Source organism: Oryx dammah, unplaced genomic scaffold (assembly GCF_014754425.2).
Source record: "Oryx dammah isolate SB20612 unplaced genomic scaffold, SCBI_Odam_1.1 HiC_scaffold_4, whole genome shotgun sequence".
In the NCBI taxonomy this organism is placed as follows: domain Eukaryota; kingdom Metazoa; phylum Chordata; class Mammalia; order Artiodactyla; family Bovidae; genus Oryx; species Oryx dammah.
The window spans coordinates 20,576,593-20,643,883 of NW_024070188.1; the positions used below are offsets into that span (position 1 = coordinate 20,576,593).

General features: G+C 40.5%; 1 protein-coding gene across 1 annotated transcript; it reads right to left on the bottom strand.

Moving 5' to 3' along the window:
* Positions 1–35,926: 35,926 nt before the first annotated feature.
* NUS1 (NUS1 dehydrodolichyl diphosphate synthase subunit) lies at positions 35,927–60,406 on the bottom strand. The gene is made up of 5 exons (XM_040238420.1): positions 59,804–60,406; positions 45,009–45,134; positions 43,492–43,641; positions 41,870–41,969; positions 35,927–39,366 (listed from the first exon to the last, which is right to left on the bottom strand). Exons 1-5 carry the CDS (start codon positions 60,216–60,218, stop codon positions 39,276–39,278), a joined length of 882 nt encoding a protein of 293 aa, XP_040094354.1. The 5' UTR covers positions 60,219–60,406; the 3' UTR covers positions 35,927–39,275.
* Between the last annotated feature and the right edge of the window lie 6,885 nt (positions 60,407–67,291).

Here is a 67,291-nt window from a genome sequence, read left to right on the forward strand (position 1 = left end):
AGACACAATTGCAGCTAGAAATAAATGAGTAAATATCTAATTGTGTTTCAAAATATGGAATGGTCCTTTCCAAATCTATCATTTTGGAGGCATTGCAATGCTAATTCTTCCCAGCATGGGTCATTTGCTTTCATTTTCTCCATTCATATACAGCATTATATATGGAGACCGTGGCTTTAATGTTTCAGTCTTCACTTTCCAAATTTGGGGACCTACCCCTTTTCCTTGACTTGAAAAACAGCAGGGGAGTCCAGTGTTTTGACTAGGGCAGTCCAGTGCTTCCCTTCTGGGGAGCTGCTTTTGGAATAATGCTAGCATACCATTAGTATTCAACACTGGACTTAAGAGAGCAAGATTGCATGTCTTAATCTTCCATGGATCCAGCCAGGGGTGCATTTTGGAAGAAAGAGAAAAAAGAAAGCCAGCTGGGTTTGCTTTTGTTACCATTTTAGTGGCCACTTTCTAGGAGTGTCACCTTTTGTTCCAAGGCACGAAGAGGAACAAGAACTCTCCCTGCCTTTCATTAGCTACAGGTTTAATGAAGGAGTTTGTTCCTGAAGCTGTCCCTACTAGGTTCAAACGTTCTAGTGGATACATATCCAAAGTACCACAGAAACAAAGAGGAGGCACCACCCAACTCAACATGTTCTCTCCAAGAAGACTGGGGTTGCACAAGAAACTAACCCTCAATAAGCTGGATAAAGAATCCTGCAATAAGCAAGTAACTTCTACAAATACAAACCACTGGTGCTCTTGCTATATAAAAACTTTTCCATGTAAAAGATTAACTTTGCCTATCGACAATAACCAAAGTACATGCTCAAGCAATTAACAAAGTGTGAAATACAAGTGGTCAATAAGCCAAGGAAAAGGTGTTCAGCCTCACTAGTCATTAGTTAAATATAGAACAAAACATCAATGATGTTATCTTGCAGATTGACAAGTATTCAAATGATTGTTACTTGGAAATAACAAGGATATTGGGAAGAAGGTCCTTTTATTCATGGTATATAAGGATGCAAATCAATATAAGAGAAATCTGCTGATGTGCAGTAAAATTTTTAAATACTTTGAATACAGTCATTCCACTTCTTAGAATATATCCTCAGAAAAATAATCAGATAAATACATAAGAATGTAGGTATGTACAATGTCCCCTATAGATTTGTTTGCAACAGTTTTTAAAAAGTTTTAAAATTCTTCCTTTTTGGTTAAATAAAGTATGGTATATGTACCCATTGGACAGTTAGGCATCTGTTTTAAAAAATGAAGTATGTAACTTTTAACTCGGAAAGATGTTCAAGATATATATTTTAAGTGACAAAAGCAGTTTATAAACAGTATGTTGAGTGAGATCCCATTTATACAAATATATTATGTATGCATAAGAAATGGGAAGTCTGTGCACAAAATAGTAGCTGTGGTCTGTAGGAGGCTAAGCTGACGGAAAACTTCCACACTATACATTTGAACATCTGAATGTGGAGTTTGAATTTGTGTCATGGAGCATATGTTACTTTTATACTCAAAACGAACAAGATAGATCTCTTAAAAGGGGAGAAGATGGCTTTACAAGTTTACAGGATGTTATTACAATGGTATTTTGTATAAATTATTTTTTAATTCATTTGTTTTTAATTGAAGGATAATTGCTTTAAAATATTGGTTTGATTTCTGCCATCCATCAACATGAATTAACAATAGATATACCTTATTATCATATGTGAAACAGATCACCAGTCCAGGTTCAATGCATGAGACAGGGTGCTTAGGGCTGGTGCACTGGGATGACCCTGAGGGATGGGATGGGGAGGGAGGTGGGAGGGGGGTTCAGGATGGGGGACATAAGTACACCTATGACTGATTCATGTCAATGTATGGCAAAACCACAACAGTATTGTAAAGTAATTAGCTTCCAATTAAAATAAATAAATAAAAATATACTTAAGTCCCATCCGTCTTGAACCTCCCTCCCGCCTCCCACCCCTCTAGGCTGTTACAGAGCCCCATTTGGGGTCCCCTGAGTCATACAGCAAATTTCCACTGCTATTTATTTTACATATGGTAGTGTATATGCTTCCATGCTACATTCTCCATTCATTTTTGTAAATATTTCATTTTATGGAATATCATTAGTTTGCAATGGCACCCCACTCCAGTACTCTTGCCTGGAAAATCCCATTGATGGAGGAGCCTGGTAGGCTGTAGTCCATGGCGTCGCTAAGAGTAGGACACGACTGAGCGACTTCACTTTCACTTTTCACTTTCATGCACTGGAGAAGGAAATGGCAACCCACTCCAGTATTCTTGCCTAGAGAATCCCAGGGATGGGGGAGCCTGGTGGGCTGCCGTCTATGGGGTCGCACAGAGTCAGACACGACTGAAGCAACTTAGCAGCAGCAGTAGCAGCAGCATAACTTTTTCTAAAACTTCTTATTAAAAATGTATATCCAGTTAGGATACTTGAGCAAAAATTCCAGCAGCTTCACTGCCCATTCTTTACTCTAAAATATGACAAGGCTATCAACATACAGAAAGGTTTCTAGAGTGGTTAAATAGAGGTAACCAGCATCTTCCTCCAGGAAGCCTGCTTCCTTTTCTCCCAAAATATATACTTTAAGGTTCCTGGTGAATTTATGTAATTCTGCAAAATATCTTCATTGAAGAAGTATGGCTCCATGTGTGGGTGGTAACTTGTAAGCTTACACTGTTAATCAGTCTGTATTTGAGATTTTTTTTCTTCCCATTTCAAGTAATTAGCCATTAGGACTAGCAAAACAGTTTTTGTGTCAAGCGTGCAGCAGATTTCAAGAATAAAAAAAAAAAAACAGGATGGCAAAGAACACTGTAAAGAGCCAATATAAAGAAAAAACATATAACCATCATTAAGATATCATTTGGATTTTTTGGAACACTGTTTGGTTTTCAGGTTTGTTTGTTTGGGTAGAACCAGTTATTGAGGTTATGGCAGCAAGCATGACTCTGTCTGCAAGCAACTAAAAATAATGTTAAGACTCTCAGTATGGGAATCTCTGTTGTCCCTACACAATTGTGTGAATAAACTTGTTACCTGGAGGTGCATCAGGATCAAGAGCAGTCACATTCTGTTCCATCTTCTTCCAAAGAGACAGAAAATATCTATCAATGGAGTCAGACTCCTCTGCCATTTATTATAAAACACAGAGCAGTACAAAGAGTAAATTTAGGAAAATTTGAGACCAACACTTAACCAGAAATTATCAACTAGATCTTGTACTAAATTATCTTCTGACTAGACTATCAAACTGCACCCAGACAGAATCAGAATCAAAGCAGCATAACAAATTAGCCTCTTCATTGTTATCTCGCTTAGCAAAAATTCAGAAGGTAGTCACTTTCGGGGTGGGGGTCAGTGGATCAATGATGTAAGAGCTCTCCATGTTCATCTCCGGGATTCTCTTGACCTCACGGTTGCAACATGGCTGCAACATCTCCAAGCATCTCAACTCTACATGAAAAGTTCCAAAGCAGGAAGGATGGGGTGACTCTCCTGCAGCAGAAAAGAAGATCTTTCCTAGAAGCCCCCACCTGACTTCTTGTGCCATTGGCTAGACCCCTAAACCAATTGTTGGCAAAGGGGAACAGGATTGCTCTAGTTGACTTAGTTCATTCACGCCTCATGATTCATGACTAGTTATAGTCCAAGTAAAATTGTATTCTGTAAGCAAGGAGAAGAGGAAACAACCACTGAGTAGGCCATCAGCACGTATGACACAGAAAACAAAGTTCCCACACAATGGGCCAGGCAGCCCTTTGACCATTCTGGTGTTCAAAATTTTCTTTACAGAATCTCTCCTAAGAACGATCCCTGGGAGTTATGACCCCAGAAACAGCACTAGTGTTATGGAGACTTTCCTAGAAAATTGTCTCCAAAGTCAAAATGTGCACTCTGTTGAAAAAGTGGAACATATTCATCAGCAATCTTTTACAGTCTTCTGTAACCACATTTGCCTTTTGGGAAAAATCTATGAATGAAACACGCCCAGAATACACTTAGGTTCCTTCATGCTCTTTCCTGAATGACCAGTCATCATTGTGGCTGGCAGAAATAAATGGGTATTTTCTCCTCTAGTCCTGAATGCAGACCTCTGGGCTTGTATCTCAGGGAGACAAGGCACAACATTCAATGACACAGCCTGGCCCTGGCCCAGGCGATCTTGCCAAAGTTTGGTGGACTTGGTTAAATCACGAATTTATGCACCCATGTTTTTAAAAGGTATACCTACAAGTAAAATCATTTTGAAAAATTAGGAACATATTAGCTCTTTTTGAGGGCGTTTGGAGGGCGGTTCAGGATGGGGAGATACATGTATATCTGTGGCTGATTCATGTTGATATATGGGCAAAAACCATCACAATATTTACAGTAATTATCTGCCAGTTAAAATTAATTATTAATTTTTAAAATAACAGCTATTTTAAAAAAATTGAATACTTACTTACTTACTATATGCCAGTCACCAGGCTAAGTGTTTTACCAATATACATAGGTTATCTCACCTAATCCTGTACAAGAATCTTCTAAAGCTGTTGCTGACATTTTACCGACACTCCAACAAGAAAACACAACTGCGAGCCATGTACGGAAGAGCTGGATTCACTCAGATGCGTCTAACTAAAACTTGTGTGCAGATCGGTCATACTTCCTTGTACTGCCAATGTGTTCAAAATCAAGAAATCACCTCCAAACGACTCTTATAACTGATCACTGTAATCACAAATACCCAACAGAGTGAAGCCCATAAACTCCCGGACCTGTCTGCCCTGTCTCCTCACCAGCAGTTAGCAGACACTCTTAGATTCTGGATTTCTGGTCACCAGAATGTACGTGTGGCTCCACAGTCTGGTGCTCGGCCAGTGAGATGGGTGCACAGATGTTTTAGAGACGGAGCGTTAGAAAGATGACCAAGTCTTTGAATCCCAGAATCCTGTAATTTCAGTCAGGGTTGGTTTAGTTGCAGAGAATAGAAATCACTGTGTAAGCAGAAAGTGTAGGCGTAGGAAATTTGGTATCTCCTGAATAACTGAAAAAAACGGCTGGAGGAGAATATTTAGATGGAGGCTTCAAGAATGTTTCCTAGAACAGCTCAGCAGAACTGTCTGCTGGGGGACAGCATTCTCTGCCATAGTTGGAAGTAAAGAGTACCAGTCAGGTTCAGTTGAGGGAAAGAGTTCTCTCGATATTTCAAACAGAGGAAATTTAATACAGGTGTTGGTTACAACAGTGTTGGAAGGACTGGCAAGCTAAAAGAAGACTATGTGCACGCATGCATGAGTGTGTGCTAAGTCGCTTCAGTCGTGTCCAATTCTTTGCGACCCCATGGACTGCAGCATGCCAGGCTTCCCTGTCCTTTACTATCTCTCAAAGCTTGCTCAAACTCATGTCCATTGAGTCAGTGATGCCATCCAACCATCTCGTCCTCTGTCATCCCCTTCTCTTCCTATCTTCAATCTTTCCCAGCATCAGGGTCCTTTCCAGTGAGTCAGTTGTTCACATCAGGTGGCCAAAGTATTGGAGTTACAGCTTCAACATCAGTCCCTCCAATGAACACCCAGGACTGATCTCCTTTAGGATGGACTGGTTGGATCTCCTTGCAGTCTAGGGGACTCTCAAGAGTCTTCTCCAACACCACAGTTCAAAAGCATCAATTCTTTGGCGCTCAGCTTTCTTCATAGTCCAACTCTCACATCCAAACATGACTACTGGAAAAACCATAGTCTTGACTAGACAGACCTTTGTTGGCAAAGTAATGTCTCTGCTTTTGAATATGTTATCTAGGTTGGTCATAACTTTCCTTCCAAGGAGTCAGCGTCTTTTAATTTCATGGCTGCAGTCACCATCTGCAGTAATTTTGGAGCCCCCAAAAATAAAGTCTGACACTGTTTCCACTGTTTCCCCATCTATTTCCCATGAAGTGATGGGACCAGATGCCATGATCTTCGTTTTCTGAATGTTGAGCTTTAGGCTAACATTTTCACTCTCCACTTTCACTTTCATCAAGAGGCTTTTTAGCTCCTCTTCACTTTCTGCCATAAGGGTGGTGTCATCTGCATATCTCAGCTTATTGATATTTCTCCCGGCAATCTTGATTTCAGCTTATGCATCCTCCAGCCCAGCGTTTCTCATGATGTACTCTGCATAGAAGTTAAATAAGCAGGGTGACAATATACAGCCTTGACGTACTCCTTTTCCTATTTGGAACCAGTCTGTTGTTCCATGTCCAGTTCTAACTGTTGCTTCCTGACCTGCATATAGGTTTCTCAAAGGCCTGAAGGCCAGAAATCTGCAGTCAAGGTGTTGCAGGGTTGGTTCCTTCTGGAAGCTCTGAGGGTAAGCCTGCTCTGTGACTCTCTCCAAGCTTCTGGTGACTACTGACCACCCTTGGCATTCCTTGGCTTAAGGAGGTGTGAATGTGTGCTAAGTCACTCAGTCGTGTCCGACTCTTTGTGACCCTATGGACTGTAGCCCACCAGGCTCCTCTGTCCATGGGATTCTCCAGGCAAGAGTACTGGAGTGGGTTGCCATGTCCTTCCTCAGGTGATCTTCCAACCCAGGGATCAAACCCACATCTCTTACGTCTCCTGCATTAGCAGGTGGGTTCTTTACCACTAGTGCCAAGCACTGAATAAGTGGTCCACACCATAACAATGTTAATAATTATTGTCATAATTATAATTATCATGTAAAATGAAAACCCAGTATTGGAACTATCTTAGACCATTATACATCAAAAATAACCACTCTCAAATCATTATCAAAAGTAGTATTTCCAGCTCATATAAAAGTACTATTGATACTTTCTTGTGATCATAATGATTGAAATCAGAGTTATGGAGAGACAGTATGTAAAATGGATAAGCTTGTTTTTTTTTTTTTGGTAAAAGCAAATATCACAGTGGAAGCCTGTCACTGCATCTGCTTATTGTCTTCTGAACTTAGCGCCCTAAGAGTTAAACATGAATTAAAAGAAGCCTCCACAAAGATGACAGTGCTGTCATTGGTCATTTGTATTTTAAGGCCCCAGGAGCTAAAGTTGTCTCCCAGGAAATAGATTCAGTGACATTTAGCTTTTTGACCTTTCAAAGAAAAATGAAAGTGAAAGTCACTTGGTTGAGTCTGATTCTTTGTGACCCCATGGGCTACACAGTCCATGGAATTCGCCAGGCCAGAATACTGGAGTGGGTAGCCGTTCCCTTCTCCAGGGGATCTTCTCAACCCAGGGATCGAACCCAGGTCTCCCACATTGCAGGCAGATTCTTTACCCTCTGAGCCACCAGGGAAACCCTTTGACTTTTTATGTCAATGTATGGCAAAACCAATACAGAATTGTAAAGCAAAATAAAAAATAAAAAAATTTAAAAAAAAAAAAAAAAGGAAATGACAAAATCCGCCCCCAGAAGGCTCTCTCAACCTAATTCTCTGCTTCTGCTGATGTGAAGTTATTTCCTACAGCCATCATTGACAGACTGGAATGGAACCATTCTCTCACCCACAGACTGTTCATTTGTTCACATATTCATAAATAGTCATTAAGCGTCTACCACGTGCTGGGCACTGGGGACACCCTGGTGAGCCAGACAGACCCTGACTCACAGAGCTCACAGGACAGCAGGAAAGACAGGCAAGCAAATGAGGGAGTCGGGATGAATCTCAGTCCTCATCCTTGGTGGTGACAAACACACACTTGTTTTGCAAATCAAAATGACTGAGATACCATCTCCCACAAGTCAGAATGGCCATCATTAAAAAGCTGACAAAAACAGAAGCGGGAGGGGGTGTGGAGAAAAGAGAAGCCTCCTACACTGTTGGTGGGAATACAAGTTAGTGCAGCCACTACAGGTAACAGTGTGGAGGTTCCTCAAAAAACTAAAAATAGAATTACCATATGATCCAGCAGTCCAACTTCTGGGCATATACCCAAACAAAACTATCATTCAAAAAACACATGCATCCCTATGTTCATAGCGTTATTCACAATAGCCAAAACATGGGAACAACCTAACTGTATATTGACAGATGAATGGATAAAGAGGATGTGGTCCATATATACAATGGAATACTATTCAGATATAAAAAAAGAATAAAATAATGCAATTTGCAGCAACATGGATGCAACTAGAGATTATCACACGAAGTAAAGTAAGTCAGAAAGAGAAAGACAAATACCATATGATATCACTTATGTCTGGAATCTAAAATAGGGCACAAATGAACCTGTCTAGGAAACAGAAATGGACTCACAGACAGAGAACAGTGTGGTTGCCAAGAGGAAGGGGGTGGAAGAGAGAAGGATTGGGAGGTTAGGATTACCAGGTGTACACTATTCCATACAGGATGGATAAACAACAGGAACCTACTGTATAGCATGGGGAACGGTATTCAATATCCTGTGATAAACCATAATGGAATATAACATAAAAAAAGAATGTCAATATGTGTATAATTGAGCTACTTTGCCATACAGCAGAGATTACATGAACTATACTTCAAGAAAAAAAAATTTTTTTTTAAATACACATTCCTGAATCTTAATCTGCAACCTAACCTACTTTCTGTTTCAAGCTCCCACTCCCCCAGAGTAGCAGAAACATCATCTCAGCCCATTCGAGGCCTCCTCTTTCCACAGCTTGCATATAATTTTGGAGGTGAGTCTTATAAAGTGTTGAAGAGTCGCTAGGGAGGGGTTGGGAAGGGCAGCTCTGTCCTTGAGGTCACCTGTGATTACCTGCCCGCTTGCATCTGCTGAGACATCCAGCATTCCATCTGATGCTTGGTGTCAGCCTCTGCAGTCACCAACGACAAGTGGTGGTCATTTTCAAAATGCCTGATAAGGAAACCTCAAACTGGTAAAGGTGCCATTTTGTATAGTCCCTGTACTTGTAGAGACACATAGGCTGCCCTGAACAACCACCTGGAGATGTTTGTTGAGGGCTCACCATATACCAGCATTGTCCAGCCACTCTAGGTGAATTTTTAAGAAGATAAACTCTCGTAGCCAAAGTTCTTGCACTTGTAATTTAGTTGTAGAAATACTGCTAACAATCACTTAACTTTTATCTCACAGTTTCCACCGTGAGGTCCTGACTAAAAGACTATCAAAGATGACAGTAAGCAGAGAAAGGTTTCCTTGAAAGGAGACAAGCTCACCCCTCAAAAGAGAAGGGTGCAGGAGGGGCGGAATCAGCTTCTAGGAACTGGTTTCAGTGGACACCAAGTTGCAAGGGAACACAGTGGCAAGAGGGAAAAAATAAGGTGGGAAGGAGATAAGGATTGATGAGACCCCGCATTCATCATGGCCTCTGTCCCACCGTCCAGTATCCTGTGCCTGAACTGGGCTGCATGGTGTTCGGGGGCTCCAAATTCACTCCGAACATATTCCTTTTGCAGAGTTCTCTTACCAACCTGGTCTCCACGTGCGTTTTGTATCAAGTCTTTCTGTCCCCCAGCTCATCCTCCATCCCCTCATTAGACAGTTCACTGGAAGTGTGCAGCAGCAAGTCTCTCACGTGGTGATTTAGGGAACTGTTCTCCTTCCCTTTCGTGGCTCCACCATCCTCTGGGTCTTTAGGGCCCTCTCCGTGCAGCCAGCAGAGGAAGAGAGATGGAGCCTGGGGACTGCTAGGGAGCTTTCCACGGGCCAGGTATGGAAGAGGCCCGTATTGTTTTCATCAATATTCCATAAGTCAGATTTAGGTATGGTCTCATCTGACTCCAGGGGAGTCTGAAAAACATCATCTAGCTGTTGTGTCCAAGAGAAAAATGAAATGGGTTTTGGTGAGTACAACAGCAAATTTCACTATAGGGGAAGCCCTTCTACTTCCAAAATGTTGAAGAGGCCTTTCATTTTCTGCTCTCTACACTGCTCCTCTGAAGCAATGAGCATCTAATAGCTTCCTAGAGAGGCTGTGATCTATTATCCAGTCACACACATAATTTAAATGGTTGTAAGTGCTTTCAAGTGGGCCTTAGAAAGCATCACTACGAACAAAGCTAGTGGAGATGATGGAATTCCAGTTGAGCTGTTTCAAATCCTGAAAGATGATGCTGTGAAAGTGCTGCACTCAATATGCCAGCAAATTTGGAAAACTCAGCAGTGGCCACAGGACTGGAAAAGGTCAGTGTTCATTCCAATCTCAAAGAAAGGCAATGCCAAAGAATGCTCAAACTAGCGCACAATTGCACTCATCTCACATGCTAGTAAAGTAATGCTCAAAATTCTCCAAGCCAGGCTTCAGCAATACGTGAACCGTGAACTCCCTGATGTTCAAGCTGGTTTTAGAAAAGGCAGAGGAACCAGAGATCAAATTGCCAACATCCGCTGGATCATGGAAAAAGCAAGAGAGTTCCAGAAAAACATCTATTTCTGCTTTATTGACTATGCCAAAGCCTTTGACTGTGTGGATCACAATACACTATGGAAAATTCTGGAAGAGATGGGAATACCAGACCACCTAACCTGCCTCTTGAGAAATCTGTATGCAGGTCAGGAAGCAACAGTTAGAACTGGACATGGAACAACAGACTGGTTCCAAATAGGAAAAGGAGTATGTCAAGGCTGTATATTGTCACCCTGCTTATTTCACTTCTATGCAGAGTACATCATGAGAAATGCTAGACTGGAAGAAACACAAGCTGCAATCAAGATTTCCGGGAGAAATATCAATAACCTCAGATATGTAGATGACACCACCCTTATGGCAGAAAGTGAAGAGGAGCTAAAAAGCCTCTTGATGAAAGTGAAAGAGGAGAGTGAAAAAGTTGGCTCAAAGCTCAACATTCAGAAAATGAAGATCATGGTATCTGGTCCCATCACTTCATGGGAAATAGATGGGGAACAGTGGAAACAGTGTCAGACTTTATTTTTTTGGGCTCCAAAATCACTGCAGATGGTGACTGCAGCCATGAAATTAAAAGACGCTTGCTCCTTGGAAGAAAAGTTGTGACCAACCTAGATAGTATATTCAAAAGCAGAGACATTACTTTGCCGACTAAGGTCCGTCTAGTCAAGGCTATATAGTTTTTCCTGTGGTCATGTATGGATGTGAGAGTTGGACTGTGAAGAAGGCTGAGCGCCAAAGAATTGATGCTTTTGAACTGTGGTGTTGGAGAAGACTCTTGAGAGTCCCTTGGACTGCAAGGAGATCCAACCAGTCCATTCTGAAGGAGATCAGCCCTGGGATTTCTTTGGAAGGAATGATGCTAAAGCTGAAACTCCAGTATTTCGGCCACCTCATGAGAAGCGTTGTCTCATTAGAAAAGACTCTGATGCTGGGAGGGATTGGGGGCAGGAGGAGAAGGGGACGACCGAGGATGAGATGGCTGGATGGCATCACCGACTCGATGGACATGAGTCTGAGTGAACTCCGGGAGTTGGTGATGAACAGGGAGGCCTTGCGTGCTGCGATTCATGGGGTCGCAAAGAGTCAGATACGACTGAGTGACTGAACTGAACTGAACTGAAGTGCTTTGCTAGCAGAAGTATGGGATGCTCTGGGAGCACACACAGGCCTTAGAAAATTTCAGCAAGTGAAAATGGAGAAAAGGCTGTGACTGGGTTGGGTGGCACAAAGCAGATGTTGGGCAAAGGACAGGGTTTGTTTAGGACAGAAGAGCAATAAGGCTCAAAAGATCACTGAATAACTTGAGCCCTGGCTTATGATTTACGTCACATCATCTAACTAACTTGGCGCTAAATGACACCAAAGTGTTCCTCATGTTAAAGAGCCTTTCCTCACTAAAGATTCTTAATCTGCATGTGCCTGGCAGATGGCAGGCCTCACCCCATTTACTGGGTTGGTCATTTTCAAAGTGCCTGACAAGGAGACCCCGAACTAGTAAATGTGCCATTTTGTATAGTCCCTATTCTTGTAGAGACACACAGGCAGCCGTGACCAACCACCTGGAGATGGGGGGCTCACCATATATCAGCACTGTCCAGACACTTCAGATGAGTTTTTAAAAGATAAAACCACATAACCAAAGTTCTTGCTCTTGTAATTTAGTTGTAGAAATACTGCTAACAATCACTCATCTCACTGTTTCAACTGTGAGGTCCTGACTAAAATGAGTCAAAGATGACAGTAAGCAGAGAAAGGTTTCATTGAAAGGAGAAAAGCTGACCCTCAAAAGAGAAGGGTGCAGGAGGGACGGAATCAGCTTCTAGGAATTGGTTTCAGTGGACACCAAGTTGCAAGAGAACACAGTGGCAAGTAGAGAAAATAAGGTGGGAAGGAGATGAGGACCGACTGGGAATAGAATTGGGACCATGTCAACTACTCCCAGGTGGCTTAGTGGTAAAAGAATCCACCTGCCAACACAGGAGAAATAAGATGGCAGGTTTGATTCCTGGGTCGGAAGGAAATGGAAACCCACTCCAATATTCTTGCTTGGAAAATTTCCATGGGCAGAGGAGCCTGGCAGGCTACAGTCCATGTGGTCTCAGAGGGTTGAACACGAGTGAGTGACTGAACACACACAACTACTCCATCATTTGTGCAGAGAGGCCATTTGTTGGTATTGGCTTGGCCAAAAGTTTGTTTGAATTTTTGCATAACATCTTACAGGAAAATCTTAACAAACTTTTTGGCCAACCCAATGCATTTTACTTTGGTAAGCTAGAGACTATTTTACAAAACTCTCAAACTGGGGATGTAGAAAAGAGAAGAATCCTCAGTAGAAAATGCAATTGGGTGAATATTCTAACATATCAACAAAACTATCTCTAATTTCTCGTGCATGTCCACATACGCATATATTTACGTAGAGTACCCTCCAAAGCAGTTTACAAGAGACACAGAGAATCCACTGGGAACCACAGTGAAACTTTTAAGACAAAAAAAGTCAATACCAATAAAAAAGAAAATAAATACTAAATTTTGTGGCACCCCTAGTCACAGTAAGATGTAACCTTGTATAGAAGAATAATCACAGGCTTCCCAAAGCAACCATAATTGAATTGAACTCCAGGCACCACCCCCCCGACTCTGTTGTCTGTTGGTCAAATCAAATTACTTAAACTTTCCGAACCCTGGTGCACTTATCTAACAGGATGAAAATAATCTCATCATCACTGGATTATGATGGGAATTAAAACAGATAGCACATAGAAAGCACTTAGTTCTGTCTTAGTACTCTGGGTGATCAATGAGAGACAATTTCCCACATTCCTTAATAATGTGAAATGAACCTACACCAGGCTTGCCATTGACAACATAACACAAGGTCTAGTGGTGAGACCTAGTGGAAAGAGTGAATATGAGAATGGCCTGACACAGATAACAAGTTCAGGAAACCCCAGCAAGGATCCAGGATAGAAGAAGAGTTACTCTGCATTTCAATCACAAGCCAGATTTAAATTACCACCAGGTGCTATTTGTCTAACAAAAATAAAATGCTCTGATACAATAAGCTTGAATTTCTATGTTAAGAATTTGAGAAATTCATTTTTCCCACTTGTGAATCTTCTTTGGGGGGAAAGGATGAGATGAAATAAAAATACAAGAGCTAGGGAGGAAAATTTTTAACCACACTTTGGACAATAATTTAAAAGACAATTCTGAAGAAAGAGTCCTTTGACTAGTGTGGAGGTTAATATGCTCCAAACAACTTTGCCTCCTCCACTGACTAAAGGAGACCTCTTGCTTTATTACTCACAGATTGTGTTTCCCCACACGTTGGCCACCACCCCCATGTCACCAGAGGTGCAGAAGCTTGGGTCTCTAGAAGTGTAGCATCTGTCTCTAATATTGACAGCTTAAACCAAATGGTTACAGGCAATGCAGGATCCAGAAAAACAAACTAAATTGCAATTTATGTCTAGAACATACGTTTGATGTAACAAAGTTACAGGGCAAAAGAGACCCATATAAAAATAAATAATTTCATTTTACTGAAATGACTAAAAGAAGAGCAGGGTTTGAGAAGGCACTAAAAATATCAAACAAGAGGAATGTGAGACGGTAACTTTCAACCGTTCTGCTGTTATTTCTACTCCAGGAAAGAAAAATCCAGAAAGGAGGACAGAGGCAAATGAAAGGAAATTAAAGCAGATGGGCATGTTTTGGCAAAGCACAGAGAAAGGTAGAGTCAGTCGGTCAAGATTCGTTAAGCATCCACGGGTACCAGGGGAAGGCAGCAGAGGTTCACAGAGCCCTCCAATCGACTTTAAATTCTCAGGAACTCCCGAGGGGCACTGGGTGTCTCGATACTTCCCCCAAACACTGAACAAAGCCCAGGTTAGTGTTCTCAGCATCGCCAGTTTCAAGTCTTTTCAAATGATAAGCACAATCTATACAGTAACGATGAACACCCCCAGTGTGCTAGTGTTCATCATTTACAGTCTTCCCGCTTGGGGTGATCAGTCCTTCAGATCCGTAGACACTTGCTGAGCTTCTACTGAGTGCCAAGCACAAATCCAGACTGCCTTCAAGGGCTTCATGGTGCAGGGAAGAGCTAGAGAGGCAAACAGGGAGAGGACACAGTATCTCCTGGTAAGCAGAATGAGAGAGGCAGTCATGAGGATGAGACCGGGCGGAGTCCACTTAACCCGCAGCGGCCCACTGGGGGTCTCAAGAAAGTCTTCCTGAAAGAAATGCATATCTAGTTTTTAAAGATAAGTAAGAGCTATTCTAACAAAGAGGTCAAGGTGAGTTGGTGATGATGACAACGGATCAGGTAGGCTAGAGATGCTGTGGAAATGGAAAAGACACAGTTAGCATGACTTCTGTAAACAACCTGCATGCAATGCAGAAGACATGGAGAAGCAGGTTTGATCCTTGGGTCGAGAAGGTCCCCTGAAGGAGGAAATGGCAACCCACTCCAGTATTCTTGCCTGGAAAATCCCATGGACAGAGGAGCCTGGTGGTCTACAGTCCATGGGGGTCACAAAAGAGTTGGACAGGACTGCGCGACTAAATCACAGCAACAAAACATATGGTACCCATCATTCATCCCATCCCAGTCACTGTGCCCACTTTGATTTATGAAAGAGGTTTGGGATAAGAGGCACAGCCTAGGGACAAAGATGACTGTGGATGCCCCTGAGGCAGGACTAACATCAGCTGGTATGCTCTGGTATGGCTAAATCTGATGCTTATGGCCAGTATCTGTTCTGTCAGTGCCCAACGGTGCCAGCTGTTAAATATTGTGACTCTGACATCTATATGAGATGATCCAGAATAACAACAGGAAAGGGTGGAGGACAGACCCCTGAAAAATGTTCATGTGTTTGTTGGAGGAAAGAAGCAGAGAGAAGAAAGAGGAGGACGAGGAGAAGGAAAGGGAGTTGGCAGAAGGAGTGGGAGACAAGGAGGGAGGAGGGGAAAGGAGAGAGAAGGAAGAGAGGGAAAAGATTTATAGCAGGAAATGCCAGGAGATGTGTTTGAAACAGAGAACACAGCCAATAGTGTCTGAGGAAGGGGATCGGCTGAAGGAGAGAAGATCCTGAACACGTTTGTATTTTGAAAGAGACAGCAAGTAGGTGGAAGGAGGGTAAAGCCATGAAGAGAGCAGAGATGAACAGTGCAATGGCATCCCCCAGGAAGGATGCGGGACAGAATCTTCTGCTACAAGAGCAAGTGGATCTGTATCTTTGGAGGAGGAGCTGGGAAAGGACCGAGATGCTGGATGTAACAGGAAGTGAAGGAAGCTTCTCTTATGATGTAGATGGCAAGAGTGCAGGAACTCAGCAACTGAGCAGGAACTTTCAGAGAGGCGACCTGAAGGAGGGAAGTGTTGTGGGTTGAAACATAAGGCATGGCCCAGGCAGCTCCCAGGGTGAGGCTGAAGACCATGAACCTACAGATCCCACTGAAGTGCAATTTCATTTTTCTAACAACTCTCTGGAAACTGGGCATAAAAACAGAAGAGGAAATCACCTGGTCTGACTTAGCACTAGGGATTTTGCTAAAAAGATGGAGAGGAAAGACGAGCAACAACTATCAGAGAATGTTGTTAACAACACCATGAGGTCTGAGCTTCTTTGAAACATAAGAAAAGAGAGGGCGGAGAACAAGGACGAATTGAAGATCAAGGAAAGTTGAAGAACAGAGAAATAAGAGGGATAGAATAATAGAAAAATGTGGTGTAAAGAAGGTAGATTTTTTTTAGGATCTTGCAGGAAAAATGATTCAGATTGCTAAGGTGCAGCCCAAAGCTGAAAGTGGCTGGGTGATGTGGAAGTTGACTGTTGACATCATAGCAATCCTCATAGGCGACATTTATTTATCAGTTCCTATGAGTTGTCCACTGTGATAAGCAATTTACACGTCTCCCCACCTTATTGAAATAAGCACCATTACTATGTTTTACACGAGAAACTAAGGATCAGAGATGTTATGCAATGCGCCTGTGGTTACACACTTGGTAGAGGGTAAAGCTGTGTTTCAAAACCACTTCTCTTTGATTCCAATGCTTGTGTTTCTTTTGAGAATGATGGTGGGGCCTGGGATGAAGAGAAAGATGTGAGCCGCAGTCCACAGTCATTACTGTGTGGACGAGTGACCGGCTAAGACAGCAATGAAAAGGAGAAAGATGAAAGGCCTGAGCTTTCAAAGAAAGGCCTGCATGCGAGCGTGCAGCCATGGTGCTTCTACTATGATGCTGGGGATCCAGAGAGGGTCCTTCAGCCTCTGAGGCTCTGGGACAGAGGACAGTGTGGTGGTCAGGTTCTAAATAGAGTGTTGGAAAGAAATTATTATGTTGCCTCCAAAGAAACTTGAGTCCAGATCTGAAGGCAGAAATGAGCTTGGATGGTTCTAAAAGCTGAACCAAACTCTGCAGATATCTGGAGTCTCCAGGAAATAGAGAAGGACTGAGGTGCTTTTGTTGAGGTTCAGTCACCAAGTCGTATCCTACTCTCTGCGATCCCATGAACTGCAGCATGCCAGGCTTCCCAGTCCTTCACTACCTCCCAGAGTTTGCTCAAATTTCTGTCTATTGAATCGGTAATGCCATCCAACCATCTCATCCTCTGTCATCCCCTTCTCCTCTTCCCTTTAATCTTTCCCAGCATCAGGGTCTTTCCCAACGAGTTGGCTCTTTGCATCAGGTGACCAAAGTATTGGAGCTTCAGCTTCAGCATCAGTCCTTCCAATGAATACTCAGGGTTGATTTCCTTTAGGGTCTTTTTAGAAGTGGCCAGTTGTGGCCTAAATGATCACATTTCTGAGGGAGTGGAACAATAGCTTGAAAAATAAAAAAACAAAAGCAAAAATCAAGGAAGCTACTGTGCAGGCTCCATAAGGAGAACAGGCTTAGACTCCTGGGTAAATTGTTCTTATCAGTGAAGATTTTTGAAGACTTTGCTGATGACCTCAGTCATCTTGATTGCCATCCTTTCGGTTCCTACCGTCCCTGGTTTTGTCTTCTATCATGCTGTGTATTATTCATCATTGTATATTTACCATTATGCAGTGCCTAAATAAATGGTTTATTCAGCCTAGTCAAGTACTAAGCGCACTGTAGGTGCCTAATAGGCATATCTTTCACTCTCTGCAGAAAGTGATAAAAGCTCTAAGTGTACCATTTTGTGTTTTTGTCATCTCTCAAGATACATTTCTATGGCTTATACATGGTCATTTTTTCCCCTGAAAACTCAAAGTCCATTAGGCAGGGTGTGCTCTGAGAGAACTATGTAAGTTAACAGAGAATCTCCAGGAAAGGTAACCTAAGCTTGGCCTCCATTCTGTCTACCATGCAGAGACAGCTGGGAGAACAGTGCCATAGAGAAGGAACTGGGCCCTACAGACTGCACGGACCCAGGCTCTCAGACACGACCCAAAGTTAAGGAGAGGTTAGAGTCCACTTTCGTTATTTAGCCAAAGGGAAATGATTCGCTTTGCTAACACAGAAATTCCTTTTCCCAAGAGCACTGAGAATGATTAATAACTCTATTTTCCGGATTTTGAAAATGGTGTATTTTTATCTTTTTTGGGGGGGGAAGGGGCACATCATCCAGCATGCAGGATCTTAGCTCCCCAGCCAGGGGTCCAATCCATGCCCCCTGCAGTCGCAGTGCAGAGTCTCAACCCCTGGACCACCACAGAAGTCTTGATGGTGTATTTATGAATCAAGAAAATGCATCTCCTTTCTAAGGACATGGCCAATGGGGGCCTTCCAAGGTCATTGTCAGGAGGCTTCCAAGGTTGTTGACGGGCAGGTTATTTATGAAAACCAGAAGATTTCTACTCCTGAGGACTGGTGAGTTGAAGGAGAGAGAATTTAATAACAAATTTTCCTCGGGCTCACAGTCCACTGTCCAACTCCTAAATACCATGACATATCTGACCCACAAATGTTACTGCTAAACTTCAGCAAACAGATAAACATTATCAGTCTTCTAAATCTCAACAAAAATTAGCTGAACAGGTCATCTTTACTCACCTTGGAGAGAAGCAGAGAAGTCTGCATTTATCTGCTTCCCACAGGAGGTTCTTAATTATATTCAGTCATTTGACAGAATGAACGAGAAGCTAATACATGAGACAGAACCTGAACGGATCCAGGCAAAAGCTTATGGGAAAATCCATCTATTAAAAATAAGCAGTATGCACGCTTAGACCACCTTGGGGAGATTTGCCTGTTTTTTTAAACTCATTTGTTCACTTGTCAGGGTGCTTGACTCATCTGAACTAGGCCCTGGAGTTTAGTAACTCTGAGGACCAGAGCAAAGTGCAGACAGAGTGAATGAGGGGTGAGTGGAGCTGACACCGGAGGGCTGGCTCGGAATTGCTAAGAAGTTTCTGCTTTATTCAAAATAGGGTAAGAAGCTGTGGGTGGGTCTTGAGAAGGACTGGGGTGATCTGACTTTATTTGTTTGACAATCACTCTCCTGCAGTGTAGAGGAGGGGCTTGAGGGTCAGGAGTGTCAGTGGTTGGGGTAGGGGGGAGGCGGGGGCGGGGGCCAGGAGTGGCACTGGGCGAGGGGGGGTGGGCGCGGGCATGGGGAAGGGGTGTTGTTGGGAGACTGGCAGGAGTGCAGCAGAGACAGACACAGTGTTGGCTCCAGCCAAGATGGCAGCGGGAATGGAAGGTGGGAATGGAAAGATGGTTATGAGACCCAAGACAGAGGAAACAAGAGTCAATGTTGAATGTCTACATTTTTTTTTTTCAAATGGAAGGAGCCATAGAATGAAGAATGAGGCACGGATGTATCATTTTTGTTCATTTTACTAAGATTTTATCTCAAACTTGAAAATGTTTGTAATATTTTTATCTTCCAAGTCCAATAAATACCATATTCTGACAACTCAAAATAGCAAATGAGCAAAAATTCATTTGTTCTGGTCTTTTTACAGCACTTCACGTATTGGAAAATAATTATGAAAAAGAATATTAAGTCTGGTGGAAGCACTGATTATTGTTCTGGAACTAATTCTACCTAACATGATTTAATAGGCTTTACAGAATTCTACAAACAACCAATTTAAATTAGACACACCAAGATTTAAATCCATAAATGCAGTTAGTTTAAAACATCGGTATTCAGTTCAGTACAGCCACTCAGTCGTGTCCAACTCTGCGACCCCATGGACGGCAGCACGCCAGGCCTCCCAGTCCATCACGAGCTCCTGGAGTTTACTCAAACTCATGTCCGTTGAGTCAGTGATGCATCCAACCATCTCATCCTCTGTAATTTCCTTCTCCTCCTGCCTTCGATCTTTCCCAGCATCAGGATCTTTTCAAATGAGTCAGGTGGCCAAAGTATTGGAGTTTCAGCTTCAGCATCAGTCCTGCCAATGAATATTCAGGACTGATTTCCCCTAGGATGGACTGGTTGGATCTCCTTGCAGTCCAAGGGACTCTCAAGAGTCTCCTCCAACACCGCATTGTTATTAGTCCCCTTTCAATCCCATATCTACTCTTAAAATAAGTAAACATTGACAAATACCATGAGTGACTATGACTGTAAGTCCATAAATTTATATAGGTGTGTAAGAAATACTCATTTATCCTTTAAATGTACTTAAAATCAACTCTGATCCCTCACTCCATGCAAACCGAGGGCAGTAGTTCTCAACAGGTTCCTTGACTTCCCATTTCTCTTCTCCTGTGGAAATCTCTCCTGCCCCCACTTCATCACTTAAAAAGCATTCTCTTTTCTTCCTCTCTGTCCCTCAAAGTAATCAATTCAATATGGTCAGACTGGGACTTCCCTGGTGGTACAATGGATAAAAATCTGCCTGCCAATGCAGGGGACAATGGGATCAATCCCTGGTCAGGGAAGATCCTATATGCTGCGGAGTAACTAAACCCATGCACCAAAATTACTGAGCCCACACTCTAGAGACTGTGAGCTGAAAATGCTGAAGCCCCTGTGTTGAGAACCCATGCTCTGCGATGAGAAACCACCGCAATGAGAAGCCCATTTACTACAACGGAGCCCAGCCCTTGCTCACTGCAACTAGAGAAAGCCCACGCACAGCAAAAAAGACCCAGCGGAACAAAAAATAAATCAATAAAATTATTATAAAAAAATAAGGTCAGACGTTTTGCAAAACAAAAGCCGGAGTGTAAAGTTATTAAAGGTGACTTCAGTTTTCACCCCTAACAATGATTTCTCTTAAGGGCTGGACCTAAAGACTTCCTTTTAACAAACAGAATATCATAAAAGCGTTAGGACATTACATTATAAAAATTTGTGACTTCTGTCTTGATTAAGTTACAGAAGAGTGTGACTTCCACCTTGCAGGCACTCCCTGGCCCTCCTGTCTATCTGCTCTGATAGACACTAGCTGCCGTGTTCTGAGCTCCTGCAGAGAGAAGTCTGTGTTGGAAGAAACTGAGATCAGTCTCCAGTTAACAGCCTGTGAAGAACTAAGGCCCTCAGCCCAACAACCATGAAGGAAGTGAATCCTGCCAACAACCACCTGGGAGATCGGAGCAGCAACTCCCCCCTCCCCACACCCCTGACAAACCTGTGAGAGACTTTGGATCAAAGCACCCAGATAAGCTGTACCCAGCTCTCGACCTCCAGAAACCAGGAGATATGAATGCTGATGTTTTATGCCACTAAGATTTGGTGGATTGACTTGTTATATATCGATGACTAATACAAATTTCCAAGCATTTGTGGTACCCTTGTCAAAGCACGAAGTGAGAGGGTCTTACACTGTTTGCACACTGTACCTACCAAATGTCCTATTCACTATAAGTATTTAAAATATTGATTGATGAATGATTGAATAAATATAAACAAAACAAAGGGACAGACACATTATACCCAAAGATGTTAAATAGGGTTTTTTGGTGTTTGTGTATTTTTTTTAATAAATTGATTTCAAACATTTTTTAAAATTCGTTTGGCTGTGCTGGATCTTAGTTGGGCACTTAGGACCTTTGTTGACTCATGTGGGATCTTCGTTGTGGTGTGCGGGATCTAGATCTCGGACTGGGGATCAAACCTGGGCCCTCAGGAGTGAAAGCACAGGGCCCTAACCACTGGACCACCAGGGAATTTCCTTTAATAAGGTCTTTGAGATAAATGATGATATGTTGAAATGTATACCAGCAATTAAGCAAAATGCCATATTAAAAATGAAGTAAATGATCATTTATTATCAATTATCAATCAATAATAATAAGATGGTAATGTTAGTTCTCTTGACATCTTCCAAGCTGCACTTGGAAGAAACCCACCAGGGCTGATAAAGAGAAGTTTCTCTAAGTGACAGACAAACAATGGGAAGGGAATCTATGTTTTAGGCCAAGGCAGACTTGCCCTGTGGAAATGTGACTCTGGAATCAACCACATTCCTCATATGTGTTTGACCCTAGAGCAAAGTCTGTGCTACCAATGACAGTTAATGGTACAGGGGGTAGTTGTCAGACAAAGCAAAAGTACACAATGCCTCATTACATTTTAAACTTCATATAAACACAAACAGCTTTTAAAGTAAGTTTGTTTTTCCAGTAGTCATGCACAGATATCAAACCTGGACCATAAAGAAGGTTGAGCGCCAAAGAATTGATGCTTTTGAACTGTGGTGCTGGAGAAGACTCTTTTTTCTTTGGAGAAGACTCTTGAGGTTCCCTTGTACAGCAGGGAGGTCCAACCAGTCAATCCTAAAGGACCTCAAACCAGTCAATCCTAAAGGAAATCAACCCTGAATATTCACTGGAAGCACAGATGCTGAAGCTGAAACTTTGACTGCCTGATGTGAAGAGCTGACTCATTGGAAAAGACCCTGATGCTGAGAAAGATCGAAGGCAGGAGGAGAAAGGGGCGACAGAGGAAGAGATGGTTGGATGGCATCACTGACTCAATGGGCATGAGTTTGAGTAAGCTCCGGGAGATAGTGAAGAACAGGGAGGTCTGGTGTGGTGCAGTCGATGGGGTCACAAAGAGTCAGACACAGCTGAGCGACGGAACAACAACAAATGTTACTGCAAATCAGCATTATCTACTTGGTGGAGAAGAGTGGAGTTTCCCAAGAGAGGGTAGACCAGTCAGTGGGGAGACCTGGGGGAGCGTTGCTGAGTGAGAGGGCTGGAGAGAAAGGCAGAGGATGAGGAGGCGTCCGTAGGGGACACTCTGAATAACTAAGTGGGGAGGCACCAGTGTTCCTTTATGAAGCATGAGACAGTCATTTATATTCAGCTATAAATGTTTAACCTCTGATTTTGCTGTGCTTTGAGTTATTTACTTCAGTTCAGTTCAGTTCAGTTCAGTTGCTCTGTTGTGTCCGACTCTTCGTGACCCCATGAACCACAGCACGCCAGGCCTCCCTGTCCATCACCAACTCCCGGAGTCTACACAAACTCATCTCCATTGAGTCGGTGATGCCATCCAACCAGCTCATCCTCTGTCATCCCCGTCTCCTCCTGCCCTCAATCCTTCCCAGCATCAAGGTCTTTCCCAATGAGTCAGCTCTTCACATCAGGGGGCCAAAGTATTGGAGTTTCAGCTTCAGCATCAGTCCCTCCAATGAACACCCAGGACTGGTCTCCTTTAGGATGGGCTGGTTGGATCTCCTTGCAGCCCAAGGGACTCTCAAGAGTCTTCTCCAACACCACAGTTCAAAAGCATCAGTTCTTCGGTGCTCAGCTTTCTTTACAGTCCAACTCTCACATCCATACATGACCACTGGAAAAACCATAGCCTTGACTAGATGGACCTTTGTTGGCTAAGTAATGTCTCTGCTTTTTAGTATGCTGTCTAGGTTGGTCATAACTTTCCTTCCAAGGAGTAAGTGTCTTTTAATTTCATGGCTGCAGTCACCATCTGCAGTGATTCTGGAGCCCAGAAAATATTGACTTCAGCCCACATCTAAGTGACACCATTCACACTGGAGACCTAAAAAGTACGTTGCTTACCACAAGTTTCCAACAGAGGGCAGTAAAATGTCCTTGAGGAAGGAGCAGGTTATCAGCCCGGCACCTAATATAATACTGCACACCAACTATATTTCAATTTTAAAAAAATGTCATAGACCCCACCTTAAACCATTTAAATCAGAGTTCCTGGGACTAGAGTGCTGACATCAGTGTTTTTAAATCCTCCCCAAGGGAAGTGAGAAAAAAAGTATTACTCTAAAACTTATGAGTAGGAGCAATGCCTTATATATTTTATAGTTCATATATTTTATGTCATATGTACAGTGCAATATTTAATTGAACTAACTTGAATCAAATAGCTAAAAGGGATAATTAATGGATGGGAAAAATTATAAAACCATATTTTGATTATACAACTTGGAAAGATTTAAATGAAAAATAAAAAAAGACTAGTTTCCTTAATTAATGCTTTTTTCCTCTGAATTTGTAAAGGGCACAGGACCCCTATACTTTTCTCAGTTATCAATGCACACCGTTTTTCTCAAGAACTGCATATTCAACAAAGCGTCAGGAAATGGAGCAACATCCATCTACATCCCATGAAGAGCATGTGCATTAGAGGCAAGACAATCATGGACAGGAAGACTTCGTGAGAGGGCATCACCAGCACGGCTGCACCCTGACTGTGACCTGGGCGGTGGGAGAAATTGCAGTACACATGTCTGGAGTGCCCAGAATGCGAGCACAGTCCTGGGGCTGCAGAGAGACAAAACATAGGCCGAAACAGTAGAGGAAGTGTGGCCACTCGCCTGTGCTCTGTACATTTCCCAACGGCCTAGCTTGAATAAACCTGTAATGTGGATCTGGGCTGAGCTAAAAGGATTTCAAGACTTTTTACGGGGCTTCCCTGGTGGCTCAGTGGTGAAGAATCCACCTGCCAATGCAGGAGACACAGATTTGATCCCTGGTCTGGGAAGATCCCACAGGATGAGCAGTAACCAAGCTCATGCCCCACAACTTTTGAGCCCAAGCTCTAGAGCCTGGGAGCGGCGACAAGAGAAGCCACCGCAATGAAAAGCCCACTGTAACTAGAGTAGCCCCCACTCACCGCAACTAGAGAAGAGCCCGTGCAGCAACAAAGACCCAGCCTATAAATAAATTAATAAATAATCTTTAAAAGTAAAGAGAATATTTTAAAGTAGTGCATTTCCAAGTCTGTGATATTTATTTTCATGAGATGATCTGAATGGGGAAGGGGCAGGTGGAGAACCTCTGCTTGAGGAGCTTGCCCTAGGGGGCCTCGAGAGGGAGGGAGCATGTGTCTGTCAACAGGAGGACAGGAGTCAGAGCCCAGAGGAGAGAAGATGCGCAAGGGTGAGAGCCATCCAGACCTGGGTTATGCTTCCTGATGGAGCCTGGGTAACACACTCACCCCATCTGCAAAATTCTGATTTAGATACATGCAAAGATGAGATCCACCTTTTTAGGACAACCTAAATATGACCAGCTAAGCTCTTTAAAGATGAAAATAAGTAAATGAAGACATTGGAGTTGGTGAAAAATTAGGCTAAAAATTATAATATGAAGGCAGGATTGATTCTCAGACTCAGTAGAAGTGAGGAACATTCTAAGCATCGTAGTAATCAATGGAGAGAGAAAAACAGGATCTGCGGTCTGAACATGTATGACAGGAGAAGCATCAACCAGTAACTCAGTCTGACCACAAATTCTTCACTCCAGAAGCCCCATACCTGAATAGTCTCCGGAGACACCAAAGGAAGTTTTTCAGTCCTGTGAAGTAGGGGTGTATATGTCTAATAAATTTCTATATTCTGATAGAATTCAGTTCAGTCGCTCAGTCACGTTTGACTCTTTTGTGACCCCATGGACTGCAGTACACCAAGCTTCCCTGTCCATCACTGATTCCCAGAGTTTGCTCAAACTCATGTCCATCAAGTCAGTGATGTCATCCAACCATCTCATTCTCTGTCATCCCCTTCTCTTCCTGCCTTCAATTTTTCCCAGCATCAGGGTCTTTTCCAATGAGTCAGTTCTTCGCATCAGGTTGGCAAAGTATTAGAACTTCAGCATCCATCCTTTCAGTGAATATTCAGGACCGATTTCCTTTAGGATTGACTAGTTTGATCTCCTTGCTGTCCAAGGGACTCTAAGAGTCTTCTCCAACATCACAGTCCAAAAGCATCAACTTATTGATGCTTTTGATGAAGAATTAGGTTTTTCCTATTTCACGTAACATATGCAAGAGAAATGTGTTTTTTTCTCCAAGTAAACTGCCCTTAAATCATGTGGTGGTGGTTTAGTCACTAAGTCGTGTCCAACCCTTGTGACCCTATGGAATGTAGATTGCCAGGTTCCTCTGTCTATGGGATTCTCCAGGCAAGAATACTGGAATGGGTTACCATTTCCTCCTCCAGGGGATCTTGACGACCCAGGGATCAAAACCGGGTCTCCTGCATTGCAGGCAGATTCTTTACCAACTGAGCTACTAGGGAAGATTAAATCATGTACCTGGCCATGAAAATAAAACAAGAAAAATGAACCACCATGGATATGACTCCACCCCTAATGCAATAAAGAGGCATGAAGGTGACCCCAGAATTTTATTGCAGTTGACTGATTTGTCAAATGCCATTTTGATACAATATCACTGGGAAAAATAAAGAAAATGTTGATATTCACTACACAAAGACTAGCATATTCCAACCTTGTTAGTTTCCGCCTGATAAAGATCCCTAGGAAGTGACTGCATGAAGAGCCAGATATGCTTAATAACCACTTTGTTGGAATCTGCTGACGCTGCAACTCTTTTTTGAGGAACGGGATTTATAACAACAAGCCATGGATAGTAACAACATTACTGCACCAAAAATTGGCCCTTATTTCTTCTACTTTTAAAGCAGGCTGAAGTGATGTCAGCAAGATGGTGCGACAGGAGTTTCCAGAACTGGTCACCTCACAGAAACATCAGTTTGAACAACTCACAAAAATACCTGCGCAAGAGCTAAGGATTCGAGTGAGAGGTTACAGAACCTGGATGGAACAAATAAGAAAAGATGCCCTGAAGAAGGGAGGAAAGACAGTCTCACATTTCACCCTTCACCCTACCCCAAGCCAAGGCAGCACGGCATGGTGAAGGAGAGCGAACATCGTGGTGGAGCCCAGTACCTGCTCTGGCGAACCAACAGTTTGGCACCTTCAAGACTCATTTTAACGTTAATGACACACGAAGCCTGAAAGTGAAGCGATGGAAAAAGATATTCCCAGTAAATGATAACCAAAAGAGAGAGAAAAGACTATACTTATGTCAGATGAAATAGCCTGTAAGTCAAAAAAGACAAATAACACCACTGTGCAACGGCAAAGGGGTCCATTCATCAAGAGGATATGACAATTGTAAATATATATGCACCCCAACATAGGAGAACATAAGTATAGAAAGCAAACATTAACAGGACTGAAGGAAGAAATAGACAGCAATGCAATAATTGTATAATTATATTATTAATTTGATTACGTCTGCAAAATCATTTTTCCAAATGTTAAGCTAACATTTATATATTCCAGGGTTTAGGACTTGCTATCTTTGGGTGGCCATTATTCAGCCTAGAACACCATCATAATCTGTTGCTAAATAGTACTTTTTAAATTTCCATTTCCTCGGCATGTTATATGAATACCAAAGACAAAAGTGCCCAGTAAAAGAAGAATGACACATTCAGCTTAAGGGGAAATTGAGTTCAAGGAAACGATGAACCGTAGTGTTTTAAATTCTCCTTGAAAACAGAATGGCCAGACCATGTTGAGTCATACAGTGTTGTTGGTCTCTATTTATATCACAGATTTGGTTCCAGCAGACACATTCAAAGAGGGATTAAAGTTGCCTAGGGACAGTCATTCATGTTATTTACTATTCCCCAAATACCCACTATGAGCAGGTTACTACTATGGGGTGGGAGATGATATAACAAAAAAGGACAAAAGAAAATGACCATGAAAATATCAAGCACTTTCCTGTTGGCTCTGACGGTGAAGAATCCGCCTGCAATGCTGGAGACCTGGGTTCCATCCCTGGGTCAGGAAGATCCCCTGGAGGAGGGCATGGCAACCCACTCCAGTATTCTTGTCTGGAGAATCCCTATGGACAGAGGAGCCTGGCGGGCTACAGTCCGTGGAGTCACAAAGAGTGGGAGACAACTGAGCAACAAGCACAGCACAGAGATTTTTTAAACCGTTGTTAAAAAAAAAAAAAAAAAGTAACACAAACCTCAGTTGAATAGAGTTGGGAGACCAGAAGGGGGAGCTCTCATGCCCTGTAACAAGAGCAGATCAATGGAAAAGAAAGACTCCCTTCCTGACAAGTACTCAACCAGTAAAGAGCCATGGGCTCTCTGTTACCACAGCCCTACCAACTTCCTTTTGCCTCTCTGCATAAGCATTCTCCTTCCCTCACTGTGGGGGGACTTGAACAAGGCTCACTGGGATTGCAGACTCAGAACTGCAACTCTCTGCTGATCCCACATAAATCTACCTTTGCTGGAGAAATATTCGTCAGTCTATTTCTTTCAGGTCAACACTGTCAATCAAAGAAAAAAAAAAGTCATGCAAAACATTTTAAAATAAAAAATATTATACATATATAAACCCTATATAAGTAAAATTAAATATATACAATGAATGCACACGTGTGAAGTCACTTCAGCAGTGTCCAGCTCTTTGCGACCCTTTGAACAATTGCCCGCCAGGCTCCTCTGTCCATGGGATTCTCCAGGTAAGAATACTGGAGTGGGCTGCTATGCCCTCCTCCAGGGCACCTTCCCAACCCAGGGATTGAATCTGTGTCTCTTATGTCTACCCGAATTGGCAGGTGGATTCTTTACCACTAGTGCCACCTGGGAAGCCCATGCACATAAAATATAAAACCTCGGCTCTTCTAATATAAAAGTTTACTCTATCTAGGTGTTCATTTATAAAAATAATACACATTATTGAAAACCTAGGAAGCATGAATTTGGAAGTCTTCGGCAAACTGTCTCCACATCAATGCAGAGACTTACCAAGTAAGATATACCAATATATGTAAAGAGGCTTCAGTTCAGTTCAGTTCAGTCACTCAGTCGTGTCCAACTCTTTGCGACCCCATGAATTGCAGCACACCAGGCCTCCCTGTCCATCACCATCTCCCGGAGTTCACTCAGACTCATGTCCATTGAGTCAGTGATGCCATCCAGCCATCTCATCCTTGGTCGTCCCCTTCTCCTCCTGCCCCCAATCCCTCCCAGCATCAGAGTCTTTTCCAATGAGTCAACTCTTCGCATGAGGTGGCCAAAGTACTGGAGTTTCAGCTTTAGCATCATTCCTTCCAAAGAAATCCCAGGGTTGATCTCCTTCAGAAAGGACTGGTTGGATCTCCTTGCAGTCCAAGGGACTCTCAAGAGTCTTCTCCAACACCACAGTTCAAAAGCATCAATTCTTCGGCGCTCAGCTTTCTTCACAGTCCAACTCTCACATCCATACATAACCACTGGAAAAACCATAGCCTTGACTGGACAGACTTTAGTTGGCAAAGTAATGTCTCTGCTTTTGAATATACTATCTAGGTTAGTCATAACTTTTCTTCCAAGGAGTAAGCGTCTTTTAATTTCATGGCTGCAATCACTATCTGCAGTGATTTTGGAGCCCAAAAAAATATAGTCTGACACTGTTTCTACTGTTTCCCCATCTATTTCCCATGAAGTGGCTTAACCAACTACTTATTTTTTCCATATAGTTTAACAAAGTAAAGTCCAAGCTTATGCTGTATCCAAGGGATATCCCTCAAAAAAGGATAAAACTAGAGAAATAGGCAGAATAGACTCAGCAATTGCAAATAAAAGGAAAGCAGGGTTGTGAGCATAATATCCAACAAGGCAAATTCAGGCCCCAAAGCATTAATCAAAGAAAAAGGACACTGTGTAACATAAAACTCATAATTCATAATGAAAATATAGCAGTTTTGAGTATCTCTATACCAAATAATATCACAGCCACCTTCATAAAGCAGAAACTTCAGAAGATGCACAAATTGACAAGATAAATTAATAATACATCATTATTGGTCCAAGACAGATAAAGCAAAAAGAAATACATGTAAGTATATAAAAGTCCTAAATATTAATAACATACTTAATAAAGTAGGTACTTATATGTATGAATGTATATAAAAATTTGTACTATGATATTAAACAATCTATCTTCTTTTCAAGAAATATGAAACATTTGAGAAAACTATTATGTCAAAAAGAACATTTCAAAAAGTTGTATAAAATGGCAAGCAAAAATGAGCTTCTTTGATCACAGTATCAGTTCAGTTCAGTTCAGTTCAGTCACTCAGTCATGCCCGACTCTTTGCGACCCCATGAATCGCAGCACGCCAGGCCTCCCTGTCCATCATCATAACAAAATTATAAGACAATAAACAAGTTTTTAAGAGCATAAATGTCACTTTACCAGGAGAACATTAAAAATCACTTATTAAACAACTTACATAACAGCAGAAAAACAAGCCAAAATTGCCAGATTTCTTTAAAAACTATAACAAAAACATCACATTATCAGGATATGTAGGATACAACTAAATCAGTGATGGGTAGACAATTTAAAGCTTATAATATAAAGTATATATATACATGTATATATGTATATATTAAGAAAAATAAAGGATAAATATACTGCATTAAATACCCACTTCAAAAGCTATAAAAATAACAACAGAGAAAGCTGAAAGAAGAAATGAAATAATAAAGATAAGGTACAAATAACAGTTTAGAAACAAAATGAAACAATAGAACTAACAAATTTAAAAGATGGTTTTTAAAAATTAATCAACAAAATAATTCAGGGGACTAGATAATTAATCAAAACAGAAAACATAAATACACAACATAGAAATGAAAGGAAAAAATAACAGAAACAAAGGTTGTATTTAAAAAAGAAAACACTGAAACATGACTTAGTTCATGTCTTTCCAAACAAATTTGAAAACTTGAATGAATATACTAGGAAAATATATTTTACCACATTTAGCATCTATTCAGATAGAAAATATAAACTGAAATTAAAGACTTATCAAAGAACTAACCCCAGAACAAGTACCAGGTCTGGGTGATTTCAGATGGAAATTCTATCAAATCTTCAAAGATCAAATAATACCACCCTATTAAACTGTTCTAAAAGAAGAAAAACATCCAGTGTATCCTTGTAAAATATAACGTTGATTCAAAAACCTGAATTATACTGCAAAGGACAGAAATCTTCAGACTTATTTATGAACATCAATGCAAAATTTGAATTAAAATATCAGCAAATAGAATCTAATAGTTCATTAAGAAAAAATAATGTATCTCAGTGTGGTTTATTCCAGGAATACAATGATGATATTAGGAAATCATTAGTATAACTCACCATATTAAAAGATCTAAGAACAAAATCATATGATCTTCCCTATATAAATTCTAAAAAGCCTTGAACAAAATTTAGCATCGATTCTTGATTTAATATTTAATCAACTGTTTAAATAGGAAATGAGAAATATTTATCATAATTTATATACATAAACATAAACATATACATATGCTTAGATTTCAAATCAGCACCTGATAAGAGGGGAAACAGTAGAGGCATTCTCATTGAAGTCAGGCTTAAAGCACAGCAAAAAAAAAAAAAGCAAAAAGGCTGTCTGAGGAGGCCTTACAAATAGCTGTGAAAAGAAGAAAAGGGAAAAGCAAAGGAGAAAAGGAGAGATATACCCATTTGAATGCGTTCTGAAGAATAGCATGGAGAGATAAGAAAGACTTCCTCGGCGATCAGTGCAAAGAAATAGAGGAAAACAACAGAATGGGAAAGACGAGAGATCTCTTCAAGAAAATTAGAGATACCAAGGACACAATTTATGGAAAGATGGGCTCAACAAAGGACAGAAATGGTATGGACCTGACAGAAGCAGAAGATATTAAGAAGAGGTGGCAAGAATACACAGGAGAACTGTACAAAAAAGATCTTCATGACCCAGATAATCATGATGGTGTGATCACTCACCCAGAGCCAGACATCCTGGAATGTGGGCCTTAGAAAGCATCACTATGAACAAAGCTAGTGGAGGTGACAGAATTCCAGTTAAGCTATTTCAAATCCTAAAAGATGATGCTGTGCAAGTGCTGCACTCAATATGTCAGCAAAATTGGAAAACTCAGCAGTGGCCACAGGACTGGAAAAGGTCAGTTTTCATTCCAATCCCAAAGAAAGGCAATGCCAAAGCAAGGAGATCCAACCAGTCCATCCTAAAGGAGATCAGTCCTGGGTGTTCATTGGAAGGACTGATGTTGAAGCTGAAACTCCAATATTTTGGCCACCTGATGTGAAGAGCTGACTCATTTAAAAAGACCCTGATGCTGGGAAAGATTGAGGGCAGGAGAAGGAGACAACAGAGGATAAGATGGTTGGATGGCATCACCGACTCAATGGACATGAGTTTGGGTAGACTCCGGGAGTTGGTGATGGACAGGGAGGCCTGGCGTGCTGCAGTTCATGGGGTTGCAGAGTCGGATGCAACTGAGCGACTGAATTGAACGGAACTGAACCCATTATCTCTACCACTTATTACATTGGAGGCACTAGCAAACATAATTAGAAAAAACAGTTAAAAGAATTGGAAAGGTAGAGGTAAAATTACCTCTGTTTGGTGATGATACGATAGAATATCTAGAAAACCTAAGAAAAACAAAAGCAAAAGTACTATAAACAATATGAGAATTCAGGGAGGTAGAATATAAAATCAACATGCATAAGAAAGTGAAAGTTGCTCAGTCGTGTTCGACTCTTTGTGACCCCATAGACTATACAGTCCATGGAATTCTCCAGGCCAGAATACTGGAGTGGATAGCCTTTCCCTTCTCCACGGATCTTCCCAACCCAGGGATTGAACCCAGGTCTCCTGCATTGCAGGCGGATTCTTTACCAGCTGAGCCACAAATACTTGCATGTGAAGTTAGGAATCTGCAATACTTACATGAATAAAATTTAAAAATAATCCTGAAGGATTGAAAAACTCAAAGAGTTAAACAAATGAATGATGTCCACTGGACCTGGTCAATTCAACACCATAAAAATATCAACTCTCTCCACGTTAATATGTAAATTTAACCTGAAACAAATAAAAATAACAAACGAAAGTTTGGATTAAAATAAGGTCTACACAGGGGAACTGACTGATGTCTTTTAAATCTCCATTTATAGCATCTCTTAAGCCTCTCTCCTTCTCTCCTCCTTTCATTGAGACCTCCCCCACTCTGTGAAGAAGGCTGAGTGCCAAAGAATTGATGCTTTTGAACTGTGGTGTTGGAGAAGACTCTTGAGAGTCCCTTGGACTACAAGGACATCCAACCAGTCCATTCTGAAGGAGATCAGCCCTGGGTGTTCTTTGGAAGGAATGGTGCTAAAGCTGAAACTCCAGTACTTTGGCCACCTCATGCGAAGAGTTGACTCATTGGAAAAGACCCTGATGCTGGGAGGGATTGGGGGCAGGAGGAGAAGGGGACGACAGAGGATGAGATGGCTGGATGGCATCACGGACTCGATGGACATGAGTCTGAGTGAACTCCGGGAGATGGTGATGGACAGGGAGGCCTGGCGTGCTGCGATTCATGGGGTCGCAAAGAGTCGGACACGATTGAGCGACTGACCTGACCTGACCTGACCCCTCCACCCACAGGTGGTCTCTCCAGTAAGACAGACAGACAGACCTCATTATGTGATAGTTCAGTGCTCTGAGAAAAAGGAGGAAGAAGCAAGATCTTTAAGATGCAGCCTTGCAAGCTGTCACTTCTGACACATACATTAACCACAGTCAGTCACAAGGTCAGCCCAGATTCAAGGAATAGGGAAATAGACTATCTCATTATGAAAAACTGGCAAAGTAACATAGCTTAACAGTACATGGGGGAAAAAAAAGCACATGGAATAGAAACTACTTATAACCATCTTTGCAAACACAATCTACCATAAATGCAAATTAAAAGCACACACAAAAAAATTCCTGTCCATCAAATTGCAAAAATCTAAGAGTTGACAGCAGCAGACTCTAGGAAATAGGCAATCTCATATATTGCAAGTGGGGGTAGAACATGGCATAAGTTCTATGAAGAGGAATTTGGCAATAACTGGTGGCTCAGAGGGTAAAGTGTCTGCCTGTAATGTGGGAGATCTGGGTTCGATCTCTGGGTCAGGAAGATCCCCTGAAGAAGGAAACGGCAACCCACTCCAGTGTTCTTGCCTGGAAAATCCCATGGACAGAGAAGCTTGGTAGGCTACAGTCTGTGGGGTCGCAGAGTCGGACACGACTAAGCAACTTCACTTTCACCTTTACCCTCTGACACAAAAATCAATCACAATCTTACTTCTACCTGCATGAATAAAATATGTACACACGCTGGTTGTGTTAACTTCACTTTTCTTCTTTTCCTGGGCCGTAAGTAGTCAGTCATGATTTTCTTTTAAAACAATTAAAAGCACCATCAAATTGACATGCTGAGCATCATGGCTGGTCTTGTATTCCATCTGGTAAGCTGAGGACTTCAGAGTGTAACTGATAAGCACTGATTTTGCAAACTTAATATTCTGCGTATTTATATACAGATGAACTTCACTATTTTCATGTATACGTACATCTCATGAACACCCAAATACAAGCAGGTTTGTATCTCTATAATTATCCCTCAGAAAAGTCCTGTGTCCAGGCCAAGCAAAATCTCTTCACAAGGAGCACTCTCAATTATTTATTTGAATTGCAGGTAGTATTTGGGGAAATCACATTAGACTGAAGCCACTTCTATCACTGTCATTTTCAGAGGGCTAAAAAAGGTAAATTATTTAAAAACAAAGAGGTAAAGAAATATAAAACCTATTATTATTCTTGGAGACAGGATCTCAAAAATGTACAATGTATATACAAGCATTTTAAAGATAATTTTTTGTATGGCTGAGTCCCTTTGCTGTTCACCTTAAATTATCACATGGTTAACTGGCTAGACCCCAATAAAAATAAAAAGCTTAAAAATACATATAATTTTTAATTTTTGGAGATAAATTACCTACAGGATGCATGAAAGAAATTGCTAACTTGTTTATACAATGAGTAATTTGAAGCATTAGATTTCTTATCATACCTGAGTATAACACCACTATCTTTCAAAAAACATGACTTTCAAATAAATTTAGACAAAAGCTGACAAGCTTTGGGAAACTGGTAGGTATCTCAAAATGTCAAAGATAAATGTAAAAATAATGAACAGAACTCATGAGTGGGAAAGTTAATATATCATCATATAATTAAAATATGCATATAAATATTTCATCTCTAAACTATGATCTATGGACTCGAATCTAAACAAATTGTTTCCCCCACAATTATGTACAGCGTATTTTAGGCAACCGTCCTCAGATTCTGAGCCTCAGCACTACTGGCGTTTGAGGCAGGACAGCTGTTCGTTTTGAAGGCTGTCAGAGGCATTGTGGCACTGCGGCAGCCGTGGCCTCTTCTCGTAAGATACCAGGAGCACTCCTCTCCTCCCCCAGCTGTGACAAACAAAATCGCCTCCAGACATTGTCAAATGTCCAGCAGTGGGCATAACCACTCCAGTTGGAGTAAACAACTACATTGGATAGATGCTGTCAAATATCTCTAGTTGAGTCAAAATCCACATTTTGTTGTCCCATTTTCTAATTATCTGAAACCTAATTAAAACATAGGTTCCTCTCCGGGGAAACAGTTAGTTACTATTACCATTACCCGTTACTTCTCTAGTGAATACTGTACACGTTATCTTTAGGCAGTTGTTACATACGGCTGTTACTGGGGAATGACATGGCAAAATATACTTATCAAAATAGAGGAATGGTTCACAGACCAAATTTATAAAAGATTTAGCAGTTGAAACCAATCATCAGAAAGGAAATATATACTTTATACAAGTAAAACTATTATGTTGACACTTAGATATCATTCTGATTTCATCATTTTGGTCAGGTTTTCCTTCCCTGAGACAGATTCTTTTCCCCTGTCCTTATAAGGGCAAGTTAAATTATTAGTGCTAATGAAGAAAAGTATAAAAATGGTCAATAGCAGATAATCCAAAGTTTGACCTGGGAGTACATATAGGTTTTACCTTTTTTGCATCATCTGGATGCTAAATCCAGATGCTTAATTTATAGTACTCAAATCTCTAGAAGATAGAAGGAAGAGAAACGAATATAAAATTTCTTGAAGATTTTGGACTAAGGCTAAGTACTCATTAGGGACAACTCAATGTGGACTATAATATTTTCAAACATTTTATTTTCATGTGATGTAACTGTTTATATCCAGACACAAGAGCCAAACACAAAACAGAATGCAACACTCAATTTGGGGTTTGTAGTTTAAAAGGAATTTCTTTATTAAACCTGTTACAGTAAGATCCATTTAAATATAAATACCAAAAAATTCTAGGATTGTCACCAAAAATGTAATCAATGAATGATGGTATTAGAAGTTTTTTCGTTTACATTTGCTTCTCTGAATTTTTTTTACAATGAATGTATTTTTTTAGAGTTGCAAGCAAATTCTTTTTGCACTTCCCTTTTCCACCAATTTTATCAAGTATATGGCCTATCAACTAGGATTCTTGGACAACTGTTGACAGCATCCTTATTTCCTGGGTTTTATTTCAAACTTTTTTGAACTTCCCCTACACTAGCTTTTGTTAACGGCATTTCCTATTAAGTTAAAAGGTGACTTTTGAGAAACTTGATTTCAGATGAAAATTATGCATAAAAAGTCAACTACCTTACAATTAGATTCTCAAGTTAGAAAGTGAATACTCTACGCAACATAAGAAAAACCATAGCTCTTATCCTTCTATTTTCTGGTTTGACGAGAACTGTCAAATTCCTTTCTAAAAGAGTACACATATACATTTTCAATTTGGCATTCCATATTCAGTAAAAAAAAAAAAAAAACTATTCCGATTTTACTTATTCTGGAATTTTGACAATTTTAGCAATAGCAAAGCTCAATTTCACCTTACTTTTACCTAGCAAAAAGCAAATTAACATTTTAAGATTCCAAATGTTTAATCTGGTAAAAATGAGAATATACTTCAATCAAGAACATACCATCTAAAAAAATAGTATTGCTGTCTTATAAGTTTCTCATTACATTTCTGCAGTCCCTACATGTTTAGAATAAATGTAGCATTCACATAATACTATAGTCCATGAAAAGAGTATATTCTTTTATTGTTTTTGTTCATACACATCGTTTCAACCTTCAATAATAAAATTCAATAAATTTGATTCCTTAATCATAAAAACTTTACACATTATTTACATGTTGCCAAAGTCTACGCCATACAAAACATCACAAGGATTTGACTCTACGCACGGTACCATCACACAGAAGAAGAGGGGGCTAATCCAGGAACATACATTCAAAGATTAACTTGTAGATGTGCACAGTGTATTTGGCACTGTTCATCAACATTATAACACATTCCTCTCTTAAAACAGGCACTATTCAGCCTTAGTCACAATGTATCAGAATTTGCTATTCACATCAAAACCAGCTTTCAAACTTTCTAACAATAATCAGTGTTAAGAAACAAAACACCATCAGAATTGGGAATGGAATTCAAACCTTCAGCCTCTTGCTAGGCTCCAAGCTGCCATCTGTAAGGTAGGCTTAATTTGATAATTTTTCCATTGCGGAGAGTGCCAAGAAGAAACAATATGCTCTTCAAAACACATAAAGACAAACAACACTTTAAAGTTTTCAGTTCTTCTTGGGAGTGCAAAGAGAGCCCTGATAATGCATAACTAGTAGGTGATTTTGGCAGGAATTATAGAATGATTGATGTCATTCAAATTGTGGAGACTGTACTGGCAGTTAACCTCATGGAAAGAAACTGGAATGGCTAATCTGAAATCAGAATCCTTAGCAACTTGTTTTAAGGGTTTCTTCCCAGATTTACTCTGATAGGTAACAACACTACACTGCTATGAAATATAAGGACAAAATAAAAATACAAAAAACTCAACTGTTAAACCTGTAGGGCTTTGGCTATATCCCAGTGGGTAATTTGACTAACTTCATTTCAACAAATATGAAATCCCTTCACTTCAATTGGGCCCATTAAATTTAATTCATTAAAAGCATGTATATTCCAGAATGTTTAAAAAAGACACATATATAAAAGGCATAAATTCAGTCTTCAACTAAGGCCAAAAAGCCTCAACAGAACATGGATGACAGTACGGGGGACAGAAATAAAAAAATTCTCTGGTAAAGTTTAGAGATATGATGTTGTATCACACAAAGTTTTTAGCAATAAATTAAGACTTGAAAAAAGAGTCTCACAATCTACAAAGAACTACAATGTGCAAAGTAATGTCACTGAACCAAAATTTAGTTTATAATCATTTTATTTCAAGTGTATTTTTAAAATCATAAATGGAGTTTTGGAATCCAAAGTCAAAACATTTATTCTTCATAGACTCAGAATCTGACAAGCAATTCCAGACCTTGCTTTCCAAATCCAGTGTTCTCTGCTATTTTTCAGACTGAGACCTAGTATTTAAAACTACTCTGTCCTAAACGTATCATTCTGGATAACTGTTGTGCAATTGCTGTTGATAAGATTCTTCTGAAAACAGTCCATCAAATATATAAAGACTGGTTTCTGTCCAAGTATCAGCAGAGAGGGGAGAACTACTAAACACCTATCAAAAAATCATCTATTCATTTAAAAAATAACAAAACCAGTGCTGTTCTCTGCCATGAAAGAGAACATGCAAAATTAAATCACTTTTGTAGACTGTGGTAATATTTTATTACCTACACAGGCCTCAATCTCACTTAAAGATCTTTCAATACAAAGTCACCATCAGGATTTACTCAGTAAAAATCCTGGGTACTAACATGGCCTTACATGTGCTATTCCAAAGAGGAACAGGTTACTTTTGAGGAAAAGAGCTGCCTTGGTAACTTCCCTCAAATGTTTATTTTAAATAAACATAGTTAATGGAAATATTTTTTAAACCAACTCTGGGTACTATCTCGCAAACTGCCCACCAAATGGAAAAGGAAATCAAAACTTTCTCTACTTATTTGGGAAACTTTCCACCTTTACTTTGCAGATTATGACTTTTTACCTTTTGTCTGTCTCGTACAATATTTAAAAAATTTTAAATTGTTTTCCAATGTAAGAGTTCTTTTTCAAACGATCTTCACAACCCAGAACACAGACAACAGAGCAACATTTTCAAGTCACATTGATAATAATGAAGAGATGAAAATGGACGGATGTCTGAAAACAGGCATTCCCTCTGCTCCAAAGGTGAGCACATTTTTAACATGTGAGCAACACAGAACTCCATCCCTCAAACTCAGAATGCTTCCATTTCATATGTCAATATATTATTCTTGAAACTTAAAGTTTGGTCACTTGGAAAAACTGAACAAAAATTACTCCCTCACCCCCCTAAACAACAAAATAGCTTTAATTGCCCCCTTCTCTCCCCAGAAAAACAGGGGAGTCGTTAGGGCTGAAGCCTTTAAATCTGAAATTTCAGCTCCTAAAACACTGCTGCAATCTGCTCAAAGGTACAAGCTCACCATGTCTCCTTCTCCACTGCTTCCTCATTTATAAGTTTATTTCCACACACACATGCACACACACACGCACGCACACACACACACACTCGCTCACACATACTCTTACTCTCAAGTAAGACACTTTTTTGTGTTTGTTGATAAATTATGAGGATTATGAACTAGGTGTGTACAGGGTTTCATAGGTGCTTTGTAAACATCAGAGTCACTTGAGTCCTTTTCTCCAAAAGCCTGAAATCAAATCATGCGACCAGCAAATCACTATTTCCCCAGACGCTGTTCACAGGCTGCATACTGACGAAGGGCAGAGAAAAAGTCCTCATAACTGATGTTTAGGTGGGAAGGCAAAGAGCTGGAAAAAAAAATCAAAGGAGAAAAAAGCAATTAGATGATACGCTATAATTTGGAGGAGGGGAACCAGAAGGGTAATGACCAAAAAGATTAAGAACAGAAGAAAGTAAATTACAAGCATAGAGTACATCAAACTATTTCTACTAAATGATTATTAAACTCGCTGTGAAAGAGTTCAAATAAAAACTAACCCCTGTATACATTTTTTTTTGACATTTTAAAGGGACTTGTAAAAAATAATTTTAATCTTAATGGAGTATAGCTGACTTACAATGTTGTGTTAGTTTCAGATATACAGCCAAGTGATTCAGTTATACATATACACATTCCTTTTTAGATTCTTTTCTCATATACATTACTACAGAATATTGGGTAGAGTTTCTTGGGCTATACAGCAGGTCCTTGTTGGTTTACATTCTACACTTCCTAGGTACTGATAAGTCCCAAAGATCGACCCTTACTGTGACTTTTCATCCAAGCACCAATCTTACCTCTTCATCTGCCCTCTTAAGTCTAAACAGACCATGGCCTCAAAATCTTCTTATTCTTGAATTCAACCTGTTTCCTTCAAAATCAATGGTTCCTTGACTTTCCCATTTGTCTCAATGACATTGTAATTTATCCAGTCACTAAGGCTTAAAAACTCAGGAGTCATTTCATTTCTACTCTAGTTTTTACTGCATTAGTAAAGTGCTAGCTAGGCCTGCAAGTAAACTTGGTAATTAGTTCTCATGAATAAGAGAATTCATAGTATGTTTCTCCTAGGATCCAGAATTAAAATATATTTTTAGGCTCCTAAGTTTCTCTCCTTTTTTTTTTAATTTCCGCATGTGCTTTATCTCATGCAGCAAATTCTATCAACAGCATCCCACAGTGTGTATTCTTTTATTTATGTCTGGGCTTTTTTTCAATCAATATTATGTCTGTGAGATTCACCTGTGATGCATCTTTTTAAAATTTGTTCATTTTCACTTTTATCCAGTTTTCCCTTCTATAAATACTCCACAAAAGCAGCATGGGATACCAGCCAGAGCACTATCTGCCCCAGATGGAGGTAAGAAGGAGGTGAAGCATCTCATCGTCTCTCCTCCTTTTCTACCCAATGGCATCCACTTTCATGAAGTAAGAATAGCTTTTAAATGTATCAAACAGTGCATATTATTTTGCAGATTTGTTTCTTTCGCTCAGTCACATTTTTGAAGGGCTATTCAGTAGGTACATGCGGCTTCTGCGTCCGGTCTATTCAGTTGAAGTGCTACAGATGTCTCACTGTATGCGTGTGCCATGGTCTATTCTACTGACGGACACTTGGTTCTTTTTTAATAGTTATTTTTATTTATTTTGGCTGTGCTGGGTTCTTAGTTGTGGCATGTGAGATCTTCGTTGTGGCATGCAGAATCTTTACTTGCGGCACCTGGGAATCTAGTTTCCTGACCAGGAAATGAACCTGGGCCCCCCGCACTGAGCTTGGAGGATTAGCCACTGGACCACCAGGGAGTCCCATTGGGCTATTTCTTAATTTTCTTGTATTCCTCACCAAGCTGGCCTTCTCTTTTATTTTAAGTCAGGGGTCTGCAATTACAGTCCAGGAGACTGCCACCTGTTTTTGTAAACAAGGCTTTCTGAGACCATGGTCACACACATTTGCTGACATAATCGTCCAGCTTGTTTAGCTATACTGGCATGTGTTTAGCTGCAACAGAGAACAGCAGTTCTGAAAGAGACACAGCTTCCAAGATCTAAAATATTTAGCCTCCGGCCCTTTAATCAAAAAGTTTGCTAAATTCTGTTCTAAATAAGCAGTTTCATTCTCATCCATGTACTCTCTCATAAATTACAGGTATGGACTCTTCAGTTGTCATTTTAGCTCATTCTTACCCAGACCCAATCTACTCTAAAACACAGCTGTGAAACAAATCTTCCAAAATCACCATTCCCACTGATTTCCTACTGCCCTTCTAATAACTACACACATTCCTTATGCTTATATTTAAAGCATTCTCAATGTCAACAGTCCTAAACTATCAGATTTCACCATACACTACTAGAATCTAACACTAAGTCTCTGCACCGGTGTGGCCAGTTACCTATTTCTTTCTAACGTGATGCTCATGTCTTGCCCCCTAGTTTTTCTTTGTTCCCTGCAGATCACTCCCTACACTTTCTACCTTTTCTCTAATTACAAAAATTCTACCCCCTTTACACACTTTGCATCAAGTTACATCTTTTCTGTAGAATCAACAACTCTGGCCCACAGAGATCACTCCTGATCTCCTATGATGATTAGTTTTAATACCAAATATCTGCACAACCACAAAAACTCTTGTGTCTGAATCATTTATATAGGTTTTTATTTTACCACTGATACCGTCAAACACCTGAGGGAAAGGATCCAGTATTACAATAATTCTTTGGGAATTCCCACCACATCCAGTATGGTGCTGGGTTCAAGAAACACTTGCTGGACTGAACCAAAGTAAGTCAGTACACTTTTAACTACTTACATAATCTCAGTCAACCTGATGTGCCAGGGAAGAAAGCCTAGTGTGCTGTCCACAGGACCAAACTTCAATACTAAATCAGGGTCAGGGAAACCATTTGAACCTTGGAAAGAAAAAAAAAACACACATATGAAATTAATATATACTGCTTACCAAAAAATGACCTATGGCAAAATCTGTTCATCAAATTGGTTTCTTATGTTTTTGTGTTATCTGTTCTCTTCAGAAACTTTATTTATATGTTCCATACCCCAATTTCTTGGCACAACATATACTTTTATATTTGTTATTTCCAAATGTGGAAATTTTCTCTAAAGGCTGTTTACCTGGACTGATTACCTGACAAGGAGAGGTATCCCAACTCCTACCCATTCTACAGGTAGTCCCCAAATCCCACCTATCTTTCAAGACTCAACTTATGTGTTCTCTTGGCATCCTGAGATCCGCACTGCTTTAAGGACTCAAATACTTATTCTGGCCACAGAACCAAGTAACTTCAGGGATGAAAAGCAACTTTAAAAGTTGTCTATTCTCCTTCCCTCCATATGTGCCGATTTTACAAAGCAAGACCAACTCCTAGCTACACAGTACAAATGGTCTCAGTATTCCCTAGAGCCCAGGCTTCCCAGGAGGGGGAGAGGAGAGTGTACACCTGCCTCAGCCAAGATCTGGCCATTCTTTGCTCTGCAAGCTGCTTTCCATATGAGATCTGGCTTGAGAGGAAAAGGGGACAAAAAATATTTCAACTACTAAAAAATAAAATAAATCTTAATATAAATAATCAATGATGTAGCAGAAAAGATGCTATAATCCAAGGGACCCAGGTTCTAAGAGTTTCTAATAACCTCAGTTCAGCCACTAACTTTCTGGTTACAAGGTAAATGGAGAATTTATCTGAATGAATGAAAAATACATTTGAAATTGTATGGCTATAAGAGCTAACAATGGACATTAATTTATTAAAATTATTGCCTTTCTTCAAAAGGATTAAGGATAAGGCTAGTAAGCAGAAGGACCATAAAGTTAAGGCAAAAAGTTCCTAAGGAACTCTGGAAAGAATAAAAAACTAAAGGTTTTTATAAGCAATTGAAAAATAGATAAAATATAATGTTACATGTAGTATAACATGACAAAATCAGTGCTATAGTTGGTATAACAGAATAGAAGGAATACTAACAAAGGAGTCACAGATGATAGTAATATTATATTCCCGGGACTGTTTCCTAAATAGCTGTTAAGTTCAAACTTAATATTCAAACTTAACAGACAGTTCAAACTAAGAAGAAACAGGAATGTGGTATGTCATTTTATCTCAATAAAACTGAAAGATAAAATAAAATAAAGCAAAATAAATTTTAAAAGGAGGAGGCAGAAGTAGAAGTTCTTTTTTTAAGGACTGTCCCCCAAATCCTTTTAGATCCTCTCCTTTACCAATAATTCTGAAAGCAAAGGAGGTGACTACAAATTTTATTATCGCAAAACTATGTGGGTCTCTAAACTTTAGAAACATAATAAGTACAACAAAAACAACAAAATCAGGCTTTATGGTAAGAATGAGACATAGATATTCTCCTTCATACAGCATCCTTGTGAGACAAAACTAAAAACAAACATATACGACTTACTAAGTAAACTGTCTAACATATCTACATCCAAATCTGTGGATTTCTTTTGCTGCTGGGCTACTAACTGGCAGAAGTCTCGAGCAGCTCTTACAATATCTGCTTTTCCATCTTCTGGGGACAGCACCTTCACTGATGACTGGCAATTTAAAACTGGAAGAAAAAATAAGATATTAAAAAAAAATACCCTCTTCCAAATATACTTCAAAAATCAGTTTCAAGAAAAAGTACAGTTCTTACAGTAAACAGGACTCTTTTACGCCCTTCAATTTTAACATCAAAGCATACCTAGCTACTCTGCTCTGAAAGAACCTGTACATAACATTTGTGTTTTTATTTACATAGTCTTCTTATCAAAGTGCTCAGAATGACCTTGTATCTATGAATAAATCCTCTAGAAAAAAGAAATTTTAGTTATAGTTCAGTTCAGTTCAGTCGTGCCCAATTCTTTGCAACCCCATGAACCACAGCACGCCAGGCCTCCCTGTCCACCACCAACTCCCAGAGTTCACCAAACTCATGTCCATTAAATCAAGTGATGCCATCCAACCATCTCATCCTCTGTCATCCCCTTCTCCTCCTCCTCTCAATCCTTCCCAGCATCAGGGTCTTTTCAAATGAGTCAGCTCTTTGGATCAGGTGGCCAAAGTACTGGAGTTTCAGTTTCAATATCAGTCCTTCCAATGAACACCCAGGACTGATCTCCTTTAGGATGGACTGGCTGGATCTCCCTGCAGTCCAAGGGACTCTCAAGAGTCTTCTCCAACACCACAGTTCAAAAGCATCAATTCTTCGGCACTCAGCTTTCACTCTCACATCCATACATGACTACTGGAAAAACCATAGCCTTGACTAGATGGACCTTGTTGGCAAAGTAATGTCTCTGCTCTTTAGTTATAGGGTAACTTACAATTTCCACTCACCCAAAATGCCACCTACAATTACAGTAGTTAGCAATAACACAGATAGAAGACAAAAATGAAGGCTATAGGAAGAAAACAAATTGCTTCAATGGAAATGAACTGTCTATAGCACACGGATCTACCTTACCAAATTCTTATTCTATGGAGCAGTTGATAGGATTCTAGATAACTAATAGCTCTGCCTAATTCTTGTTTATAGACATACAATTCTTTGTCTGGTAGAGATTCAATTATATTCATTCTAATCCTATAGAAAAACAAGTTTTGTCTCTATTCACGTTATTTATTTTAATATTTTTGATCTATAAGCGTGTCCACTCTTTGGATTCTCTTTGAACAGGCTATAAAATCTACTGATTCCTGGTTGTTTAATCTTTAACATGTGTTTATTTTTTAATATGTATGAGTCATGATTTTCTTTTTCTGAAAATTATCTTTTAACCAGATGAAGAAAGAAAAGTCTAACCCTGATGATTAAAGGCAGTGATAATAAACACTAGGGCAAAATGAATAAATAAAGGAGTAATAGAATCTGCCTTGCAACACAAAAAACATTATCTGCATATGTTAGGTATTCAATTTTACACTCATGCTTACCTTGATCATCTTTGTCATTACTATTTGCAAACTCTGGTGAGTATTTGGAACAATCTAAGCCCAGAAGTTCCTGCTGTTGTTTTAAAATTTCATCCATCAATCTGGAATTATTTCTTTTGAAAATACCTTAGAAAGAAAAAAAAAAGAAAGAATTACATGTCAACTAGGTTAATTTATCCTCATCAATAATTAGTGGATGCTTGTTACGAAAACAATACTGGATCCAGAACTGAAAAAATTTCAAATGAAGCAATGATGACTAATTCTAAACTAGAATCTAAAAGGAAAACATGACAACAAAGCTGTTATTTTAAGAGTCTGGCCTCGGACTAAAGTCAAAAAAAGGACAGGAGTAACAATTCCGTGTCAATATGAATATGAGAGAAATTCAGACCTATGAAGAACTTTTCAGAGACCATTCACTTGACATCTTCATTTACAGGTTAAGAAACTAAGACCCAAGTCTCCGAAAGACCCTTAAGGGATTTGTCAGAGCATTTAGAAACTGCAGCAGCGGTCCAAAGTTTCTATCTTCCTCTCTCCCAGACTACTTTCTTTACAGATTCACTCTGTGCATGCAATACTGTTACCTCAATTTGATTAGTTTTTTTTAACAGTAAGAATAATATGAATTATGTAAAAAGGAGAAAAACAGAAGGGACTGAAAGCCTGGTGGGCTACAGTCCATGGGGTTGCAAAAGAGTGAGATGCAACTTAGCGACTCAACAACAACAAAGAGAACAGACAAAAGTGCAGAAATCAAAATTAGTAAATTCAAGTAAAGCAGGAAAATATACTACATAAAACTCTTTCTGATCCTCCAACTATGCATATAAAAGTAACAACTACAGTTACTATCGTATCACTGAGAAAGATGAAGGAACTATTAAGAAACTTAACTAATAGAGAGAGCTCTAATAAAAAACAATTTGACTATTTTCAGAGAGGCCAGCCTTCTAGTGGCCATTGCCTCTTAGACCTTTATCAAGGGCTCCTTCTCTGTACTCTCAGTCAGCTCTGTGTTTAACAAAACAGCTCAAAGATCAACTGGGAGAGAGAACATAATAAATAAATATATATACCGTAACACAGAATCTGCTGAATATGCTGTATAATGCCAACTTGGTCGACTATGTGTCCATCAGTAGTTCAAAGATAAAAGCAGTCTCTTTGGTTGAGAAAAGGTTATATGCTGTATAATGCCAACTTGGTTGAGTATGTGTCCATCAGTAGTTCAAAGATAAAAGCAGTCTCTTTGGTTGAGAAAAGGTTTTGTAAAACAAGCAAGACTTAAGTTGAGCTGACCTCAGAAAGTTAAGAGAAAAGAAAATGCAGTATCATGAAGAAAAAAATCACTGAATGCTCCAAAGACAGACAAATACTACTTTTGATTTGAGAAAAGGAGCAAGGGAATGGGCCTAATTTTCACTTCATTTTGCCTACCCAATGGGTAACCAACCTTTTCTGGGTAATGTATAAACGTGTCGAAATATTCATCTTTAGGAAAACCAGCCTGGCAACAGTATAGAGAAGGTCTGGCAGCAGACTACTGCAGCAGTCCACACATAATTTGATAAAGCAGTGAAAAAGAATTCATTGTAAAACAGCTGAGAGACTAAACAACAGAGGTAAACACAGAAAATTCCATGGCTTTGACCCTGGGAAACAGAAATTGATAATATTTTTTAAAAGTAGGGAAATTCTACAAAGAACTGGTTTGAAGGAAAAGACTAGTTTTAGACAGCTGATGATAGACGATTTAGGTGGGGTTACTGTCAAAGCGATTAAAGACATAGGGACAGGGGTAGGTCATATAAGCCCCATCGGTAGGGCTCTTACTGTTGCACCTACAAGAGGCCAGCACAGGGCCAAGCACAGAAAAGTGAAAGTCGCTCAGTCACGTCCGACTCTTTGCGACTCCATGGACTATACAGTCCATGGAATTCTCCAGGCCAGAATACTGGAGTGGGGAGCCTTTCCCTTCTCCAGGGGATCTTCCCAACCCAGGGATCCAACCCAGGTCTCCCACATTGCAGGCAGACTTTTTTTTTTTTTAACCAGCTGAGCCACAAGGGAAACCCAAGCACAGAACAGACACTGAACAAATAGAGGTCTGCGGAAAGTCCATGACAGATCAGAGACCTTCTTCCTTCTCAAAATCCTATCCTCATCCCAGATTGCTTGAATTACCTTCTGGATCAATTCCCAATTTACTCCTTGAATGGCCTCTTCTCACTCTGCACTGAATCTTTTTCCTCTTTCCACCTCTAAATGGAGACTACTCCTCAGCGTTTCTGCCTCAGCCCTCTTTCTGGTTCTTTACGAGACTTTAAAACCCCAGCATCAGGACCAGGGTAAGATGAATGAGGCAAAACTGGGGGCAGGAGGCTGTGCATTGCAAAAATCCTAGTAATTAAAATTAATAATAACTTAATGTAATACCTTTAAAAATTTAAAAATAATGCAAAACATCCATGATGAACAAAATATTAAAATTTTAAGTAAAAAAAAAGGATCGGCATTTGGTTCCCAACATTTTGAGTTTATTCAAACATTTAATCCCACCTTGAAGTTCTGTAAGCATCTGAAAATGAACAAATCTAAAACTTGGTAACTTATCTTTCAAAAAAGCTCTCAAACACTTACATTGCATCAAGTTAAAAGAAAGAAATAGTACTAAAGTGTAAAACTTATATGTACTTAGGGACAAAGCCTAAAGGAGAACAGTAAACATGTAAGGTTGATGGGACAGTGGGTGGTTTAAAATCACAACTGCTGTAAACTGCTGCTCATATAATTTTAAAAAATCACCACCAACACCAACCAAAATTTTAAAAAGCCCTTCTTGTTGTTGTTTTCCTTCTAATAACATCATCAATAGCTATCCAGACACCCAGACATGGTCTCTGCTCTCTGGCATTACCACCACCAGCCCCATCAGAATGCTAACCCTTGACTCTTCTACAGCAACGCTCCCCTGAACCTATTTCCCCTTGTCCACTGTCCCCACTGCTTCAAGCAACAGTCTTCTTTATAATATTACAACCACCCTCTGATGGGTCTTCTGCCCCTTCTAGTGAGCATCACTACAGACAGATCTTCCTTGCGTACATCTGTAAGCCCAGCACATTCCAACTTTAACCTCTTAAATGGCTCCCAAAATGCTTACAAAAATCTACAGTATTAGGAACAAATTCTGCAGATCCACATTAACATTACATGTTATTCTTCCACACTTGGTAGGTAGAAATAATTTATGTTTATAACATAACTGAGTCTTCCAATTTTTCTATACTTCTCTATCCAGCAAATCTGATTGCTTTATATTGCCCCCAAAACGCCTGAAGTGACTCTAACCTTCAACCTGTGTTACCTCCCCAGCCCCACATCTGTAAAACTCTCCTAATTCTTCAGGCCAGCTGAAATGTCATTTACCCCCAAGAAGGTGCTCTGGGTCTCTAGCCAGATATGCCCAATTCCTCCTCTGACTTACCTCACTCTTGCAAATACAAACATCTACTCAAACTCCTTAACAAACCAATATTCTACTTTTATTAGTTATAGCTTAACTCTCCCCCACCCCCACTGAACTGTAGTCTTACTTGTGAACTTGGGTCTTATTATCTCTTTTCCCCTAAGGTGCCTTCCACGTAGCAGGAGTTCAATGTTTATTTAATAAACTAAATTATCAGTCCACAAAGTGCCACCTAATAACAATGAAACCTAAATGGACATGACACTGAATGGAATTTTTAAGAAGTTTCCAGGAACCTCTCACAATAAAAGGAGACACTTCCTTATTGCACACAGGCAGAAATGCTGTTAAAAAGGAAAATTATTACAGAGAGATGCAAATAGGTTTTATAAAAAAGACCTCCAGAAAGTTATTTTAAACTGAACCTTTATCTTGGCTGATGTGGATGGAGGATGAAATTAAAAAGTAGTTTCTGAAAAGTACTAAATGCAAAGACAGAGTACCAGCAAAGTAATTCCTGATATCCCGCAGCTTGACTGCCACCCAGAAATCTGATTACACTCTATGGTTCTTGTCTTACTAACAGTTCCCATAAGCAATATTCTCGGGCTACAGTTTTCTTCAGGATTCAAAGTCTACACATATACACTTCACATAACAAGATCTGCGACAAGATATAAGAATGCCTCTGACTGAAACAGGCAATTCCTCTGGCAATACTGTAATATATGTGGAGAGCCTTTTCTCATATCACAATTCATCTTGTTTGCCTTCACAGAATCTAAACTAAAGCCAAAATGATGTAATAAAAATAAAGAAACCATAATAAAAGTCCTTTTATGCAAAAGGGAGCAGCAACCATTTAGAAATAACTGATCTAAGGAAAAACACCAGCAAATACTCAAATTCATGAAAACCCTGTGTTTTACAGAATTATATAAAAATGAACTGCAAGAATTACTTTATCCCATCCTTTTACAAAGGGGGAAACAGACCCAGCAAGGCCAAGCAAGTGCCCTTGGTCAAGAGTCTAAGCCTTTGGATTGAAATCCAGGTCTCCTGACTTCCAATTATTCAGTTCAGTAACTATGTAATGCTGATAAACAGCGCTAAATTCATCTTACTATTAAATTCTGAATTTCCCTCCCCCAAAAGTTAAATGAAAGTTGGCCGTTTTACAAATGAACAGAATCTTTAAAAACAAAACAAAACTAACACTAGAGCTCTTTTAAAGGTTTTTAAGAAGTTACAGGGTAACAGATACTTGATCTTTAAAGATGACTTAGGAATCTAAAGTTAGGGTTTTGCCATAATGATTTAAAGACTTTCACATTATGCTTGTTGCTCTACAACTGTATCTCATGCACAATTTCCCTCATGTAAGCTATCTGGAAATATATATATATAGAAAAGATATATGAAAGAGCCAAAATTTTTAAAAACACACACGAGCACACACCGGAAAGTCTACAATTTCCATGAAAGAATAAAATATTATGCTAGGAAAGCAGACTTCAGAAAGACAACAATGTTTTTGGTATTTTTGATAAACACTAAGCGAAATGTAGATCTCTTTTTATATCTTAAGAAAGAGCCTTTTTAAATTCTAGTATTAAAAACTGTATAAGATGTTCAAAGGGTAGACAACAAGGAAATGTCCCATAACCATCCATCCTAACAAACTCAATGTCCCTTAATCTCAGCATCATACAACGACTATTTCTGGTTTTTAGTATTTCCTAGGCATACCTGTAGCAACCTACTCCAGTGTTCTTGCCTGGAGAACCCCAGGGATGGGGGAGCCTGGTGGGCTGCCGTCTATGGGGTCGCACAGAGTTGGACACGACTGAAGCGACTTAGCAGCAGCAGCAGGCATACCTGACCAAGCAATTTTGTATCCTGCTTCTCTCACGTGTATAACATGTATCCTTCTTTGGTGCTAATCTCATGATTATTTTAACAATTGCATTATTTAACAAAAAAGGCCTCTGAATTCAGTAAACATTTCAAGTACAATGGGAAGCCACTGGCAAGTTTTATTTACAGTTTGAATAATATTACCAAAAAAGTTCACTTTGTTGATGGGTAAAGAATGGATTATACAGGGGCCAGAACAGAACTGAAGATAAATTAAGAGGCCACTACAGCAATAATCCAGGTGAAAAATAATGAAAACTTGGGTGGCTGCAATGAAGAACCACAACCAAGTGGCAAATTCGGAATATCTTCTAGAAGATCAAGGAGGCCTGATGACAGACGAGAGGTAGAACATATAAATTTTTAGCTTGAGCAGTTGGTTGGAAGGTAGTGGTTTCCCATTTTCTGAGATGAGAAATAAACCAAGCAAGGCAGGGTCTGGTGCTGGGGGGCGGATTCAAGAGTACTGTTTTGGACATGTTAAGCTTTTGAGATGTCTAATAAAATAAACATGGAGATGTTAGGTAAAGAGCTAGATACAGGAGCCTGGAATTATAGAAAACATAAGGACTGGAGAGTCAAACCTGAGTGTGAGCATACAGATGATAATTAAAGCAAAAGGATCGGGAAAACTATCTGGGTCAAGAGTCAGCCAACTACTGCCACTGGAACACAGTCATACCATTCATTTACGGCCACTTTCTGACTGTAGTGGCAGAGCTGAGTGTTTGTGACAGGGACCATATGGCTCACTAAGTCTAAAATATTTACTACCTGGCCCTTTAAGACAGTTTTCTGACCCCTGATCTAGGAGATAGGGTGAACATCAGAAAGATAAGCGCATACACATAGCACAAACTTCTAGGACATCCCAACTTTTAGAAGTGGAGCAAACCAGCCAGAAGGAACAGGCAGTGAGACAGGAAGACATCCAAACACACATGATGTCATGGAAGCTAAGAGGGAAAATATTTCAAAGAGAGTGGAATTAAATATGCCCTACACAGGTTATGAAAAGCTATAACCAACCTAGACAGCCATATTAAAAAGCATTACTTTGCAGACAAAGCCCCGATTAGTCAAAACTATGATTTTTCCATTAGTCATGTATGGACGTGCAAGTTGGACCATGAAGAAAGCTGAGCACCGAAGAATTGATGCTTTCAAACTGTGGTGCTGGAGAAGACTCTTGAGAGTCCCTTGGACTGCAAGGAGATCAAACCAGTTTATCATAAATCCTTAGCACGTTAACCAGTCAAGAAACTGAGATTCAGAAAACCAGGAACCCACATATAGTAAGAAAAGAAAGTGAAGTCACTCAGTCATGTCCAAGTCTTTGTGACCCCATGGACTGTAGCCTACCACACTCCTCCATCCATGGGATTTTCCAGGCAAGAGTACTGGAGTGGGTTGCCATTTCCTTCTCCAGGGGATCTTCCCGACCCAGGGATCGAACCCCATCTCCCTCATTGTAAGCAGACGCTTTACCATCTGAGCCACCAGGGAAGTCTTAGACCACATATAGTAAGGGACAGATCTTAAATATTGCTGCTTCTAAAATTTACATGAACTGAATATAATGAATTCCAGAAAACGAGACTTTCAAAATACACATGTATTTCTTTTTTAAATCTGAAATCTAAACTTTCGCTGTGACTATTGCTTCTCTTCAATAGAAACAGATTTTTAAAGCAAGTGTTTATAAGGACATGATAAAGAAAGGAAAGAAAAGCAAGATAATCACTCAACCAATCTCGTTACAATCTCTCATCTCACCAGCTAATAAATACCCATCCTTAGAAATAGTCTACCTTTCTTTTCAAACGGGACACCTAAGTAAGTTATCTGGTAGTTATCCTCATTTAATTCTCTAACAATCCAATTATAACACTATTAGAGGCAATCTTCAGAGAAGAAAACATATACTTATAGGACAAATTTTTTTTTAATGTACCAATAAAATTTTACATGACTGAAGTACTCAGAACAAAATAAATCTCATAAGCCATTAAATAATTTCGTTTCAAGAGAAAGCCCCACGATACCTCATGCTGCTGCTGCTGCTAAGTCGCTTCAGTCGTGTCCGACTCTGTGCGACCCCGTAGACGGCAGCCCACCAGGCTCCCCCGTCCCTGGGGTTCTCCAGGCAAGAGCATGGGAGTGGGTACGGTCCCTCACAGAACAACAATTATCCTGGAAGGAGCATGCTGTAGCAAGGGGAGAGATACATGGGACAGTGACACGGCACAGAGAGAGGGCTGGGTTTCAGCTCCAGTTCTTCAGCAAGAGAGATAGATAAAATAAACAAGCCATGTGGGTTTTCTAAGCCTCTGGCTGTACATCTTAAAAATGAGATTATCTTCACAGACTCTGCTCATCTGATAAGGAAATAGTTCAACACAAAGCAGGAGCTTCATAAAATTAAGTTCAGTTGATTAAAGAAAAGTCAACTGTGTCCTACAACTCACAGCATGAACGTTCATATTAGTGGATGAAGAAAACTCTATTTACCTTTAAATACCTTTTACAAATTATCTTTATTACCTCTAGATAAGTAACACTTTACCAAGGCTTTAAGATGGCCCAACATAATCAGGAATAGTACTAACATGCCTGGATTATGGTTATATTCGCTTATTAGTAGAAGTTGGTACAGCATAATGGTTAAGCACAAAAGCTTTGGAATAAAACCTGGTTCAAATTCTAGATCTGTCTCTTACTATATGTGGGTTCCTGGTTTTCTGAATCTCAGTTTCTTGACTGGTTAATGTGCTAAGGATTTAATGCACTTCTTTGCATAGCATCTGGTGCATAATAAAGAGTGCAACAAAGAATAATTATTACCATTAAGGAAAGGTTTGTTTTCATACATAAATCCAATACTATGGTTAAATAGAAAGCTACTCAGAAAACAAGGTCATTTCAAAAACAGGATAGAGCTTTTCAAAGACAAAGCAAAACTGGGATAGTCAAGAGAAGCTACCTAGCAGCTGATAGTGAGAATGATTTACAAGGATCTATTGATAGCTTTTGACAGGCTGCTAGCCCTTTGTAGAAAAAGGGGAGAGGACATCACAGGATCTTAAGATAAATGTGAAATTCTGTATTATATTTGCAATGTACTATATGAAGGTGAAGATTAGAAATAGAATCCCTTCGAGAGAAGACAAGTACCCTAGTTTGTACTGTCTGTGTATCAAAATTTAATCACATTTATATTCAGACTTTCAACACTTCTGGCAACTCCATATTTCAGCGTAAGGAGCACAATACTTGATAAATTTATATTTCCCAACAGCATCTGTGTCAGTGTGCCAAATAAGTAAACTAGGGCAAACTATGTTCATTTCCCTCCCACTATTTTAAGGCTTCTGGGTATTGGTGCTGGAAAACAAATTACAACTCATCATCCTTACCTATAAAAAAATCCAGCCTCTTCTTTCAATTCAAGGAATACATACTGACCTACTCATTACATGCAAACACCAACCTGAGGATAGATACCATCTGCGGAGCTTACAAGCTAGTACGAAAGTTTGAGCACGTGTACATACAACTACTACTTCCCAAAATGGAGAACTTGGAGATGTACAGCATTTAAGGAGATTCAAGGATACAGCAAGATTAGGAATGGAATAGTTGAGAGAGAGTACCACTTAAAAGAGCAATGATAGCTTTCTGACAGGTAGATAGCCATTTGCCAAGAAAAGGAAAAGAGGACAATCCAGAAGGAGGGGACATCAAGTACCTAGTCATGGATAAAGTAAAAGGCATATAGAAGAATGAGAAATAGGTTGGGAAGGCTGGAAGTATACAGGGCAGATCGTTTTTAATGCTAGTGTGAAAACTCTGAACCACAAAACCATTTCATAAGACATCTAGTATGGCTTTACAATCATGGAAATAACACTAAAGAGAAGAATACAAAAGATTAGTTTTGTTGCTAAATTCTCACACAGAAGTAAATGCCTTTTTCCGGATCACTCCAATTTATAGCAATAGTAAGTAATAATTCACTGCAGCACTATTTACAATTGCCAAGACAAGGGAGCAATCTAAATGTCTGTCAACAGAGGAATGGTTACAAAGAAGATGTGGTATGTATTATATACAATGGAATACTACTCAGCCATAAAAAGGAATGAACTAGGGCTACTTACAGAAGCATGGATGGACCTAGAGAGTGTCATACTGAGTCAAGTCAGTCAGTCAGAGAGAGACAAATATGATATCACTTATATGTGGAATCTAAAAAAAAAATGGTATAAATGAACTTATTTACACAACTGAAAGAGAGCCACAGCTGTAGAAAACCAACTTACAGGGGGAAGGGTGGTGGGAATGGATAAACTGGGAAACTGGGATTGACATATACACTCTGCTATATATAAAACAGATAACTAATAAGGACACACTGTGTAGCACCAGGAACTCTAATATTCTGTAAAGACCTACACGAGAAAGGAATCTAAAACAGAATGGATATATGTACACGTATAACTGGTTCACTTGGGTGTACACCTGAAACTAACAAGATACTGTAAATTACCTATACTTCAAAAAATAAAACAGAAAGAAAAAATATTAACTAATAATTAAGACTTACCCAAGATCATCCTCACTTATGAAAAGGAACATAAAAGATGAATGAATAATCTGATGTCATATAACTAGTGGCATGTCCTTTCATCTGTGGTAGAGTCAAACTTCAATGTGTAAATGCATCATGTAAGTAGCTTAATAAAAATAGAGTTGCTCAGGTCCCATTCGCCTAATTTGATCTGACCAATAACTCTGCTGAATCTGTACTTTTTATAAACACTCCCAATGACTCATTCATAGATGGCCCACAGACCATGTTTTGAAAATACTGCCCTACAGCAAGGTTATCAGCATGGCACCAATACAGCTGAGCAACAGGAACAAGTTCCATCCCTGAAGATAATGATACATCTCCAGGTAACTTGGATCAAGGCATACTTTAACAGAGATCCAGGCAAGTATAGCATCCCTAAAGCTAAAGCACCAAAAGCTCCAAACTCCAATTTTTGTTCTAACCCAATTATGGTCATTGCTTAAATGATAAGAGTGTACACAAAATTGCCAAATTACCCTTCTAGAATTCTGAGCTCAAGAAATTCCTGAGAAAACAACTCAAATTTCTGACAGGTGAAAAAATTATTGTAGAAATTCTTTATTATAATCAAGAAGCAGTGCAGGTAAATGGAAATGAAAAGATCAGTGTGTTTGTAGAGTCAAACCATGGTAAGTATTAATGAATTTTTTTGTCTAAGGATTAAATACAGTCTAGATCTAGCTGTAATTAGAATGAATGTATACATGTGTTAGTCACGTCCAACTCTGCAACCCCATGGGCTGTAGTCCACCAGGCTCCTCTGTCTATGGAATTCTCTAGGCAAGAATACTGAAGTGGGTTGCCAATCCCTTCTCCAGGGGATCTTCCAGACCCAGGGATCAAAGCTGGCTCTCCCACACTGCAGGCAGATTCTTTACCATCTGAGCCACCAGGGAAGCCGAATTAGAATGAAAGGATACAAGACAGGGAAAAATTTAAGGTGGTAAAGCAGCTCATCTCCAAGATGGCTGCCATCATCTCCACTCCAGCCCCACCCCTTCTGCATAAGCCATTTTCTCATTGAGGTCTATTTCTCCCTTTTTTTTGATTTGGGGGCTGACCTGTGGCTTCTCAGACCAACAGTATACAGTACAAGTAACACTGCATGGTTTCCCAAGTTAGGTCATAAGAAGTCCAATTTTGGCCTTTGGCTAATTCTTTGGGAATAACTATAAAAAAAGTATGACTACCCTAAGGCCACTATTAAATGAGGAAACTTAAGCTAGCCCTGTGAAGACAGATGACCAACCATCCTCATCTATGCCAGCCATCACAAACCAGGTACTGAATATATGGTGTGAAACCTTTTACATCCCAGCTACTATCTGACTGTAACCTTATGATTAGAATAGACATCAAGAAAGAACTGCCCACCTGAACCAAGTCAACACATAAGCTGTTTTAAAACACTATGCTCTGGGGTAGACTTCAAAGTTAGAGATAACCACAACAGTTGCCCAGGTCTTTATTCTACCTCATTTCTCAACTTTTCATTACCTAAACTTACCTATTATATTTTACTGATCTCAACACACTACTCAGTAATGTTCCAGCTTCTCTAATGGGAATGCTTGCCAATAAGGAATTCCCCATTCTCTCTGTGTGTGTCACATACTGAACACTGTACTGATTATGGTAATCCAAATTTTACCTATTTTTGCAAGGTCTATCTCGGATGTCACCCCCTTCCTTACTATGGACAGGGATAAGGAAGTACCGTGTTCTTGGGAATACTTCTCAAGCATGTATGTTGAGAAGTAACTCTGTTTCTCATGGATTTTTCTCTTTTTCTCTCTTTAAAGTCTCTGTCATCCACTAGCATTAATACATTAGCTTATAATAATCTTTAGTAACTATCCCTGACTTTAGAATAAACTCTTTAAGAGACACAATGTCTTATACTTCTTTGTATCCTAATGCTTTATATCACAGCAAGTACTCAATAAATGTGACATTAAAGAGTACGTCAACAGGCTTTTTAAAATAAATTAAATATTTACATAGAAATAGGCTCAAGTGAAAGTTTGAGAAAACCGAATAGAGCTTAAGTATCTATATAGTTCCCCGGAAAAAGGATAAGTTTTCTTACAGAACCACGTGACTTGCTCACTGACCTCCTCCATGTCTACTCAGGTCAATGAGGCTCAAGAGGAAGGGGACACACGTATACCTATGGCTGATCTGGCGGCCCACGCCAGTGCTCTTGCCTGGAGAACCCCAGGGACGGGGGAGCCTGGCGGGCTGCAGTCCATGGGGTCGCACAGAGTCGGACACGACTGAAGCCACTTAGCAGCGGCAGCAGCAGCATGTTGATACATGGCAGAAACCAACACAATAATGTAAAGCAATTATCCTTCAATTAAAAATAAAATTTTTAAAAGTCCATGAGGCTTTCTTTGGCCACTCTTTTTAAAACTGTACCTCCTACTCCACCACTGACTTTCAACATTCCTCTCCCCTTTCTCTGCTTTACTTTTCCTCACTGCATTTATGATCTAATACATTTTTCTCATTTATACTGTTTGCACACTTCCACCAAAATGTAAGTTCCATGAGCATAAGAATTTTTGTCTTTTTCACTGGCCTAGATGCCTCATGCCCAGAACAGTATCTCCCAATTTGTCACCTGTTAAATGAATGAATCAATCAGTCAATACCAAGGATGAGTAAATTCAGTCTCTTATTTCAAACAATGAAATTAACCCCTATCCCATTAAAAACTCATCAAAATTGCTTTTACAGTAGGACAAAAAGTGCTCTGAGTCCGTGCACTTAAAATGCTCTATAAAACTCTTTGTTAGCTTGACTTCTTCCTTTTCATTACCAATGGTTTCTTTAGCAAATATGATAGGATATTTCTGAATCACATCAGCAATTCAAGAACAGGAATTTCCAGAATAAGAAAGTGTGGCAATACTATAAACTGCATTCTATTTAATTATTGATTTTCCTTCTCTACTAGAACATAATGGTACTTGCTTTATAAGAATTACTTGAATATAAGTGATTCACTTAAAGTCAATTTCACCACATTGCTCAACGGCTTTAATTAATTTCCCCTCTGCTTCACTTACTTTTCCCTCAGACAATATTTCTGTTGCATCACTCAAGCAAAGGCTGTGTTGCCTTATTACAGTCTTGTGATTTCTATGGTCTTTTGGCAAGTTCCATAAAACCTCAGTACCTGAGTATATTAACTTTAACCTTACAGGGTAAACTATCATTTGATGATGGGCTATGAGTCACCATGTTCCTCCCTGGCTGCAAGGAAGGTGATTGGCCAATCAAAGATAACTCTAATACCCTGCAAGAGTTGCTGTCTGACCTCAACCTACCCTTTCTGACAAACTGTCACACTTAAACCTGCCTATGTGGTAAAGATTTAAATGCTAAAAATCAAGTTGTAGTTCTTGTGAGCATACCATTAATTTAAGGTATCTAATGGAGACTAAAATATTAGTTTTCTTTCCTTCATACCAACATTCCTCAATCATTCTTACTTGGAAGGAAATGCTATTGCTTTTGACATGTGACTGAGACCCAAACAAAACATTTATCTCCTACTCGGTCCTCAAAGCCTGGCTTAAACACTATCTCCTCTGCAGGAACTTTGGGAGTTCCTCCAATCAGAATTTCTCTTCCTAAAGGAGATCAGTCCTGGGTGTTCACTGGAAGGACTGATGTTGAAGCTGAAACTCCAATACTTTGGCCACCTGATGTGAAGAGCTGACTCACTGGAAAAGACCCTGAGGCTGGGAAAGATTGAGGGCAGGAGGAGAAGGCGATGACAGAGGATGAGATGGTGGATGGCATCACCGACTCAATGGATATGGGTTTGGGTGGACTCCTGGAGTTGGTGATGGACAGGAAGGCCTGGCCTGCTGAGGTTCATGGGGTCGCAAACAGTCGGACACGATCGAGAGACTGAACTGAACTTCTCACAGCAATCACTAACTCTCAACATCTGTTGCTCACTTTGCCACTCCTGTGAATGTGTTTACCCCCAACAAGCCTGAGTCTATGGAACTGTTAAGAATCCAAAGAATATGCCTAGCACTGGGCTTTAACTTTGTAGCTACCCAATAAATGTTCAAGTTCTGTACCTACAAAAATTCCCTACAGTGAAAATTTCCTCAATCAAAACTTACCGGAGGACAAGTACTGTGTTGGCCCCTGAGGATCAAGGATCACACAACATTCCAGGCAGCTGAAAACAGAAGGTGACCACTTTCCTGGCCGCCTAACCAGGCTCTCAGGTACTTTTCATAAGCCTAATTCAAATGCCACTTGTCCCCAACCACTGAGCTGTGACTTAAAAACAGTGCTCTGGGCCTCTCTGAGGAACCACTGCGGTGTAACAAAAAGGTGAACCCAAAGGAAAGTTCAGACTGGCTAAAATATCAATCCTCCTCTTACTACCTTTCAAACTTTGGACAAATTTGTAAATGTTAGCGACCTCAGCTCCCGCATTTGTGAAACAAGGGTATACAAACACCATCCACTTTACTAGGACGTCGTCACGAGTAAGAAATATTTTTAAGTATGTACAAGGCGATGAATCGAGGTCAAAGGTTTAGCAGGTGTTCAATTAAGCCTATCTCCCCTCCTTGAAAGCGCTAGCATCTCAATTTACACTTAGGGCCTCGGGGCACAGAAACTCGCGGAGCCGGGAGCGCTGTGCCGAGGGCCGCGCCCCGGTGCACCTGCCGGATGTGCGGGCCCCGCGGCCGGAGAGGCCCCGGTCCCCGGACCCGCTCTGGGTCTCACCTTGATGGTCGTAGACGCTAATGTAAGAGATGCCCACGGCCATACACCACACCACGAGGCTTGCGATGTCCGAGAAGCTGGGTTCCTGCTCCTCCTCCGTGATCACCAGGCCCATGTGCACAGGCAGCTTCTCCAGGGAACGGCCGTCCGCGCGCCAGCGTAGTCGCCGGTGGGCGGTGGCTGGGGCCGGTCCCCCGCGCGGATGCCGGTGGTGACGGCGGTTCCTGCCGACAGCCGGGGGCTTGCGGAGCGTGAAGCCGAGCGGCGCTAGGACCGCGGCGGAGGCGACGCGACAGCAGCGCCGCCAGATCCAGTTCCAGGTGCCGAACCGAACGCGGAGCCAGGAGGTGAGCGTGCGGTGCAGGCAGAGCAGAGCGTGCAGCACCCGCCACACCAGCTCATACAGCCCCGTCATACTCTCGCGGCGCCCGGGCGCCCTCCTCTCTCCCTCCCACACCCGCGACGCGACCGCTTCTTATCCGGCCCTGCGGCCGGCGCGGGCCATCGCTCCGCGTTCCCCCGCCCCCAGCACCCGATCCCCTTTCTACTGCCAACACCTCACCTCGCCCCCGCCGCCATCTTCCTCCTGCCTCGGCAGCCCCGCCCCCGCTAGTACATGGACAGTCCTGATTGGTCGACGTGGAACTCTGACGCGGGCTTTGAGTCCAAGGATGTGCCCCAACCAGGTGCGAGGAGAGAGGGCATGGGCGCCTGCGAACTAACTGGGCCGAAGACCGAGGGCGCCCCCTGGTCGTGCGGAGGCCGAGGAGCAGCCGCCCGCCTGGCTCGCGTCTTCTTGATTGGAAGGGGCGATTCCTGGAACCCCGCGACCTTCGGATCTTGGATGTCTCGTGCGGTCTGTCTCTTCTCACAGCACCGCCAGAAACAGCTGCCAAAGAGTAAAAATGGCCCAAGTGGATTGGAAATTAACAGAAAGAACCTAGGGGTAGAAAGTAGCCCTCAGCAAGCGTTGATGCTGGAGGTCAACCAGGGTCGCCAGAAGGAAGTGCCTGAAGAGGCGGAAGTGTGCCCCATAGAGAGGTCTGGCTATTGTACTTTGGTCGTCTTCTAGCTGAGGCTAATTCTTCCAAGAGGGACAATGAGGATATTTAGTAATGTCCCTGAAACTCAATGCTTTCTGCCCACTTATTCCTCTCTAGACTCTATCCTTACAGGCTGTTCATTGCTTGCTGCTGCTGCTGCTAAGTCGCTTCAGTCGTGTCCGACTCTGTGCGACCCCATGGACTGCAGCCTACCAGGCTCCTCCGTCCATGGGATTTTCCAGACAAGAGTACTGGGGTGGGGTGCCATTGCCTTCTCCGAACAATACATAAAAGAGGCTCTGTCGCCTGGCACTCCGGTCATTTTTTATTCATTCATTCATTCAACGATTAACTACCAGCACAACTGAGGTCAGTCACCACCTCTGTTTGCTGTGAACTGCCCATGCAGCAGGACCCTCCCGTTCACACAGGCAATCTGGACTACAGAGTGGTCCTCCAGGCCAGTCCTGTTTTCCCTTGCAGCTCTCTGTACCATTTTTTACCCCTTTTGCACAAGCTCTTCCCTTCTCCTGAATTCCTGTTTTCCCTGTTAGTCTTACCTAAATCCCAACCCGTTTCACAAGTCTCATCCTCCAAGCCGCCTCCTTAGTGAAACTTCCCTGATTCCCTAGCTTTAAGTTCTCTCTCCCTCCTTGTAAATCTCAGGGCTCCTCATAAATTTTATGGCTCTATTAATAGCACTTCTCATTCCTATATGTGGATCTAGATATAATATTATTACACATTATGTATTATATAATTGCCTAAAGATTGCCGGGAGGAATATCAATAACCTCAGATATGCAGATGACACCATCTTTATGGCAGAAAATGAAGAGGAACTAAAGAGCCTCTTGATGAAAGTGAAAGAGGAGAGTGAAAAAGTTGGCTTAAAGCTCAACATTCAGAAAACGAAGATCATGGCATCTGGTCCCATCACTTCATGGGAAATAGATGGGGAAACAGTGGAAACAGTGTCAGACTTTATTTTGGGGGGCTCCAAAATCACTGCAGATGGTCACTGCAGCCATGAAATTAAAAGACACTTACTCCTTGGAAGAAAAGTTATGACCAACCTAGATAGCATATTCAAAAGCAGAGACATTACTCTGCCTACAAAGGTCCGTCTAGTCAAGGCTATGGTTTTTCCAGTGGTCATGTATGGATGCAAGAGTTGGACTGTGAAGAAAGCTGAGCACCAGAGAATTGATGTTTTTGAACTGTGGTGTTGGAGAAGACTCTTGAGAGTCCCTTGGACTGCAAGGAGATCCAACCAGTCCACTCTAAAGGAGATCATCCCTGGGTGTTCTTTGGAAGGAATGATGCTGAAGCTGAAACTCCAATACTTGGGGCACCTCATGCAAAGGGTTGACTCACTGGAAAAGACTCTGATGCTGGGAGGGATTGGGGGAAGGAGGAGAAGGGGACGACCGAGGATGAGATGGCTGGATGGCATCACCGACTCGATGGACATGAGTTTGAGTGAACTCTGGGAGTTGGTGATGGACAGGGAGGCCTGGCATGGGGTCACAAAGAGTCGGACACGAGTGAGAGACTGAACTGAACTGAACTGACTGAACCTGGGTCGGGAAGCTCCCTGGAGTAGGCAGTGGCAACCCACTCCAGTATTTTTGCCTGAAAAATTCCATGAACAGAGGAGCCTGGCGGGCTACAGTGCATGGGGTGGCAAAGAATTGGAGACGACTGAGTGAATAAGCACGCACACGCACACACACATACACACGCACACACACACGCACACACACACACAGCCTATATATGAAATCAAACAGCTGCATTTTTGTGATAGCTACCTAATCTTTGTTCTTTCAGGCCCCCTTTTCCTACTGGGAAACATGTTAACATCTTGGCTTCATGACTTAATGTGTCAGTCACTGTCACTTTTTCAGAATCTCATTTTCATTTCTAAGACTCTCTTCATCTTATTTTAAAACTTGAACCTCCTGTTCATCTCAGAATTTTCCTCCCTGTGGCAGCTCAGCCCAAGGAAGTGAGGGCTGGGCAGCAGGCACTTCCTGCTTTGACGTTTCTTGGTCTCTGCACCTGCTCCTCTGGTGATGGGCAGCGAAGAAGGAGCGGGGAAAGCCTGCAGTCTTCTTCCTCACTGGCCGTGCTGTCGACTACGTGCCTCCAAGGTGCTCTGCTAAGGAAGCTGTCCACGCATCAGTGTCCCTTTGAAATTTGGCTACATAGTTCACAGGATACCTGCCACATTTCTCTGCTGTACCCACCTTTTTGCCCTACCGTTTGCTGCTTCTGCCAAGGTCAGAGCCATCAGTCTCATCTCCCCATGGCCAACTCAGGTGTGAAGGCCCCTACAGGCTGCAACTTCTTGGGACTGAAAACCTTAGCAAACTGTCTCCATCTGACAGTACCCCCCACCACCGCCACCAAGATACAGGTCCTGCCATCTCTCCTGTTGTTTGTTTGTTTCCTCCTAGAGAAGCCAGAGGTAGGTTAGCAGGTCTCCTGGCTTAAGGGGTGTTCAACTACCTAAGAGGAGGTGGGAAGAGAGGGGGACCCATTTCTCTCTTTGGCACCTTTTAGTGAGCTAAGAATGAAGGTGCCCGGTGGTTACTCCCATTTCTGGCTGCATTTCTGGAGGTAGGATTCAATGGCATTTTCAGACACAAGTCTAGGGCACAGGAAAACTGCACCATATGTCCTATTATATATATATATATATATATATATATATATCTCCAAAGAAATTTATATATATATAAATCCAAAGAAATTTATGAGCTTCTTTTCTAAATGATTTATTTTGAAATTTTCTTCCCCAAAAGGAGTAAATATGGCTCTCTCAGAATGTGAACAGTTCAGAATACAAATTCTGGGCTTACGTATATCTAAACTCAAATTCCATCATGGAGAGAAAAAGGCAGAAAGAGTTCCACAGCCCCAGAAAGATGTTAACTCTCAAGTATTATGGGAATAGTATTTGATTTCTTTGCAGTTAAAAAATATATATTTTAAGTTTAGCTTAATCTTCACAACCAAACATATGATCTGTGTAAGTCAGGTAGAAGCATCTCAGTTTTACAGAAAAACTGTTAGGGATGAACAATTCAGGATAATGTGTAAGAGGCTGGGCTCTAAGGAGGGTCCTTTCGGCTTGCTCATCCTCTTACTCCCTTCACTGTATCCTAAACTGCAGTGTGGCTCTGGTGCCATGGAAGTGATGCTATTCCAGTCCTCATTTGATTGTTGTAAGGATCAGAGCAATAGTGTACTTGAAGGATTTAGCATCAAGTCTGGTCAATAGTGAGAGCTCAGTAATTTCATCTACTGTGGAAAAAAAAATCGAGACAAAGTTTTGATTTCTTTCTTTCTTTGTTTTTTTTTAGAAAGAACATTATCATTTACTACATTTTTCATTATTGACAGTTGTCACCTTATTGTAGAGCTCATACAAATAGCCCTTTAGATTATTTTATTATTTTCTAATTAAAAGGTGAAAGCCTCTTTAAGTAAAAATACTGAGGCACAGTCCAAGTTCAGCTGCTGGATTTTGAAGCATAAAGAATGACAATATTAAGAAAAAAAATATTGACTCAATGGGTAAACTTTGATTTCCATTGAGTCACATTCCAAAAAATAGAGCTAGATACGAAAATTTTAAGTGAAAATTATTTTAAAATATATTTTTGTCAAATATGTGAGCACCAAGAATGAGACCCTGAACTTTAAAAAATATTTGTAATGATACTTTGCAAACAAAAGTTTAAAACCTTCAAAAAATACTTGGAAGCATGCTGAATTTGTCAATAAGTTTCTTAAAATTAAAGGAAAGAAAAAGACAAATAGTTATGGGAACAACTTCTTAGCCATTCAAGAGAAAACTTTAATATCACCACATTTGGTAGCATATCTGTTATAGAGCAAAAGGGAAAATGATCTATACAGTTATTGGAAAGTTATTCTTCAAGCAGTTATGGATCCAGTAAATAGAATTTATATGATCAATCAACTGATAAATTAAAAATTAAATCTGTTCAACTGAAGAGCATTTAGAAGGAGTGCTTAACATTCTGTTAAAACCTATTGTGGAGAGTGCAGACCAACATGGCAGGATGGATTTTGCAAGCTGTATAACATTTCAATTTATGTCAGATAAAAGAATGTGGCAAGGCATTTTTATATAAGATGATTATGTTGTCTACATTTAACCCCCACATCCAACTAAATTAGATATATGTGTTTAGCTTGAAAAAGCACACTGTAAGTACATATTAAACTGAAAAAAAATTAAGGAAGTTACAGGTGGCAAAGAAGCAAATATGACTGCAAATGTAGAATGGTGGCATTTGTTTAGCTTTTACATGAACAATTGCAAATATGTTAAAGCGTGATGAACTTCCATATAGCATCACACAGCTTAAACAGTCACTGATTAATGGGCAAACCTATATCCTCATTCACTTCTCCTCAAATAAAAAGTTAGTTCAGTTCAGTTCAGTCACTCAGTCGTGTCTAACTCTTGGCAACCCCATGGACTGCAGCACTCCAGGCCTCCCTGTCTGTCCATCACCAACTTCCGGAGTTTACTCAAGCTCACGTCCATTGAGTCAGTGATGCCATCCAACCACCTCACCCTCTGTCGTCCCCTTCTCCTCCCACCTTCAATCTTTCCCAGCATCAGGGTCTTTTCCAATGAGTCAGTTCTTTGCATCAGGTGGCCAAAGGATTGGAGTTTCAGCTTCAGCATCAGTCCTTCCAATGAATATTCGAGACTGATTTCCTTTAGGATGGACTGGTTGGATCTCCTTGCTGTCCAAGGGACTCTCAAGAGTCTCCTCCAGCACCACAGTTCAACTGGAAAAACCATAGCTTTGATTAGATGGACCTTTGTTAGCAAAGTAATGTCTCTGCTTTTTAATATGCTGTCTAGGTTGGCCATAGCTTTTCTTCCAAGGACCAAGTTTCTTTTAATTTCATGGCTGCAGTCACCATCTGCAGTGATTTTGAAGGCCCCCAAAATAAAGTCTGTCACTGTTTCTATTGTTTCCCCATCTATTTGCATGAAGTGATGGGACCAGATGCCATGATCTTATTTTTCTGAATGTTGAATATTAAGCCAACTTTTTCACTCTCCTCTTTCACTTTCATCAAGAGTTAAGTCCCTCATAATATTTTAAAACAAATCCTACACATCATTAATTTTCATCCTACCTCAAATAACAAGCTCTTTTCGAATCTGTCACCATAATAGATTATCATACTTAAAAAGTTAAGAACATTTCCCAAATATCATTAAATATCAAATCAGTGTTCAAATTTTCAACTGTTTCTATAATCCTCAAATTTTTAAAATTTTTGTATTTTTGCAGTTTGAATCAGGATCCATGTGAGATCCACACTTTGTATCTGATTGGTAGGTCTCTTGGGTCTCTATCAGTCTGTTCATCTCATCTCCTTCCCTGTTTTCCTTTCCAGTTTATGTTTGAAGAAACAAGAATGTCCTGTGGAATTTCCTGCTATCTGTATTTTGGTGTAGTTTTACAGGTTCCTCCATTGTCTGTAGGATATTAGCAATTTTGACCAAGGGTCAATAAACCATGACCATGGACCAAGTCTGCCCGATTCCATGTTTATTTCTTTCTTTAATTGACTTTAGAGTAATTTTAGGTTCACAGCAAAATAGAACAGAGAGTACTGAGGGTTCTGTGTTTGAAATAGCCTACGTAAAAGGTAAAACAACAGCAACAACAACCTCCATTCCTTCTGGCATTCCAGATGAATAATACTTCATTATCCTTTAGTTACAAATATTTTATTTCCAACATGATGTTTTTGAGCATGCCTTTTTTTCAGAAACGTATTGCTTAATTTCCAAGCATTGGTAACAAAGAAAAAGCTCCCAAATGCTTGGAAATTAAGCAATGCTTGCATGCATGCCAAGTTACGGCAGTCATGTCCGACTCTTTGAAACCCCATGGACTGAAGCTCACCAGGCTCTTCTGTCTATGAGATTCTCTAGGCAAGAATATTGGCGTGGGAGGCAACTTAACAACCACGTTAAGAAACACATGGTGAATGATTTCCATGATCTGACATGCTTTGACCTAACATGTAGTCAATGTTGATAAATATTCCATGTGCATGTGTGAAGCACATGAGACGTACTTTGACCCGACAGCTCTCCTGTCCTTCCCCAGCTTCCTCCCTATGTCCCCTCACAGGCCGTGACCTCGCGGTTCTTCGGCGTGGCTACTCCAGTCTCGTGATCTGCTTTTAGAGGACCTGGACTAACATAAACTTGCTCACCCTCTCCTGCCTCTCCTGCAAGTGTGCCATGTATTTACTTGCACACATGTTTTATGTCCCATAAGACATTATTATATTTTGCATTATTATTAAGACTATTTTTAGAGCAGTTCTAGGTTCCCAGCAAAATTGAGAGGCAGGTACAGAGATTTCC

Bases quoted from the DNA above. Each gene is read 5' to 3' on its own strand.
- NUS1 (XM_040238420.1), bottom strand. From the start codon at position 60,218: ATGACGGGGCTGTATGAGCTGGTGTGGCGGGTGCTGCACGCTCTGCTC. The intron at 45,135-59,803 runs GTGAGACCCAGA...TTTCTTTCTAAG, and splicing joins TAGCGTCTACGACCATCAAG to GTATTTTCAAAAGAAATAAT. The intron at 41,970-43,491 runs GTAAGTCGTATA...TTTCTTTCCAAG, and splicing joins TATGTTAGACAGTTTACTTA to GTTCAAATGGTTTCCCTGAC.